A 72,089-nucleotide genomic window follows, 5' to 3' on the forward strand; every position below is an offset into this window, starting at 1 on the left:
ACATCTATTAAAGACTCAATTACTATGAGGCCACAAACCCAACAACAACACTAACACAGTAGTTAAAGATACAACCCCCACGTGTGTGTATTTAACACTCAAGAAACAACAATCCAATTTTCATACTTATGCCAAAGATACTTTTCTCATTTCACAAAACAAATTCCATTTCCTTTTGTTTTCACAAAACCAACTCCATCCCTTTTGTTTCCACAAAATCAATTCCGGTGATAATAAAGCCATAACTCACATTAGCCCACTACATTCATTTCAAAACCATTCCAAAGCCAAAGTTAACCCCTTAGGCATTAACACCTTCACCCAACTCACATTAACAATAGAGATTTACAACGTAGGTTAACTACCCTCCATTTTAATTTACCAAATCAAAATATTATTTAGGGCTTTTTCTTCTTTCAACTATGACATGCTAATTTACACTCCAATTAGGCCAAAACAACCATCAATGATAAAATAACCACTTTCAAACAACCAACCCTAGGTTCCTTTTCATGATTTCAAACAAATCCAATGTGGATATGATTTTCATGCAATACAAAACTACCACATGTCTATCTATAGACGAAGTATTGAAAAAGAACAAGGAAATTCCTACCTCAAATGTAGAACCCAAGGAGAAGAAGAGCAAAACTCGGAAGTGCTCCAAATCCTAAATTTCTTGGATCAAAACGAAGCCCTCGACGATCAACACACTTCTTACAAAGGCCCAAGGTGAGGAAAACACTCATACTAGATCAAACCCTAGAGAGAAGTTAGGTTTTAGAGTGAGGAGCTCTCAAAAATCGGTTTTGAGAAAGTAAGAGAGAGAAAAGAAAAGTGAAAAGTGATTCAAAAAGTGATTTCACGGACTGATATAAAACATGTCTACTCGAGCGTACAACATCCCGCTCGAGCGTCAGACACAGGTTCACGCTCGAGCGTTCAAAGATCCGCTCGAGCGCCGGATGCACCCTCCTAGAATTTTCTGCAGACGACCAAAATGCTGAGAGAAGGAAATTCACGCTCGAGCGTCCAAACTATCGCTCGAGCGGAGAGGCAACAACAAATGCCCGCTCGAGCGTCAAAGAGCCGCTCGAGCGGAGAGACCAAAACTTGGGCAAAATTCTAAGTTTTAAAACACAACCAACTTATTCCCAACTTGCCCAACACAACCCAAAACTCTAAAACAAAGAGTAAGGGATAGAAAAGAGGATAAGACAACAACAAATCTATGGAACCGAGTCCGAATTACAGTTAAACAACAACAGGGAATACCGGAATCGCTATAACCTCCCCCCCTTAAAGAATTTCGTCCCCGAAATTAAGGATATGCCAAAACACAAGGCCAACTAATCACAAAACACCAACACCCGAGTACTAGGAGAGGAACTATTCTCCCTACAAACCTTCGATTCACTCTTACCAAGGAAGAGACTAACCAAGGGAACACGTCCCAAACAACAACACTCAAGCATGAAAAAAAAAAAAAACTACAATAAAACCAAACCTTCCTGAAACAATTTACCAACATCTGACTAGCACTTCAAGCTAAGTCACTACTCAACAACCATAATTTCCGATAAAAGGGTAATCAAAGCAAATCTTTTGCATTAATATAAGGAAAACATTTTCTTGTTCATGAAACATTTCACAGAGATAGTCAAATTTTCAATGTTGACATTCCGAAATAAACCTTGCATTTTCCATGCGAAACTCAAAAGTTTTGTAAACATTTTTCACAAATACGGTGTTATCCAAAACACATAACCATCCACAGTTTATTTGCCAAAAAGATTCATTTGGAATTCCTCAAAACCCTTGAATTAAATCAATTTCTCCACAACGCCCTTAGGTGGCTCAAACACTAGGAAAATTTTGTTTTCCATATCCTTTCAAAATAATACTAGCAACGTCCATCACTCACATAGTGAGGCCAAAACCAACACAAAACATAACATTTCTATAATGATAGTTAATAGAAATAACAGCAGTGCTATCAACACACAAGGCATAAGAAATTCATGATTTTACAATTTCATTCGACCTTCCTTTACTTAACCAATTTAAAATCATAAACATGGCTCAGAACCTGGCCAACAATTAAAAGAGACCACATCTCACATCAACAATACCTCCTTAATACACAAATGATACACATTTTGGTGCTGTATCAATATAACATAGAAACACTTCTATACTGCACAATTGATAACGATATACATTTTAGTGCTATATCCAATCAAACAAAATCCGATTTAGAGGTCCATCCCCCATCTTCCAATAAACCGTGGAGTACATCCCTCATCTCCTCCCACACGCAACAATGCATATAAGCAATTAACATATACAAGTTCAATCAATCAATACAAAACTTGATGCATTATTCCAACCATCAGATTCAATGACATAACATGTTCGATTAGTTTCAGTTTTCCCTAATCAACATACAAGTCTACAACAAATGAGAATAACCTCAAGGTGACAGATGTTAACCCAAAACCCGATACCAACAAGCTGACTAACCAACTCAATAAACTCCACACTCAGTAATCCACACACTGATGTGCCACTAACCCCAAACACTGAGTTCCCCACACAAACCCCCAAATTTTGGAATCTCAATGGATCTCCTAAAATTGAACCACATCAACACTGTGTCTAAGGGAATCACTATCCCCCCCATGGCTACATAGCAAGCCTGCTTATCTCCTCGATCGAAGACCGACATGGTAAACTTCAATTACAACAACCCAATCACGAAGGACAATTTGACCAACGCTATTCTCGTCACCTAGAACACAACCTATTCTTCCTCTTAAGAATGCTGCCAGAATCCACTCACAAACCATACCCAACAATTGATAGCCAATCACAATACGAACACTACCCTTATACACCCGATGGGGTCACCACAGACTCATTAACTAGCAAAACCCAAAACACTAATCAACATACATATATCATTCCCGCTAACCCGAGATACAAATCTCACATTTCCTCAAACATTCTCACATAATTTATCGATACTACACAACTCTCGAACCCATCACATCAGTCACATTCACCCACGGGTTCCCGATCTCAACAAATAATCTCTAAAAGTGAACAAGGCCCATAAGCCGTCACCAGACTATCTCAACATACAGTACCAAGCATGCAACAACATCAGGATCATTGATCCCATTAACAACTTCTCAATAGATATTATAGGGGTTTCGAAATTCCATACATACTCCCCAATACATGAGGATTAAACAAACAACACTATGCATACATATGCGATACATAAACATGATGCCTTAGCATCCAACAGTACACCGGTCAACAACAAAATGATTCATATAATACATCATCGGTCAACAACACAAAAGTTCCCCCTCCAGGGTAATAATACAAGGCTAGCTAGTAAGTCGCCCCTCGCGAGGCTCTCGAAGCCTGGCCTGCCCATTTCTGGTACCAATAGCGTCCTTGACTGGACGGGTACAACTGAGTCTGACTGGGTTTTGAAACACCTAAAGAATTTACACGCAAAGGACAAAAACGTCTACCATGGCCCAACTGACCACAAACAAAACAACCACCAGACCCCCTACTCTAAGACTGGTCTAAAATCTGCATCTCCCCGGACCCCCCAATAGAAGAGTCTGAAACCCCAGGCGAAGGAAAGGAATTAGCCCCTGACTGAGCATGTTTCCGCCTCCACCCCTTACTGAGCCTAGAGCGCTTAGGAACTGAAGGACTTACCGAGATGGTCTCTTCCCTATCCCGACCATCACTCACAACCATGGCCTCCACTTGGGCCGCTACCTCGACTAAATTATAATAATCTTTCCAAAAGGATCCAGCTACCTTCTCCCGAATATCGAAACACAACCACCTTTCAAACTTATAACAACGACGCTCCTCTATTGCCACCAACTCTGGAGCAAACCTCGACAAACTAGTAAGCCGCATCTCAAACTGTGCCACAGGAGTATCATCCTGACGCAATTCCAAAAACTGATCCCTCAACCTTTCCCGAGTAGAATGAGGGAAATACTTGGCCCAAAAGGCCTCGGTAAATGCAACCCACGTGCTATCTACAGTATTCTTAGCATACTTCCACCAATAACTCGCATCGTCCTTTAATTGAAAAGTCGCCAAAGAAACCCTCAACTCCTCCTCTTCGACTCTGAGTATATCAAGAGTCTTGGTAATCTGCTCCAACCAACTCTCTACCTCCAACGGTTTAGCCTCCCCCACAAACTCTTGTGGGTCGGAGCGGAAAAACTCCTTAGTAAGCTTGAGAGCATGCCCGCTGCCGCCCTTAGTGTGAGCTAGGGCGTCTTGCACTGCTCTCATAATCTCACGTGCGACATCCTCGCCGACAGCCGATGCTGCAACGGTGGGTGCTAAAGGAACTGTTGTGCCCCTACCGACACTCCTACTACTCAACCGTCCTCTACTTCCTCGTGTAGACATCCTATAAAGCACAAAAGCAAATACCATGCTTAGTGCACAACATAATAGCCTTCTTCGAGGCACACACCACTACTATTAAGTCACAAGACTCACTTAGTCACAAAATATACATCTCTATTGCATATAATCATCTAAACATGTAAACACATAATCGAATCAAGTCCACAAAGATAGCCACTTATCCCGAAACTCTCAAGGAATTCCTATCAGGAACCACGTTGATCAAGCGTGTTTCCGAAAGGACCTCAAAGCAAGTTTACCGGCTATGAATACTACCCGAGAGACTGAATCCCTTGCTCACATAAGTGCAACACACAAGTCCTAACTTTCATGATATCTATATACAACGTCCTCACTATACGTAGTAAACCCACTGTGGTAAAAACCACTTCCCACGAGCCCAAAGTATTCAAACCCGGTCCGCTCTGATACCAAGTTGTCACGCCCCAATTTTTATTACTCAAAGTATTACCAATTTCATTTACTTAATTCCATTTTAGAGATAACATATGAAAATAAACTCGTATATTCAACTCGTAGAAGTGAATAACATTGCTCTCATTTGTATGCAAGTAAATACAACATGAGTGTAATAAATAAATTGCCCTTGGGCTTACATCATTAACGAATCAAGAAGAAGGGTGCAACCCTTTTACACATATGGCATTCCGCCAATACAAGAGAGGCCCCGTGGCCAACAAATAAGAAGATCCAAATCTTGCAGCACATTCAGCTCAACACCTGAAAAAGATTCAACAACGTGGGATGAACATATAGTCCAGTAGGGATCTCAACATGGCCCTCAACAATAACAACTTACATATAGTCCAAACTACCGCTCGCGCAGAGAGGCAACAACAAATGCCCGCTCGAGCATCAAAGAGCTGCTCGAGCGGAGAGACCAAAACCTGGGCAAAATTCTGAGTTTTAAAACACAACCAACTTATTCCCAACTTGCCCAACACAACCCAAAACTCTAAAACAAAGAGTAAGGGATAGAAAAGAGGATAAGACAACAACAAATCTACAGAACCGAGTCCGAATTACAGTTAAACAACAACAGGGAATACCGGAATCGCTATACAATCGGTAAGATTTTTTTTTCCTTTAATTTATTATAAATCATATTGTTATCTTTAATTATTATGCTTGACTATTTTTGTTTACATTCATATGAACAAGGCTGAAAGTGCTCATGCTAGATTGAAGAGGCAATTAGGTTCAAGTCAAACGACATTTGAGATTTCATTTGAAAAAATACATTATCTACTTGAGTTGCAGCACATCCAAGTTAAAGCATCATTCAAGAAGAGTTTGACAACTGTGCAACATCAATTCAAACCTTCTCAATTTAGAGAGCTTTGGGGTAATGTGTCTATTTGTGCATTGGAGTACGTGTTGGTAGGAAGTAAGAGAGAAAATTCAGTTGGAATTGATGTTGCAACATGTGGGTGTGTTCTTAGGCGCATGCATGGTTTACCTTGTGCTTACGAGATTGCAGATTACATGAGACAATGCCATCCTATTCCACTTAGTAGCATACATGTACATTGGATGCGACTTACTATATGTGTGCATAATCCGAAGGTTAAGAAATTAGAATTGACTTGTATCCCAGAACTTGAGATGATTTTGAAGTGGTTCAATGAGTGATATTGCTACGCAATTGGATATGTTGAAGAAGTTGAGGGAAATTGCAAATCTAGAGAGCACTTTTCTTATTGAGTCTAATGTGAAACATAATCCACATTGAGGACATAAGAAAATTGATATATCTTGTCACCATGACCCCTGTGCATTTGAGTTGGTTAATGATGGCCATGATAGCCTGAGCACATTAGCTTCTAGTCAGTCAAAGAAAAAGAAAGCTTCAAAAGTGCATGAAAAGAAGCGGGAATGTGAAGACAAAGACATATTGTACAAGAACAAGTTTACTGAATGCATATGCTGGTGACTTCCCGCTTATGTTAATACCACTTATAAAGTTGATAAAGGATGTAGATGGTGATAAGAATTGTGGTTTTAAAGCTATTGCCGATTTACTTGGTCTTGCAGATAATGACTGGGTGCAAGTTAGGCGTGATCTGCTACTTGAATTGAATAATCACAGAGATGAATACGTCGCACTATATAGGTCACATGAGAGGGTTGAGGAGTTGACACACATCCTTTCATATTTTGAAGATAGCCCAAGCTTTGATCGTTGGATGACTATGCCTGACATGGGACATCTTATTGCATCATTTTATAATATAGTCTTATACCACTTGTCATTGCAACAATGTCTCACATTCTTACCTTTGAGATCACCACCAGTAACCTTAGCTGATCGTCGCAAGATTGCCATTGGATTTGTCAATAGAAATCATATTGTGTAGGTGTATAAATTATGAAAATAACCGAACATTGTTGTTTAATATTTGTGTAATTGCAAATTTGATGGATTTGGTAAAGATATGTAATGTTTTGGATGTCCGTGCATGTATTTTTGGAGGCCGATCATCCAGTTCCTCCCATTGTTGTGCTTTGGCGAGTTCACCATCACCCTTGTGCATCAAAATGAGAGAATGCATATGTTAGCCGCATTCAAAAATTCAAAGACAACATAGGACCTAATGTAGCCACTCGAGGGACATTTGATGTAGTTGACATAGATTGATGTATTAGACAATAGTCATGAGAGGTTTAAGACATTAGTTTAATGATTTAATAGCATAAGGTAACGAGATGGATTTCATTTTGCCATTGGATTTTGTAATGGTCATTTTTTTAAAATAGAATATCATATGATTTATAGTTCTCTTATTTATGGAATGGATGCAATTGGATATTTTTACATTGTCTGAACACAAAATGTAATGAAAATAATATTAACCAAGTGTAACTACTATTAAAGAGTAATAATATTAAACAAGTATCTAAAAAGAAATAATAATATTAACTAGTATTTCAATCCATCCGCATAATCACAACATACCTGTCTCATTGCCCATAATCCAAAAATAATAATAATAATAATATTTGTCTCCATATACATCCACCAACACCATCAACAACTACTTGTGCTAACATTATTAACTACTATCAACTACGTGATCGGCGAGTGTAATGTGCTCCAAAACGATGTGCAGTGGAAGAGTTGGGTGTAAACCGACCTTGTGCAGATGTGCTAGGCCCAGCTTTAGTAATGTGCTGATCTTGAAGAAGCTACTCAGTTGCATCAATTGCGTAGTAAAGCCTATCAGGATGTTGAACACTGTCCTCATAGCTAGCCTCAACGAAAGGATGAGTAATCTGATATATATGCGACATACGCTGCATTACGAGAACAAATACAACATTATGTACAAACCTATAATAGTTTACATAAATATTTTGTAATGTAAATGAAAAAAAAAAGAAGGTACCTGTGCGTCTTGGCTAGGATACTGATAATGATGAACGTTTGGGTCCACTTGAGAACGACGAGCTGGGTTTTGAACATACATATGGGTAATGGTTTGGTACCAATCCATGTAACCAGGAACACAATCCCAAGGTTGTCGTACCGATGTACTCCTCTTCTGATTAGATAACACATGGTTGTCCCATGCCTCCCAAATGATGTCCAAGTATGCTTACATAACATTGTAGCGTGGAGTTGTGGCTCATCGAGAGGCACGCATAGGGCCAAATAGTGGATTAGGGATTGTCTGCACTCTACCAAACTGTCTCAAAACTCTATCAAGGTGATATGATTCAACTACTGCCAAACACTTTAGGTAATCGTAGTAGAACGTAATTGGGTGACATAGACGGACATCTTTGCAACTCTGGTATAGTTCCCAAATAACCTATAAACAATAACAATTGTAAGAAATGGCAACTGTAATTTTTGTATGGTATAGAGTTTCAAATTTTGATGGACTTTCTAACTTACATCATGTACACCCAACCTATCAAGCTCCTCTCGAAAAGCCTGCAACTATGTCTCTTTACCAGACTCTCTCCGAGAAGTCCAACGGTAAACATGTGGCATGTCTCGAGTGTAATTCATATTTAAGTGTGGTCGGAATCCATGAAAGTGCTCATAAATCCATCCCTTAAAAAGTGTCATGTAATCGTCTATTTGTTTCAAGCCGGACCTGCTAGCATACCCCATCTATCTATATAAGTATGCCAATACAGCAGCACCTCAAGCATATGAAGATGCAGTCGTCAAATCAGACAACAAACTCAAATAAACAATGGGGACCCTAGCACCAATCTTGTCACTAAAAAGTGTACAACCCAACAAAAATAGAAAGTATGCTCTACCTGTACATGTAATTCTTTCCATTGAATCATTGTCTGTGACATTATGAAAGCGTGCCCTTAACCACTCAAGCCTCACTGAATTGCCTCCAGCACTACACATCTCATGACTGACCTCTTGCTCATCAATTTCCAAGGTATTAACTACTAATGCAATGGCCTGCCTTTCTGACAACTTACACACACTAATAGATTTTCCTACAATGGGAAGCCCTACGATAGTGGTGACATCGTCCAATGTGATAGTCATCTCTCCAATAATCAAATGGAAGGTGTTTGTCTTCGGTTGCCATCTCTTAACAAAACTGGACACTACAATTATGTTGACAAAGCGGTACGTACAACGAGCTAATTATGCAAGTCCTGACATCTCTACAATTTTTACAAAATGTAGCATTGTTTTTTTGTTCCCACCACGGCCATGAACGAATCTTAGACAAGTGATTTTGACACTTCAAGGGCCCCTTTTCATTAGCACCATTCCAAATAGTTGCGGCAACATGACTTTTAAAACTTTTAAGGATTGATGGATTAGTTGGCCCTCCCAGAAATGGCCGAGTAAGGATATCTTCATCAACAATGTCAGCATCATCACCAGCAGGGCTATCATCCATAGCAATATCATCCATAACTAGTGCATCATGTATAGGATCATCATCCATGGCAATGTGCATGTCATCATCATGCACTCGAGCACGTCCATATCCACATCTCTCTAATTCATGGAGTCTTCTGTTCAAAGCTGTTATTGACCGACGTTCACTGGGACCGGCATCCATCTGCATAAGGAAAGTTGTTCTCATCAACCTAACATAATGAAATAGAATAAGCACTCCCAGAGAAGGATTGCATCAATCCAGGTAATAAGTAGCCTATCCATACCACCTTAATGAAATCTAATATGTAGTTATAGACCATTAAATTGACAATTTGAATGATGTGAAATTAATAAAATAAGTTAAAGACATAACCCTACTACTGATGAAAGAGTGAGACTAGGATTTGTTGAAAAATTACAATGTAAATGTGGATATAGCAAAACTATTTGTATTCTATACAGACCATTCACCAATTAGTTTGGTTGATGTTCACAACATGTGAAAAACAGATTAACTTCACTTTGGCCAATTTACGAAGGCAACATGGTCATTAATCAATACCAACATCATTTTTCAAACAATCAAAGGACTGCCCATTACTTGTCTTTGTACATGTTATTGATTGTAAATTTGTTGTAGCTGTAAGTATACAACCAAAGACCAAATTTGGCCCCAATTTCAATGCTTTGAAAGAACAAACCCCAAAAGCAAAATAACTCAAGCTTTAATATTCTATATAATGCAATTGTTTTGTTCAACTATTTAGCTAACAACATTTATGAAGACCCAACTACTTAAACTAACAATATAATGTGGAAATACCAATACTGCACAGATTTTTTGTTTCTATTGTTATGCATTGAATTTCGCAAAAAAAAAAAAAAAAAAAAAAAAAAAAAAAAAAAAAAAAACAAACAAACAAACATAAACATACCCGTAAAATAAAATTGTTGGAAAAGAACCTAAAGTAAAACCAATCTTGGTGGCCTATGTAACTTGGTGTAAATTTTTATATCACATATAATATATATATATATATATATATAAAACCATTTGGAACTTCAGTGTCGAATACACAAATATTTCGGAAATCAATTACCGACATTATTGCATTCGAAACTACAAAACCGAAAAAAATAGAACAGATTCGACAAACAAACTACAAAATTATGTATTTTGTTCGGACCTAATTGGTCGAAATTATACATATTATTCAGTGACTAAGTTTTGAATTAAACAAACGAATTCGGACACCCAGTGCCGAGAGATCCATAACATGCCCATCAAGGGAAAAACTGATGCTTTTATGGCAATGGAGTGAAGAGATATCTGAAAATGGTAAATGTAATGACAAAATGATAAATGTAATAATAAAACGGAAAGATTTCTTACCTTAAACAAGGGTTTTCAATTGTTTTTAGTAGAGATTCAATGAAGCTCTTCAAAGTCTTCAATGGAGGTGAGGAAAATTCAAAGATTTTTTTTTTCCCTGTTTGAATGAAGTCTTCTTCTTTTTTTTTTCTTTTTTTTTGAACGAAGTGAGTTTGGTCTTCACCAAAGTGAGTGGAACTAGAAATGTGAATTAGGATCAATTAAAGTGCGTGTACCATGGTTATGAGTGAATGATGTAATTGTAATTTTAAAGATGTGAATTGAGAAAATTAGTTAATAATCAAATTAATAGGGGTGTGTATTGAGAAAAGATTTGCCTTGAGTTGATTAGGTGTGTGGAAAATTTCCCGAAAGTTAGGGGTCATCAAATGGCCCGTGGACAAAAAACCTCATATTACCCAACCCGTTCCATGACACATCCCAGCTCACTTGAGTACCCAGCCTATTCCAACCCATAAAAGATGATAACAAAGGTTTGTTACCCAAGCTCAGCCATGAACCTGGCTTGTAAGAGTCCGCATGGGTAAGCCCAACCTGACCATCCCATCAACTCGACTCAAACTATCCCGTCCAAATATTTTTTTTTGATATGTATCACAAAAAAAAAAATCAGCACTTTTTAATTCAAATTTAATTTATTAAAATACATTAATATATATATATATCTCTATGTGTACAACAACTAATCATATCCCTTTTTCTCTCTTTGCAAAGCGTGAAGTTTTGGTTAACTTAAAGGGTTCTGTTTCAAGAGTCTGAGAGAGGTAACACATGATCGAATTTGGTAGGAAAGGCCAACCTGGTTGAGTTTTCTAGCCTTGTATGATGTTAGTCCTTTCATTTTTTTTCCCCACTCGTAAGTATTATAAATAAAATTACATTATGTTATTTGATTATTTTTTTTATTATATGAGATGTAAAGAGGTAAAAAATAAATGAAAATATTTGAATTATGTTGGAAAGTAAAAGAGAATAACAAGTTATAAAAATATGTGAATGAAAAATGTATAGAACTTAACAACATAATTATAATGTGTAGTCCAGTTCGGTTATGTGATTTTAGTTTTATAAATAGTCCCGATCCGTACTAACCCATTAACTAGTCAAAGTTTGAAAAACCTAATTAAAATATGAAATTTGGATATAATAATTGTGGGTTGGGTAAACCTGTCCCAACCTTAGTGAGGATGTTCACACTTTTAAAAATAGTAGTAGATGTAGATTTTTAGAGTACTATGTTCATAAAGATATTTTGGAAATATGAAAAACAACCGTGATTGGTAGCTCGAAACCCAGCCCCCCGAATCGCCCGAATTTGAAAAACGACGTCGTTTTTGCATTTATTTTTTTTTTTTTGGTTCAATCAGAAACGAAAAAGAAGAAGAAGAAGAAGAGAAGGAAGAAGAAGAACTGGAGGGGCCATCAACCAGGGGAAGAAGGAAGAAGAAGAGAAGGGAGGGGCCATCAACCAGGGGCGGAAGCACGACGGAGGCTGAGCTGCTGCGACGATCGTCCTGCGACGAAGAGCTGCGATCGACCGATGATCGGTGAAGCTGCGACGGAGAGCTACGATCGGCCAATCTTCTCTCTTCTCTTCCTCTCTCTCTGTTTCCCTCTCTCCTCTCCTCTTTTCTCTCTCTCCCTCTCTCTCTCTTGTCTTCCCTCTCTTCATTTTTCGGGGGATTCAGTGGGAAGGATTTTCGGGGGAAAAATCATTATTCTATGAAAAAATAAAAAATAATTTGTTTGGTTCTAGTTTTTAGAAAACAGTATTCAGAAAATTCTTCCTTTTTATTTTCTGTATTTTAATGTTTTTAATGAATTTTTGAATATTTTAAGCAATTTTTTTTTTTATTTTTTAGACACCTAACATAAATACACTTAAAAAGTATAATATTTATAAAAAAAATCTTTAAAAAATACACCAAATATCAAAAAAATATGAAAATTCAGTATATTTTTTTTTTATATTTTTATGTATTTATTAATTTTTTAAAATATTTTTTCATAAATATTTTACTATTTACAAAAAAAAAAATTAAAATTTTAAAAATATTTACTAAAAATAAAATAATATAAAAAATAAAAAAAATAATTTAAAAAATTCAATTCAGAAAATTGAAATCAAGTGCCCACCATTCCATTTTAAAGTAGATAGACTGTAGAATAGATTGATAGATAGATAGATCAAAATTTTCAGGAGAAAATAGGAAACAAATTGAAAAAAAAAAGCCAGAAAAACAAAATTCAGGAGAAACGAAAGAGATAGAAGAAACGGTCTCTGTCCCTGTCAATGGCGACGGTGCTCTTCATTCGATCTCTGAATTTCAGAGATCTCCGAGTTATGACATGCCCACGTCCAATCATTAGGTCTCTCTCTCTCTCTCTCTCTCTCTCTCTCTCAAGTTATATATATATATATGTCATATTATATGTTGTATGGCAGTAATGTAGTATATTATATAATAATTATATAAGCTGTTTTGTGTTGAGATCTTCACCACCCACGCAAGCGATTTACGACTTCGATTCTGTAGGCTCAGTGTAGAATTTGGGTTCGATTGGAAAATTAGATCTGCTTGATCATTCAGAAACTGTACAACATAATCAAGGCCTTGTCTTTGGGGATTTCCGAGAGATAAGCAAAGAATTTCTTGGATAGTTAGAAATAGGAAAACTAATTTTGGTATTTTTATTTTATGTAACTATATATATCTATATGGTCCAAAGTGCTTGTTTTTGCAATTTAAATTTCTAGGTTTAATTTCATGCTGTTATTGATTTTTTTTTTTTTTTTAATTTTTTAATTTTTTTGGGGAAGTTCTGAGTAGTTGATTGTAATGTGATGCAGAAGGTGAAAAAGTTCACGAGTGAAGAGTTAAGAGAGAGGGAACAGGGAAGGGGGGGCGGGGGGGAGGCTGCTGATGTCTTTTGACGAAGATAACAAGCAATGGATTTGTGGAAAGGCCAGGACAGTGAGTCTACATCGAGTCAGTTGTATTGTTCGCGACATTGGGGAGCCTTGTCTTCATCAATCACCTATAAAGGTTGTTATAGCTGTAAGAATACTGACAACAACATATATATTTTTTCTGTAATTATTATCCTGATTTTTTATGCTTTGTGTTAAATCGAAAGTTCTATACTTGCTAGCTTTGCTCTAAATATTCTGTATGACCTTGGCAATGGGTCGGTGAGGAGGAGCACCTCAAGTCCAGGGGTTCAAGTATAGTTGCCATTACTTACCAAGTCATTTGAAACGAGGACATTTATCTTTTAGCTTTTTTTCCGTGGCCATCTTATTCTTATATGCATTATCTTCAAATTGTCATGCACATCCATGAATGTTATTTAATTACCTTTATCTTTTATTGAGTCATGGGACCAAAGTCAAACACCTTGTGTCTTTTTCTAATATTGAATGCTCTGTGAAAATTTATTGATGCAATGTTCTTACTCTCTAGCAAATTCAATTGATACCAAATGGCAGAAGAACTAGATGTCTAGATGAAACGTGTAGTTGGTTTAGGAAGTAATAATTATATCTAATGCATTATCTTCATTCACTTGTGCAGTTAGTTTCCTAGTTTAATGCAGCCTATTGCAAATGATGAACTGGTGAATTTAAGTTTGCCTAGTTCAAAACCGACGGAGGATTTCATGTTAAGCATAGAAGTTTCCTGTATCTTAGAATGGAAAAAATAATATATAGCTTAAGTAGTTCTGTGCTTCCATCTCATTTGGAAGGAAGGTTATCTATGTTGAGTTTTTTGAATGGAGATTGTAGTATGGGGTTTTACCACATTTCATGGATTGCTTATCTTGTGGATGTACAACTTAAAAATTGATATTTTTCAGAAATTTTAACAGTGAAAAAACTTAAAACCTTTGAGATTGTGATTTGCAATTAGGATTCAATTACAACAATGAAAATTCCCAATTAGATAGACAAAAACCAAATTAGACAATAACCTAAATCATCAATCCAATACGAAAGTGATTTAGATTATCTCTAATCTAACAAACAAAAGCGACACAACGAGCACCTCCAATTGTGACATCATGGGCCGAAGCCACAAAACAATTCATTTAGAAGATGAAGGAATTACACAAGAGAACTCTCAATTACCTAGTGAATTCACACCCAAATTGAACCGAACTCACTATGCCTCTTCCAACACTATCTTCACCTCGGAATTGCTTTGTCTGGTGTTGAATCCACAATACCGATGTCGAATTCACGCCGATGAGCCACTCTGCAATCTACCAAAGCTCCAGGCTTGAGTGCCCCAGAATTCACCGATGCACAAAACTCTCTTTGAATTTGAATTAAACAAATGAAATCCCTTGATAATCTTTAATAACACAATTGTTGATCCAATGATCAATCTCAATCCATCAAGGTAAACATACTATGAAACACCCTCCAATATAGAACAATCAGGTTAATCTCCTCAGAGAGAATTCTAGTCTGGTTAGGCATTGTAAAACAAACGGAGATGCAAAGACCGCTTGAGTGCAAGAATGGCCGCTCGAGCGGTGTGTTTAAAGGTGGTTCTAACAAACTTGAGCGCAAGAGTGTACTGTTACGTACCGACTCATTAGAGATACAAGTTCTATACCAGGCACGTTGCAAGAGTATTAATTTGTGAGCGACAAGGCAGGCATGATATATCCCTATCGCATCACATGGTTGGATCCTTAGGCATAAATGCACGGGAGTACGTAGTACTACTTGTGGAGCTGGCTTCTCGAGAGGATGACAAGCGCGTAGTTCGTGACAAATAGTATCAGAGCCAGGTTAAGGGTACTGTGATGGAGACTGTACATGGGACCTACACCAAGCACCTTCGTTATGGGGTCCATACCAATGGTGGTGTTCGCGCGGAGCAGGTTTCCCATGGGTAGGGGAACGGACAAGTATGGAGGCAGGTAGGGTAATGTTCTCCTGATGAGGGCTTTAGGGATTGGCGATGGTAGCATGTCACGTACCGGCTCATTGGAGATGCGAGTTCTACACTAAGCATCTTGCAAACGCATTAGTTTGTGAGTGGCAAGGCAGATAGGGTAAATCTCTATCGCATCACTAGGGTTGGATCCTTAGACTTAGGCCAAGTTTGGGAAGATCCAAAAAAGCCAAAAAGTTACTCAAAAAGCTAAAAAGTTAACACTATTCACCAAAAGTCAACAATTACGGCTGCACAACTCCCAATTCAAATTTTTCCCTACAAATCAATTTTTACAATTTTTTATTACACATTTTTCAATAAAAAGTCAAAAAGTTAACCCAAACATCCATATTTTCAACCTCAATTTTTTAATCCAAAAAGACAAAAAGTACACTTTTTTAGTCTTTCCAAACTTGGCCTTAATGCATGGGAGTACGCAGTACCACTCGTGGAGCCGGCTTCTTGGGAGGATGACAAGCGCCCAGTCCATGACAGTACACTCGAGCGGTAAAAGATACCTCCCAGTATCTCAAACCAAGGCTTGAACTACTGGATGATCCAACTCTATGCCCGAGATTTCTGTTCTTGAGCGGTCCATCAAGCTTGATAGTGTAAAAAGAGATTTCTGAATTTGAAAACAAACCATCGAAAAACAGTGCAACACTTAGAAACTCACAACATTACAGCTCAAATGTGTTTGTTCGGGTAATTGACAAAATAAGGGACCTAAAAATCTACCCCTTTGGCAATTTCTAGACAAAACAGTTCTAACAATGAAACCTAACGACACAAACACAAGAGATAGATGGATAGCAATAGATATGCATGGTTAGATGATAAGCAATGGAGCAATATGGATATCCAGGCAATAACAACAAAGGTAACACTAACCGCTCCCCCTTTTTGATTGGGAGAGACTAAGGAATAATGACAACCAACAAGATATAGATTGTGCCAAAATAAACAATAGAACAATTATCCACAACACAGGGCAACAATAGTCCAAAAACATTCAAATACAATTCCCAAAATAACCAAAATATACCAAATATCCACAAAATATGAACAAATATACCAAAAATAACCAAGAATATCAACTACGCCATAAGCCAAACACATCCAACATGCTACCAAAAAATGAGACATGTCCAAAAATGAATATCAGAAGACTAATAACCAATGCCCAACTAAGGCCAACCAAAACCAAGAGCCTAGCATGAGATGAGACAAGTCCAAAAGAGCAAATATCCACAAGACCAACAAGTATTAAACAAGTCCAAAAGTAGCGTAACCCAAGAGACAGAGAAATATCACTGATAAGGTGGAGGATGCAGTGGTTGCATCTGATAATATGAAAGAAGTTGGGTAAGCTGGAAGGTCGCCTAATCCACAGATGTAGCAATGTGGCTAGTGGTAGTCTCCAAGGCAGTGAGGCGCCCATCAAACTGATCCACGCTAGCATCTAGCTAGTCGAAACTCTGTGTCATGGCATGCTTGAACTGAAGAAGTTGACCTCGAATGGTACGAGCACAGGCTGGTTGCCCCCCCTCATTGGCAGCCATAACATCTAACTTAGCTTCCTTGGCCATCTGCTCCTCACCTGCATTAGATGGACCCACCCCGGATGGCTCCCCCTTAACATGTGCCTGACTCTGGGAGACAATCTTTTCGGTAAAAGGTTTGATGGGGCAAGCATGCTCATCATTGTCAGAAGAGGCAACCTCAAGAGAAGAGAGAATCCTATTGATGAGGCAACCATAAGGAAGACCTAAATTTTTCTTCTCCTCGAAGACGGCTATCATTTTGTCAACAATCATGTCTGGAAGATCAATGGGAAAACGATGATCAATACAATAAAGAATAAACCCCTAATCTTGGTTGATGTATGAGCTGTGAGTGGTGACATGAATTTAGCACAAACATTGAGATTTGGAAGGCGAAACTTGGGGAGAGACTCATTTTGTTTAAGTAGAACTTCGGACACCCAAGCTCTAGGGGTGCCATAGAGGTAGGACGCGACCATGTTGAAGTCAATGGTAGGAGAACCAAGAAAGGGATACTGACACCCAACAACGGGGGAAATACTGAGAATGAAACCAATAGACTCAGTGGTGACAAGAAATTCCTTAGACCGAACCCAAGTTTTGAAGCAAGGATCAATGGGGTCAATGGAATGCATATTACAATAAAATTCACGGACCTAATCTATGTTTTGTGCGCCAGAAAAGGCGAGAACCTTGTCACCACCCAAGGGGTCAAAGAGATGGTGGGTACGGATAGACTCAAAAGTAAAGGGTTGAACATTGCATTCAAGATGGACAGGCCGTGAGCTAAAGAAACCTCTTAACAACTTGGCTTTCTCCTTAGATTGGAACTTCTCAAGGTTAAAAGATGGACGATTATCGGTGGATTTGGTGTGCTTTTTAGATTGAGACATGATGAATACTAGAGACAAGAAAGACCAACAACCGAAGAACGGAAAAAGTAGACACAAATCATCACCAGACAAATAGAGAAACACCCAGTAATCGACAAAAGACCGACAGAAAACCCTCCCAAAACAGTCAACCAACAACAAACCATCAATAACAACAAACCGACACACATACCCCACTAGAGAAACACAAAAAGACAACCCTCAAACCTAACCAGCAAAAGATCAATAGAGAAACCCCACACAATGACCCACCAATCAACAATTAACCAACAAAAAACATTAGCAACAAAACAACATATACAATGAGCAAGAATTAAGTAATAACAAGCATAATAAAGCCCTAGAGTTAGAACCAAACTAAAACAATACTATAAGCAGTTCTAAGTACGAGATAGAAAAGAAGAAAATAAATACACAGAAATAGAAGCATAAACAAAAAGAAAAAACAGAGAAACCCTATAATAAAACCCTAAAATTGAAACAAAAAAACAAAAGAAATAAACAATAAAGAAAAGAGGGAAATGAAGAAAACTTACCAAAATGTGATGAAAATCACTAGAGGCGGCACAAACCGAAGAGGATTGGACTTGAAATGACAATAGTGGAATGAAATCGCATGGGAGAGAGAAGACCACAAAGAGATTTGGGGAAAAATGAAGTGAAGAGACAGATCTTAGTATAAAAACCCACACAGATTGCTCGAGCGGACTCACTAAAACATGCGCGGGACCGCTTGTGCTAATATTCCGTCGCTCGAGCGTGAAAAACATGCTCCTAGTATCTCAGTCTGAAGACAAAACTACTGGCAGGTGTGAATTACTGCTCGAGCGCACAGTCAATCGCTTGAGCAGTCTCAAAAAACAATTAGGGCTAAAATCCTCAAAGCACACCTAGAGCATTCAAATCACTCTAAAAAACAAAGTATCACCTAAAATAGAGTCATATGGGCAATATAGCACAGAGTGATACAAAGATGAGACAATCTACACATCATGAGTCATTCAATCTTGCAAGATGGACAAAATGAACATGGAAACAATTGCAAACATGGTAAGAACATAGAGATTGGCATAGACAACACATGAATGCAATGCTTAGGGGAGAGCATAATATCACAAAAAGAAGTGTATATGCAATCCTTGAATGTCCACAACTGTTAGAGTTAATCCTAGTAGTGATTGGATGACTAGACCTTCAGCAAGAGAATCTGTGAGTGACTGAGGAAGGTCAAACCAGTAGGTGATCAAGAGGTATAATACCATTTTCTTGTGCACTCTCCGGCGGCTTTCATGCTCAAAGAGTATGGAAATTGAACCAGAGAAGAATGGAAAGAATGAATGAAGCCTGGTTGGTGACTTTGAGGTAGCTTTTTCCTCATGCCTTGAGAGACATGAACAAATGGTAAGCAGTGGCGATGCAAAAAGATGGTAGGGGATTAAGAAACTCAACATCACCTAAGATATGGTAGCATAGGTTAATTCCTCAAAAAATGCACAAGATACAATGCACAAGATACAATGCTAGAAGTCCTTAGCGAAACTTGATCACTTATGCCAATACCCCTACAATTGCTTAACCCAAGGATGTGTACAGAATGAGATTATGTAAACAAAGAGCATACACATTCATCATGAGTTATGTACAAGCACACATGAAACCTTGTTAGCAAAAAGAGAGATATTCGAGCTCGGCTCGATTTATTTGCAAGATGTTTGAGCTTGGTTCGAGCTCGAAACGAGCTACAATATCTAAGCTCGAGCTCAGCTTGTCCAAAATTTATGTAACTTGAGCTCGGCTCATGATGGCTCATTGGCCAAGAGAGAACCATGGAAAATAGGAACCCTTTATACTTGAATAGAAATTTGTCTACCTTAAAATGTATTTTGCAATCGATGTGGGACTTTCAACAAACGCACCAAACGATGTCGTTTGGCACAACATGTTATTGCAGTCTTTCAGTCCCACATTGCTAAAGAGAGAAAACGTGTAAAGTCCTGATGCTTATAAAATGGTGAGTTGTTGACAGCTATAACGCTAGTCAAAGAAAAGAAAGCAAACGCAAAGCTTTCATACATAGAAGGATTATTTTTTTTATTAAAGTAATCATGATCATTATTAATGGTCAAGTTAAAATATTTTAACAAATACAAATATAATATATACATATATAAAAATTAAAAATTAAAAATTAATATATATATATATTTTTGAGTTCGCGAGCTTATTCGAGCTAAGTAATATTAAGCTCGAGCTTAGCTTGTTTATTAATCAAGCTTGAAATTTAAGCTCGAACTCATTTATTTAGTTAGTGAACCGAGTTCAAACAAGCCTTAACGAGCTGAACTCGAGTTTGTTCATGAACAACTCAGTTCGTTTGCAGCCCTAATCATAGACAATGAGAGTATATCATCCAAGCACACAAAATACAATATAGCACACATCTACTCATGCAACAAGTTACACTCAATTAATTTCAAGCTCCAAAAAAAAAATAGAAAATCTTTTTTGTTTTTAGAAAGAACAAAGCAAGTAAACAAAGAAAAACTCGGAACAAAAGACCTAAAAACAACAAAGGAAACAAAGGCAAAAAAAAAAACAAAAAACAAAAAAAAGAACAAAAAAAAAAAAAAAACCAAAAAGAAATAAGATAAAGACAATTAACAACCCAAGTCAAGCTTCCTCACCCAAATTGCTTTAGAACGGACAATGCTATGTGAATTGCGGTTCTTGAGTAGTGTCTTGACATTGGTTCCCTTCTCCTTCAATGGGAACCTGTCTTGACTTGGTTACAACCCTCCTGTTCCAAGGTCTAGCCAAACTCAACCTCACATCGTGGTTGGTCTCAAGCAAATCATAACAATGAGGTCTAATGTGACCCTTAAGCCCACAATGATAACAAATAGGAATGAATTTACTCTTGGCTACATAGTTATGACAAAGAGAGAGATGAATTGATATTACCCCTAGCCAAAAAGCCTTGTGTGCTCTCATCTCTGGAAGTTGAGGCTTTGGACGTCGAAACAAGCCTTTTGATGATGCCAACTCCTCCTTAATCATTAGTCAATTGTTGAGCACTAAGATCCACTTCCAAAATATGTGAACATGCATTCAAAGGTTTCAATGTGTCTTTGACACTTTCGAGCTCCAACTCTAACAAGGTAATCTTCGCCTCAGATTCTTTCCCAAACTTTGAGCAAGTCTCCAACTCTGTTTCAAGAGCACAATTCTTCTCTTTCAACTCACCATGAGCATGAAGTAAATGGTTTCTCTCCATTTCGCATGTGGAAAATTGGGCACTCAAAGATTCCATCTCATTAGTAAGAACACTAACTTTTGATTGAGCTTCCATGAGGTCTTGCTCTGCCTTTGCTTTCCCTTCTCTACTCAACCTGAGTTTGGTGGACAACTTGATATTCATCTTTGTTAGAGTGCGACGCCGCTTATATAACATCTCATATGCTTCATGAGGAGTGACCCCATCTATTTCTTCTTCCACACTAGATGACCCTCTTCTACACTTTGGAGGACTAGATGTGGAGCTTTCATCCTCACTCTTGTCCGAAAACAAATTTCCATCTTAAGAGTCAACACTCGATGCATAAGGAACGGAGGTACCTTGAGACTCATCTATAGAATTTGCATCATCGAGGATAGACTTCAACAAATCCCATGCTTCTTTGACCGTCTCACAATGAGAAATATGGGTTCTCACACCTTCTGAGAAACCACCTCGTATTTCCTCTAAAGCTCAAGTTATATCCAAAATGTTGCAACTCAAGGTCACTCCATTGCTCTCGAGGCTTCAAATTTCTCAAGTTTGTTATAATGTCGAGTTCATAAGGCACCTCAAATCCTTCCTCTATGATCCTCCATAAGTTTGTATTAGATGCCAACAAGTAAACCCTCATTTGAGCACTCCAATAAACCCTCATTCGAGCACTCTAGTACAAATATTCATTACCATCAAAGAAAGGTGTAGACACATTATGGCCATAAGCATAGTCAATATGTCCCTCGACATAATCAATTTGTCCCTTGGCTATAGAAACTGCCATGAAAGTTACAAATTGCCCATTTCCTTCTTTGCATAAAACCTCGTTGTCACTTTAACTCATTATCCCAAGTGACAAAGAAGACTGACTTCTTCCTCAAATGATTAGGGCATTCTTGAGCAAAGTGGCCAAAGGCTTGGCACTCAAAGCATTTGATTCTCTGATGATTTCCTTGCATTTTTCCTTTCTTCTTTGCGATTGTAGAGTCAATTTTGAAACTATCTTTGTTGTTGGATTTGTGAGTTGATTCCACAAGAAACATTTTTTAAAAGTGTCTGTAATCTCAAAATCAAACTCATAATCCTCATTTGTCTCCTTATTATATGAGCACTATGAAAAGCAACATCTTTTTGATTCTTTTGAAATTCAAATGCGCCTCATAGGTTTTGGAGATTTCTAACCAAATAATCCAGCTTGAGGTTGTCAACATCTTGAGCCTCCTCAATAGCCATAACTTTTTATTAGAACCGATCGGGTAAGGATCTCAAATTTTTTCCAACAATCTTGGATTCTGGTATTTTTTTCACCTAAATTGAAGTTGGAATTCACAATGTCACTCTACTTCACATAAAATTCATCAAAGGCCTCACTATTTTTCATGAAAACGGTTTCAAAACTAGAAATGAGCCTTTAAAGTTTTGAACGTTTAACCGAAGGAGTGCCTTCATGAATAGTCTCTAAGATATCCCACGCCTCTTTTGCGACTTCATAATTACAAATACAACTAAACTCTTCAGGTGTGATAGCGCAAAACAAGGAATTGATAGCTTTACTATTCCAGCTACTATTTTGATAATCAGTTGTGTCCCATTTGTCAATCGGTTTGGGAAAAGTTATTCCATCAACGGTAATCATAGGTTTAGTCCACCCACATGACGGATTGCAAAACTTTTCAATCAATCGATTTTAAAAATGCTCTCATCCGAGCTTGCAAAAAAGAGCAATTCGAACCGTCAAGCAAGGCTGGTTGAAACGTAGAATTCCTTTCACGAATTGAATCCATGATCACAAATCACAACAAGATCTCACTACTATAGCTTTTGAAAACAAAGAATGAGCGACCAACTCTGATATCAAGTGAAAAAACTTAAAACCTTCGAGATTGTGATTTGCAATTAGGATTCAATTACAACAATGAAAATAACAATTCCCTATCAGATAGACAAAAAACCAAATTAGACAATAACCTAAATCATCAAGCCAATATGAAAGTGATTTAGATTATCTCTAATCTAACAAACAAAAGCGACAGAACGATGTAATGTGGAAAAAATCACAATTGGAACACCTCTAATTGTGATTAAAAAACCATGGGCTAAAATCACAAAGCAATCCATTCAGAAGATAAAGGAATTACACAAGAGATCCCTCAATTACCTAGCGAATCTGTGTCTAAACTGAACCGAACTCATTGTGCTTCCTTCAGCACTGTCTTCACCTCGAAATTGCTTTGTTCGGTGTTGAATCCACAATGCTGATGCCAAATCTACGACGATGAGCCACTTTGCAATCCACAAAAGCTCCAGGCTCGAGTCCCCTGGAATCCACTGATGTACAACTCTCTGAATTTGAATTAAACGAATGAAATCCCTCGATGATCTTCAATACTGCACTTGTTGATCCAATGATCAATCTCAATCCATCAAGGTAAGCATACTATAAAACACCCTCCACTATAGAATTATTAGGTTAATCTCCCTAGAGAGAATTCTGGACGGGAACCCTAAAAAGAGCAATTGAGGCACTTTAAAACAAGTAGGGATGCGAAGGCTGCTTGAGTGTAAGAATGACCACTGTAGCAGTGTGTCTAAAGGCGTTTGTAACAACTTGAACTCTTGTCACTTTGCTTGAGCACAAGCGTATATGCTCAAGTGGTAAAAGATACCTCCTAATATCTCAGACCAAGGCCTGAACTACTGGATAATCCAAATCTACGCTCAAGCATAAACTCCTTCGCTCGAGCGGTCCATCAAGCTTGACAATGTAAAAGGAGATTTTTGAATATGAAAACAAACTATCCAAACATGGCGCAACACTCAGAAACTCACAACATTACAACTCAAATGTGTTTGTTCACAGAAGTGACAAAACAAGGGACCTAAAAAACAGTACTTGTTTTTAAATTTTGCAAAGCTTATTTTTCTACCGTGCTTGCTAAAATGCATATACAATTAAAAAAGGGTTAAGTACACCAAGACGCTCTCAACTATTAGCAAATATAAACTTACCTCATTTATGACCCCATACATTTTTATACCTTCCACTATAAAATAACCCATACATTTTTATTGTTGAACCTATGAACGGGTTCATAGATGGGGGGGAAGGTGAAATTCACTAATAATTGAGGGGGTCTTGGTGTAATTAATCTTAAAACAAATAATAAAACTAACTGTTATCCCAATAATGACAACTTAAGGGGGGGTGAATTGGGTTTTTCAAAATATTTAAGCAATTATGAAAACTAATGCAGTTTGAGCTTACTTAGCATTAAAATAGAGATATAAAACTTAAGCAATCAAACGAAAACTAATAAATAAGCAATGTAAACAATCACACAGGAAAATATGAGCAAAGATAAGAGAAAGGAGAAGAGATATCAACACCACGAGTTATAGCGGTTCAAAAGAATGAAAAGAATTATTTGGCTTACCCATGAATGAGGTAGAGGCCACGTATATATAATAAATTCATGATACAATTTAGGAAACGATATAAATATGGAAACAATACTAAATCAGTGATTGACACAATCACAGATTATATACATAATACTAAAAATAAAAAGATTCTATGTATTTTAATTTTTATTCAACACTCACCTTTAAGCTAGTGTGAAGATATTCAACAATCGTAGCTTGCCAATAGATGACTGGAAGAAGTTGGAAAAAACTCAATGGCTAGTCCAAATAAATGCTACCGAACAAATCTGGTAGTCCACTAAATAAAAAAGGCCAAAAAAGTGCTTAATATATCAACACCACACCCTAAAAAGGGAAAAAAACAAGGATTGAACTGCCCTAAAAGAAACTGACTGGAATCAATGTCGGAATAGTTTAAAGGTGTTATGCTGGACCGTTGTAGGAACTGACTGGAATCAATGTTGGGACAGTTTACAAATAGGGACTGAACTGCTTTAGAAGAAACTGACCTGAATCAATGTTGGGACAGTTTAAAAGGGTCATTTCTGTCTGTTGTAGGAAGTGACCGGAATCAATGTCAAGACAGTTTACGGGGTTATGCCGGAACGTTGTAAGAACTAACCGGAATCAATGTCAGGACAGTTTAAGGGGTCATGTCGGACCTTCGTAGAGACTAACTGGATGTTGAACCAGCAAATGTGGCATACACATAACTTGTGACGTGGTGTTTAACGATGATGACAATAGATGACTGAGTGCGCCAAGGGGTGGCTTATTAGAAAGTGCACCAGGGGAGGCAGCTTAGGTGGTGCACCAGGGGAGGCAGCTTAGGTTGTGCACCAGATGGGGCGGCTTAGGTGGTTTCCATGATATTACACCATGCTCACCAGGATATAGGTATAATACTCCCCTCAAACTCAAATAGGTTTGAAGAGGGAAAGACAAAGTGAAATAGAAAGACACAAAAAAATAGATTGCGAGTAAAAAGAATATGATAGAGATATTTGGGATAGGAATAAACTAGTGGATAGAGGAAGAGATCACCACAAAGTGATATTGAAAGAAAATGTGGCAGTGGAATGGATTGAGGTCCGGCGGCGGCTAAGGCAAGGCTGCCACCCGTCGGTGAAGCAAAATTACTAGGTACTTAATATAGCTCTGATACCAAAAAGAATGAAAATAATTATTTGACTTACCCATGAATGAGGTAGATGCCATGTATATATAATAAATTCATTAAACAATTTAGGAAACGATATAAATAAGGAAACAATACTAAGTTAATGATTGACACAATCACAGATTATATAAATAATACTAAAAATAAAAAGATTTTATATACTTTAATTTCTATATTTAACAGATTCGGCTTAACCCAAGCCTACATCCACTCCCTAAGTATCTTCCTTGAGAATTTCTCCACTATCTTCAAATAGTGATACAACCCCTAGCTTTGCAGGCACTAGTAAACCTTCACAACAAGTGATCTATCTCCAATCACTCAAGCTGACTAGTTTTGAATCCGGTACCTAATCACACCTAACCTAAGTTATTTTATTCCAAAAACCACTCACAAAAAGATCAAAACTAGTTTTGAATCCGGTGCCGAGTCACACCTATCCCAAGTGATTTTATCCCAAAAACAACTCTCAAAAAGATCACTCTCGCAAGAGTAAGAAGAAGTGGTGCAAACCCTTTTACAATAAAAGTTCAACTCTCAACAATATCTCACTCAAATTGTATATCCCAATAAAGAAATGTGGAGAGCTTTCTCAATATAATAGAGCTTTCTTGAATATCACCAATGTGTGTTGCTTCTTCTGTGTTTTTGTTGTGTTGTTCAACTGAGGTTAGAAGGCTCCTTTTATAGCTTAAAAAATATGACTGTTGGAGCTTCAAAAATATAGCTGTTAGAGTTGATTCCATTAAAAAAGAAATTCCCAAATCAATTCCTTTTGCTATGTCTGCTATATTGAACGTTCCATATGAGAGCAATTTGAATTTTGAATTTTTGTATTCTTCAATTAATCCCATAGTCCATGCTTTCCTTCCTCATGCATATCTTCAACATAAAATAGCAGACTAGAGGAATCTTCACATTCAAATTCTGTCTCTAAGCTTCCTTTCTTGAATATCAGCACATTTCAATTTGTCTTGGAAAAGTCTTGAACAAATTCCTTTAATTCTGCATTCTTTTCTTGTAGAGAAAATCTTCCTTGTGTATCAAATCCAATCATAATCTTCAGTTTCAAATTCTTCAATGCATTTTGAATTCAAACTCTTCATACTTGATTTTATGTTTGAACAATCTGCTCTGCAGAATATTTTGAGCTGACTCTGGAAATTCAGTAAGCTCTGAGTTGGCTCTTTCTAGATTTGAGTTGACACCTTCATTTCTGATTTGATTCTATTCAGTGTAATGTACTTTGAGCTTACTCCTCTTTCTTCATGAGTTGACTCGAATAAAGAATATTGTTCCAATCAATTCTACAAATCAGACAAACTTTAATCAACTTTAAATTTAACAATAACTTATTATAAGCATAATCACTTGGGCTTTGTTATCATCAAAATCAATTTATATAATCCTTCGAAAACCATGGGGCTAACACTAACCAATCTGTTTGTCTTCATTTGAACTAAACATTGCTATACTAGCATATAGAGAAATTCAACAAGATTTTTGAGCAATCACAATTCCTTACGTTACACACTTTTGTTTATATCACAAAATGTACTAGACCTCTTAACAAGAATCCTTCTTATGAACAATTTATTTCTACAATCAAGTATAATTTTAGAAATCAAAAGGTATTAAGCACACTTTTCAAAATGTCTCTATCTAAATTTAAAATAGATTGTGCATGCTTGTGTGAATGTTTCCTATGTCATAAAATCATTCTCATACGCTTTTAATAAAACAAAACACTATTCTGTCAAAGTACCAAAGGGCCAATGATTGTGAACATTTTAAATAGGCCACTTATGTTGACTTATTTCTCTGTATTTGAAGATTCTCTCATCATTTGGCTAATAGTTCACCAAGTCACACTTTACTTGCAAAGCAGTGCGGAATCTTGGAGTTATCTGCCATAGGAGCTACAAGCATGCAATGTAACCGCTTGTTTGGTAGATGCTCAAGGGGTGCAATGGTAGGTTAGTCATAGACACACATTACGAGGTCCGTAGAATCAATGAATATGGTGCGGACAATTGTCTTCCCATGAATGTTTCATAGGAAAGCTACTATCTACCTTAAAGTCTGCAATTGACTTGAAAGAAAAGATGAGTATTTCAAGCAGCTGAAGCAAACAACTAATGAGTTAAACCCCTCGAGAGCCCTCCCCTCTCGCTTTCTTTCTAACTTTCTCTCTATGTCTATATGTATTTCTATACATGATTCACTTTGTTGTTGAATCCCTAATCCGTTGAGGAGACGACATTTCTTTTCAAACATCAATTTTCTATCATTTTCCATGAAAGTTTGTACTTCACCTCACAAACCCTAGTTTTTCTTTCTGCTAGAAAAGTCTCGTTTTGAGCCGTTTCAAGTCTCGTAAACTCTTTCCAACTTCAGCAGATTCAATCTCATTTCGGTTCTTGATTTTTGAGGTCAGGCCATAGGGAAACTATATGAGAGGTCTAGGGTTGTGGCATGCTTGGTTATGATTGGCAGAAGAACTATCAGTGTAGACAAATGAATTCTACCATTGCATTTGACTTGCATAGCATCTTATAGTCAATTTTGGGAGGCAGTATACTGGTATTAGTTGGGAGAAATGCAAAGGTATCATGCTGCCAGCTCCACTAGTGCAGTTAATAACAGTACAATTAGTGGGGCATTAGTCAGGTATACATCCCAAGTGAATTCGTCTTCACTACCTGATAACTTCCCATATAATCAAAGATTCCTAGTTTGTACAATCAAAATGAACCTTATTCGGAGAAGTAGAGCTTACAAGGAGCACATGGTTGTGATGAAAGTAGAACATAAGATTTTCGTCATTCAAATTGACAAAGAGTCATGAGGAAAGCTAGTGGAGATTATTGAGCTAAGAAGCATGGACATAGATATGGATATGGATGCGGACACGGGACACGGCGATTTGAAAAAAATAGGAACACGGACATGGCGGGGACACAATAATAAAATATGTTCTCATATATTTGCTATCTAGGTTAATATTACATTCACAAACAATCAATATTAATAAAAACTAACTCTAATTCTATATTAAAAAAAAAAAAAACACTTTTAAATTAACATTTACAGTTTATAGCTTTTTTTTTATGATGATCTATTAAGTATTTAAATTTAAGAAAAAAATAACAAACATTCAACATTCATCAAAAGCAGTAAAGAAAATGGGGAGAAGAGACAAGTTGGCATATCCTTTGTGTGTCTCTGAAGTGTTCCCAACGTGTCCCCTGAAAAAAAATTAATCAAATAAGGGAGCACGCCATGTGGCGTATCCCATATGTGTCCCTGCCAGGTCCGCGTGACCGATACGGATATGGCACTAGTTTTGAAGTGTCGGTGCTTCATAGTTATTGAGAGAAATAGATGTCATTGTTATTCAACGTTGATTGATTTGGGGGGAGTATATTGGATGATACAAGCTTTGAGAGAGGTTGGGAAGAGCTTCAAAGATGACCCTTTCTTCAGGAAGTACAGAAATAACTCAACAATTTTCTATGCTCAGAGACTTTCAAACAGAAATGGGGGTTTTGTGGAGATCTTTAAATGGGTAGCTAAGTCTAAGAAAAACAATATTGTTTTTTCGACTAGGATTAAAGGGCATGGATGGTTGAAAATGGAAAAACTGCTGTGACAGGTATTGTACAGGGATTCTCATGGAAAGGTCATGAAAGAGATTCTTGTTAAAAGTAGCAGTACAAAGAGACAGGACACCACAATTAACAGAGGTAAACCAAGTAATGTTGTTTGCTAATTTATTTAAAGCTACATCATCAATAATGGAATGTCATAAGCTGGAAATGGAGTATCTGTCAGGATTGATTTCTTCATTAGCTGGGCACAAATTGGATAGGCATTAAATAATGAATTTCGTGGATTTTCATTCTTCAGTCATTTCATATCAATAGAGCCTTGTTTTTCTATGAGAGTAAGGAAAATGTAAAGTTCTTCGGAAGCCAGGGGATGAACTTTCTTGAAGGAGTTGCTGTGAGATTAGAGAGTTGGTTGAAAAAGTTGCACAGACATCCAAATGTTGTTCCTTCATACGGAGCTTGGATAGCAGTGTGTGATTTAACTTCTTTTTTTTTTATTGGAACGAGAGTTTTCCGAAAAAAAATTGGTTCAAAATTAATTGAAGCTGATGAAAAGACAAAATTTTGAGGACCTATTCAAAGCAAGACTGAAAGTGAAGGGCTTTGATTATGGTTTCCTTCCGGGGGTAATGGAGGGATTGACGGAGATTATGTTGTTGTGCAGGTCTATGTTACATGGACTCGGGTACGGGTGTCGGGTGCGGGTATGTATCTAGAGGTCGGACTCATTAAATCATAAATTTAAGGATACGCGGACTCGGCAAAAAAATGTCATATTTTTATATTTTTAATCTAATATGTGAGATAAAATGGTATTATATTTAACTTATAGTGTCAAAATGACATTTATAGCAATTGTATAACAATATATACATATAATAATAGTGTTATATACAATTATATAAGAAGTATCCGTTGAAAAGTATCCGACACATATCCCATACCCTTGTCCGAGTGTCGGGTGTCCGACACGGGTATTTGATTTAATTTGAAGAGTCCATGTAACATAGGTGCAGGTATGCTTAAAGGCTGCCTCAAGACCAATCCAAAATCTTTTGAAGGTGGTCGAAAATGGAGTTTCTAGCATCCGAGCACAGGAAGTTTAATCGTCGGGACCTTGATCGATGAGGATGGAAGGGGTACAAAAACACATGGAGGGAGTGGAGACAGGTGGTAAATGAATTTCCATCGTTCCAAGGAACATTTGGAATAGGAAGGGACGCATAAATTGGCTCAAGGTATGTTAACCATAGTAAGTTTAACAGGGCAAGTGGCATTTAAGGAAAAGAGAGATATAGCCTAAGTCCATGTAGAGGACCAATCTTACGAACTAAGGTAAATTCATTACAATTTGGACCCAAACTTTGGGCAAATGGAATTTAATGAGAAAAGGGGCCTATGGATTACCTAGGCCTAGAATCATCCTAAGGCCCATTCTCAGGGTTTCTAAAGAGCACAAAGTGAACTGTGTCTAAGCATAGGGGCAAGTTCAGGTAGGTTGGAGTGATTTGGACAAGGTACAAGTCACAAGGGAGAGGCAGGTCAAAGGAAGGATTGGGTTTTAAGTATCCTCAGGCTAGGGCTTCTCAGTCGATGATCTAGAGGTCATGTCAGGAGCTTCGCCCTTCAGAGAATCAGGAGGTAGATGATGCTAGGTTTACGAAGGGAGATTCACAATGGCACTAGAGTGACCAATGGTAATAACCCTCATAGCGAAACACAAGTTGTGCTCGTTGAAGATAAGGCCTAGTATGTAGGTCTGGCGAGACCCAGATTTGGGAGAGAGTCTAAATATGGTGGAAATTCATCTTGGATTGACAGATGTTGTCGACAGAGCCAAACGGAGCTTCTTCAAAACGAGTGTTAAAGGAAAGAAAGGTATATGCAAGTAAAAATGTGAGGGGGGGGCCAAAAATCTGGGTGATGCTGGAGGTGTTGGAAGATTGATTTTTAGAAATGGAGAGTGGGCTTTTTGATCCTGAGGAGGTTTTGCATGCTATGGAAGAGTTCATATGAGGGTTCATAATCGGAATCTGATCTAGATTGTGAGGAAAAGGAATAGGAAGAGGATGATGAAGACCCAGATTAGGATTTGAATGTTTTGTTTCATGAAGAGGACTCCACCCCAATGATCTACAAGGGATGCACTGAGTTAGCAAGGTGTTTGATGTAGTCTCTCTAGAAGAGTTAGGTGTTTCCAATGACTCACTGAGCAACATACCATGATTGTTTCTTTGCTTTTGAGGCATCAAACTTGCATTTTAAATTCTTCTAATAGAGGAGATGGGGTTTAGGCTTCTTCTTCTCTTGGTTTCAGTTATGATATTTCTTGTTCTTATTCGCAGTCAGGGAGACGGACTAGAGGGTACCTAGTGAGAGTGAATCCTTTAGTGAGCCTCAACCTGGTGCTTTGATTAATACGCTAGGCCAGAATGGTAAGTCTCAAGGTGTCTTGTAAAAATGCAATGAACTTATGTATAATGAATTGCTTAGCAATTAACAAGAACAAGAATTAAATTGAACTTAGGGTGTGTTTGATTGCTTTAATGAATGGGGGATAAGGGGTGAGGGGATAGTTGGGCCCTGCCGAAAAAATAGTCCACCATTTGATTGTGGGATAATGAGAGGAATAAGAGGGGGAGAACATTGGGTATCACATGTTTTTAATTTAATGTTTGTTTAGCAGGGTATTAAAACTTCGGATAACTTTAATATTTGTAGTGGGGATTAAATGGTGAAAATGGGTGATTAAGTAAATATCATAGGCCTTGTGGTATTAGGGGGATTAGGCCTCTCTGGATTATTTCCCTCCATCTAATAGTAAAAAATAATTTTATCTCTTCATCTCATCCTTTCCAAACATAATACCCCTTTCCCTCTTCCAATCCTTTATCCCATCTATGTATCCCATGGTGTAGCTTATCTCCATAAACCTAGCATATATCCAATCCTTCATCCCATCTAATCCTTTGTTATAACTTATTCCCATAATCCTATCAATAATCCCATTCATCCCATTCACATCCTATCCTATAAAAAATAATATGGCAGTCAAATGTGCCCTTAAGGTAGAAATTTTCGCACAAGTTGATTGAAAATGAGATCTAATTCAAAACTAGCATGATTCTAAGATTTGAGCTAGATAATTGAGCTAGGTAATCAAGAACTAATCTTTGTATATGGGTTAATAGCCTGATAGGTAACTAATTAACAAAAAAAAGCTCTAGATTGCATTTAGAACAAAATACATTTGTTAATATCAAGATAGAGATAAATTTAAGAATTAACTATAAGTATTCATGATTCTAAGACTTAATTAAAAGAGTATGTCAAGTTACTTGGTCTAAACTAAGAAAACAAGGTAAATTACTTTCAAAAAACAAGTTGCTCTTCTTGAAGCAGGACTTTCTTCCCTTCTTTCCTGTTTTTGCACAAGTTCGGTTTCTCTATCGCTTCGTCTATTTTATACTGAAGTCCTTACTGACTCAGCAATTTGCACGCTGGCTACAATATTGTACTTATTTATATTCTTCAGTGTTTAATTAAATGTTTACATTATATATTATAATTAAATGAAGAAATATCCTCATTTTGAATTCGATGGAAACATAAAGATATTGAAATTCCAACGGAATAAAAAGTCAACTTTCCACTCCAAGAACAACGTTCTGGTTTTTGGGGTTGGACGAAAAATAGCGGCTTCTCAATGAAAGGTATTTATCCAATCTTAAGATTTCACAAGTTTCCCTTCAGACTCAAAATTATTAGAATGCCAAATGGCAAAGATAAAAGTATTAAAATTTAGGTCACTCGCAACTCTTTTGGTAAACTATCAAAATGTTGAATTTTGCTTTACTTCCATAAAAACCTTTCAATCACTCAATAAATTTTCTCATACCTCATGATTTTACTTGCACAGAAACTTTCTGGTGTCATGATAGGTTATCGAGGAGGGGGTGCATGGCCCCTCCAAGGTAGGTGTACATATCTCTGCCCCTTCCTCTATAAATTTAAAGATTCTTCTTTTAGTAACTTGCAAAATGAGTACGAAATATGTTTGAGTTGTTTTGGGCAGTTTGATTTGCATGAAGGGTGTTTAGTTCTTTTCCATTTTTTCTTGAATTACTATACTGATTTTTTCAGCTTATGCAGAAAATTTTAGTTTTTCATATCCTTTTTATAATGGTGCAGATAAGTAAAATGCTTAAGCCAGACAAGTGGCAGGCCACCTTTGACAGTGATGGGAAGGTTTTTGGTTTTCAGAAAGCACTGAAGTCAATTATTCTGGGGGTGAGTTGGTTTTTTGTTGTCATATATGAATCTTCACAAGCTAGTGCTCACTTGACTAGTATAACAGTTGCATCATATTTTTGTCAATCTCTCTCAGCATCTGATTAACTCATTCATTTTCTATGTGCCGGCCTATAAAATATATTTACTGTGAACTTTAACTTTTGTCCCACTTTGAGTTTTTGATGTTGTTGATTACTTAATTTTAGAAATGTGCTTCAACTGCAAACAAACTATTAAGTCTTAAGGATGACATGATTCAATATGAATATGGAAAAAGGATATTACTGACTCTTTCTAAGGTGTGTGATGGCGCAACCCTTAACTAGATGGAAGCCCATTATTGGATTTGGAAGCCTAGGGTGTGCCCATAGGTTCATTGCATTGTCTGAAGACATTTTGGACCCACAAATGTAATTTGTTGATTTATTTAGTATTTTAGTAAGATTTAATTATTTTTTAGTTAGGATTTTTTAATTATGTTTCCAAATAATATTAGGCTTTTGATTTTCTAATTTAATTAAGGTTGTTAAGCTATGAACCATTGGTTTCTCTTGTTGTATTAGGCAGTTCTGTACTAATAATATTGTTAATGTTATAAGATTTGGCCTCTTGAGTGTCTGTCTTTTCTACACTATACTACATCATTTTGAAATCAGAGCATACCTCGATCCCCCATCTGTTCCATTGCTGATGTTTTCGAGCACTATCTGGTCCATCACAACCCTTCTCATTGTGAACCAGTCTCACAAAGCCTAAAACCAGTTGCATGAAGCCTCAACCCCATCTTCTTATCATCGTGATTCCGTCGGCACTGCTATAGCCTATTGTTGGAGAATCCAAGCTCTGAAATCGGCAAACACCTCTCTGACCTCTCGTTGAAAGTGTGCCCTCGATGACTCTTTGCGATCATTGCCGCAAAGGCCTCAATGAAGTCATTGCTGGTGGAAGAGTTGGAGACGTCACGGAGAAGACAACGTGATTGTGTGTTTACCCTAGATCAACCTGACCCAATCAGCTTTATATCCGTTTGACCTGACCCAAATCATTAAACCCACAACCCAAGTCTAGCCAAACCAAACCAAAGCCTTACCCAACCCAATACAAGCCTGGCTCACCTCACCCTCACCCTAACCCTAACCCCAACCTAAACCTAGATCCGACCTTAACTGTGGTGACTGTTAAACTCAAAATTTGATACCTCATGTCTCGAATACCAGGAGTTGAAGAAAACATATGAAAGAAATATTGACCTAGGTACAAGTTGCTTTAAAAGAATTAGCAACTTTTTTGGTAGGCAAATGCAAAGATGAAGCCACAACTAGTGGACTGTCGGGTGCTCTTCCACCTCATACTGTTGGATATGGATACCGACGAATACCAAAGAATCATTGCTTGACTGATCTAGACAAAGGTGACAACCTTCAAGTTTCTGATTTTAGTGGAGATCATGACTGTGAGGTATGGATACATAACTTAGAGTGTTTCTTTTGTTGGTTCCAATTGACTAATGAAAGGGGTTAGTTTTTGCCGAAGCAAAACTGAAGGGTACAACTAGAATATGGTGGACCAAATATTAGCTTGAGCATCATGCTACCATTTGAATATGGGATGATATGAAGTTACAAATTGATTTTCAAGAATGCAAAAGAGGTACTTAATCTACTACAGAATATTGGGAAAACTCAACTCTATATGCATTTGACAATGATTTTCCATCTGGTTGACATACAATTTCCCTTGTAGGCCTTGGTGATTTTATGAATTGTTAGTCGCTTGGTCACGTGGTTCTCCCATCATTTGATATAGGAGCAACATAAACTATCTTTTGGAACATTGTAATCTTCTCATAAAGTGCATTAGACCTCAATTGTACTTCATGAGGTCTAATGATCCACTGCTATCCTGATCTTGATGCTTTAACTAAAATGTTGGATACAATAAATAAAGCGGTGGTGTTCCCAAGCAAAGCCATATACACCTTTGGGAAGTTGTGGTATAATCTTGTTACCTTGGCAATACTTCTCATGGTCACCTAGATGTACTTATCCTTGTCAAATTTGTGGTCACTTGGATGGTACTTCTTGCAAGAGGCAATACCTATCTAAAGGCGATAAACTTTGTTCTATCGAGAGTACTAGTGTATATATTTTCTCTCTATTTCATGATTTGTGCTACTATGACTGGGAGATTAGAATTGCTGCAAAAGAATTTCCTTTGGGGTGGTCTAGAGGACATTTAAATATCACCTTATTGCATGGGATACTAGTTGTTCTCCTATGAAGGATGATTGGGAATTTAACAGATTATGATACTTGATCAAACCGTTTTGCGCAAGTGGTCAAAGAGAAATGGTGTTTAGGAAATGATGGTGGAATGCAAATACAGATGTGGTGTTGGAGAATTTACATTCAGGTTACTGAAGAATACCAATGGGATTGGTTTGTGGAAGGGCATTAGGAAGGGATTGCAAGATTTTTTTATTAATGTCAAATTCCTAATTCGAGATGGGAGGTGAGTAAGATTTTGGCATGATGTGTGATGTAAAGACATTTCATTATTGGTGCCACTTCTAGATTTATATTCTATTGTCACTAATGAGAATGTTTTAGTGGCTCACTCTTTGAGGATTATTGACACAAGGATTTTTGGAACCTTTCTTTGTTCAGGTACCGGAAGATTGGGACTTGGGAGATTTGAATGAGTTTTTTGATGCTTTGTGCAAGGTGGAGGTAACTCCTAGAAAATGGGGATAGAACGATATGGAAAGGCAATAACGAGAGACTTCCCATGATATTCTTGGAAGCTACATGGGGAAATTTTGTTCTTGAAGGAATATTTGGAAAGTGGGTGCTTACTCTGAGGCGACGTTCTTGCCTTGATGAAGCATTGGATTATATCTTCACTATAGATAATTTCAAAAGAAGGGAAAAGATGCTTACTAAATTGGTGTTGCACGTGCCATAGATGGAAGGAGAAAGAAGATCACCATCTTTTTTCATTGTGATGCAGCAAGGGAGCTTTGGAGTTTGTTACTTTGTATTTTTGTGTTCATTTGGTTATGTCCTCATTAATGCTTTTGCTATATGAATCTTGCACATACACCAAACCAAAGTAAGCCTTGTATCCCAATCAAGTGGAGTCAGCTACATAAATTATTTTTCACCATTCTGCTCTATTCTTAGATGAGTTAAATAAATTTATATATTTTTTTACTATTACATCCTATGTCTATTTAGGTGTGAAAAACAAGCAAAGATCGCTCAAACGGTTATTTGGTCGCTCAAGCCATGTGTAATTGATATGGTTGTTTGCACACCAAAATATTTTATTTAAAACCAAGTATAAACAACTACTCTGTAGAATAGCGGTTAAGACCAGATGTCGATCCACAGGAACTAATGATGAATAATTTAATTTAGAAATTTATATTTGTTTGTGAATTGTGAGGTGAAAATTAAACTAATTAATTAAGCAATTAAATAAACAAAATAAAATAAATATCTTAGAATTTTGAATCCACCACTAACCTCATAATTGGGAGTAATTATACTTAGTCTTTAGAAAATCATTTATTTCGATACTGTGACGTAAGTTGATCAGAAATACATTGTCAAGAGAATTTATATATCAAAACCAGAAAGGCACGAGTCATCTTCGCTTAGCATGGCCCATCACCACTAAACTACGGTTTAATGCATGACCCGTCTTACTAGGTATAATATATAGTAGTGAAAACCATTGTATAACATGATTTAAATAAAATATTTATTGCACATAAGATCTAGAGTTATACAACTATATCCAAATCAAATTAAAACTAAAAATACTAAATACAACTTACCCTAATTATTTAGTCAGGGTTTCATCTCTACCCTACTCTCCCACTTGCCCTTTCTTTTTATTTTTCTCTCTCTCTTCCTCTCTTCCTTCCATGGGCCGAAGCCCTCTGCTCCGTTGAGCTCCACTCTTCCCCTTCACCTTCTCGCCTTCTCTTCTTCTTCTTTTATGGAAGAAATATCCTGCAAATAAAACAAACATGGTAATATAAATAATATAATAATATAATAAAAAATATATATATAATTGAGGGGTGGAGTGATTAGCCACCACCACCTTGGTTGTTTGTTTGTTTTTGTTTTTGTTTTTGTTTTTGTTTTTGTTTTTGCCTTTCTTTTTTTTTTTTTTCTTTTTCTTTCTTTCTTTCCACTTTTGGCTCCAATTTTTGTTAAGTGCACAGTTTTTTACTGTGCACTTTATAATATATTAATATATATAATATCTAAAATATATGGGTAAATTACACCGACACCCCCTCAGGTTTATGTTTAATATAGATACTCCCCTCACATTCGGGAAATTACATTTCCACCCTTGAGGTTAACAATTGCATTACAGAAACCCCCCTGCCGTCATATGGCCGTCAAAAGAATCTTGATGACATCAGCCAAAAAAAGTTTAATTGACTAAATTACCCTCTGTGAGACCTATACATCTTGTTTATAATTACCAATGTATCTTAAAAAACTCTGATGCATTCAATAGTCAAGTTCAAAATGTATGTGATACTTACATGTTGTCCCCCTACCACTGTTGAAGTAGAACCTCAACCACTTGCACCTCTTCCAGTTGGAATTCCACCACCTGCACCTCTACTACTACCTGTGTAACTACCACCAGCATCACTCCCTCTAATAGAAACTCCCCCTCCTAGGCTTGAACCTCTTCCACTTTCTTGGCTTATTGCAACCCCACTTGTTTGCCCTGTTGTAGAAACACTTGAACCACTAATTGAGCTAGATTTACCCTTTCTCTTCACAGGAGCCCTTTGACAAGTCCTTTTGTTGTGCCCAATTTTTTGCAAATGGCACATTTAACAGTGCACGACCTTCTAGAATCACTAGCTCTAGGGCCAGCTTCACCAGCTTCCCTTCTACTATTTGGAGGCCTACCAGGCAGTCTCTTAAGAACTGGAGGCTTCAAAGCTTCTTCTGAAAATTCATCCCACATACTCTCATCATGTATGGGATGAATAATATCCCCATATGCACCCAAGAACTTATGCCTCTGACAAGCTTGATCACAAAATGTTTCAATGTTCATTCTCCTTTGAGAAATACAAGCAGCTGCATGCTTGCAAGGGACTCCAGTTATATCCCAAACTCTACAACAACAGGACCTACTTAGAAGGTTTACAATGTGTACAGTAACACCTTCCATTACTTGATATTCATCTCCACTAGCAAATGTGATCTTACACGTCCTTGATTTGAAGACAACCTCATCTAACTTCTTCCAAATGGTAGGGGGTCACCAAATTTTCCCATGTAGCAGCTTTCTCAAATCTTTTATGCAACTTTCTCATTAATTTGGTCCTAATACTTTCCAATATTGTGACGACAGGTTTCCCTTACATTCCCAATCCAATTGTTAAATGATTCAAGCATGTTGCTGGTGATATGGTCACTTTTCACTCTAGGATCAAAGGTGTGTCTAGCCCAAACTTCTGGTTTCGAGTCATTTAACCATTTACTGGCTGGTTTTGACACCTCTTCAATTTGCCTCATAGCTATGTTGTAATCCTTCTGAGTATATGCTCTAGCTGCAGTCCAAAATGATCCCCTAAGCTTCAAACCAAGAAATTATGATTTAAAATTGTTGAACATGTGTCTGCAACACATCTTGTGAGTTGCTTCAGGCATGACTTCCTTCAAGGTAGGTTCTATGCCCTAATACAAAATAAAAGTGAACAAAGGGTTATATTATAAATGCATAAATTCATTAGACAAATTACGAACTAAATTATTTCTTTTCAAAGTGCATAAATTTTCCTTTTGGCCATCTGACATTATAGTCCATGGCTTGCTCTGAGGACCATCATCAATAATGGTGCGCAAATGGTACAAGAAGAATCTCCAACTTTCTTTGCATTCACACTCTACCATAGCATATGCTAAAAGAAATAGACCATTATCCCCATCCAAGGCCACGGCAGCCAGCAAGACTCCACCATAAGGACCCTTCAAATGACACCCATCCACGCCGATAAAAGGTCTACAACCGTCTTTGAACCCTTTCTAAATTGCTGCAAGTGAGATGAATATCCTCTTGAGCATAACTACATCTAATTTAGGACCAACTCTGTCCCTTTCAATTTTCACCAAACTCCCTGGGTTAGTATTCATTATTTCATTTGCATACTTCGGCAACTTACTATATGATGCAGCATGATTACCCTCAATTGCTTCCAATGCTTTCCTCTTCCCCCTATAAAGTTGCATTCTTGGGGCCTCCACACCATAATTTTCAGTCAACTCATTGTGCATAGCTTCAAGAGTCATCCCTGGATTAACCTTAAGGGTTCTTATGAATTTTTCTGCTATCCATGTTGATGTTGCTTCAAGATTCCTCTCTGCTCTCACACAAGTATGGTCAGGCCCTAATGACTTAATTTTGAAAGTTAATCCATCAGGAAGGAGTGAGGTATATGGATTCTCCAATTGCATCGCCTAGAACCACAATGAGCTGTTACTCTAACTCTCTCATTCTTCAATCTCAAAACAGTCCTAAAGTGGGAGACATCTTCAAACATCATTCCTTTCTCCATTGTAATTGTTTCCCCTTCTTTAATCTCAAACGTGTTTCCATTCATAAACCTATCAGCATTTATAGCTTGTACATCCTGGTTATCACTAGAATAGTTCCCTTCATCATCATTTGATTCATAATCTGACAATCCAGCAAGATCAGAACGGTTCCCATCATCCTCATGTAATTCTTCTTCAACTTCTTCACCATTCCATTCTTCATCATCTTCCTTTGAATCAAAAACCATGTAAACTTCTTCACCATCTTCACAGTCAATATTGTTATCATTACCCAATTCGTTCCAATCCACATCACTATAATCATCCAAATCCCTGAACAAATCATCAACCATACTAGGCCTAGATTGAAAACCCATAGCTGACCTACTATTGCTCCCATGCTGCAAAGGCATATTAGTCTCATGGGTCTCCTCGAAGCCCATAGGTGCAGAACTGTGTGCAACATCAAAATAAATAGGAATTTCTTTAATTCCTACATATAATCCAAACATTCCAAGGAGATGCTGGTCACATTTGATTTCAATCCTAACTTCTGACCTTGGTACCACATCATATAAATCCAATGCTATCGCATAACTTGCAGGAACATTACTTAATGCAATTTCACAACTATCAACAATTAAATCCATATGGTTGTACTTGTCTAGGTCTACACTTAGAATATGACTAACAGATCCTTTATAATGAACCACTATATCATGCCTCATTTCAGTAGCCATTTCCTGATACAACAAGTAAATAATAGACAAATCATTTGCACAAAAATGAGAATTCAGTTTATCCCCAATATCCGTTCAAAAAAAAAAAAAAAGTTTATCCCCAACATTGTACAAAATCAGTTTCCTCAACATTAATATGTTTGGTTTGATTTTCATAATCTGTTTTTGAATTTTTTTTAAAAAAACTAAAAACTAATTTATTGAAATAAAATAATAAATAAAAACCACTCATCAATTTCATATAGTTTTATATTTTTGAAAGAAAAGAATTCTCAAAATTTAAAAATATATACCTTTTTGGTATTTATTTTTGTCAAATTAATTTTTATTTAAAAAAAAATTAGAAAACTAATTTTGAAACAAAACCAAACAGATTATGAAATCAAGTATTTTTGTCACAACATTAATGAAATTACAAACTTCATACATAAAGCACACTAAAAAATTTGGTGATTTAACCAAAAAAAAAAAAAAAAAGAAAAAGAAAGAAAAAGAACAATCATTATAAAATCTGTTCAGAACTCAAATCACCATCCTACGAAGAACACATAAACACCATTATAGGTATATGGATAAGGTTTGTGCAAACCATAGTCAACAAATTTTGATAAGGTTTGTGCAAACCATAGTCAACAAATTTTGGGGAAAACGAAGTTTCCAGGCAAAAAAAAAAAAAAAAAATAGTAAAAGTAAAATTATAAATAGACCCATTTGCTTGTCTTCAACTTGTTAGTTCAAATCACAAAAACACCACATAAAAAGGCAAAAACCCAAAATGTTTTGAACATGGGTAGCAGTGTGCAAAACTTAACCAAAAATTTATGGAGAAAAACGAAATCATACAAACTAAATTTCAATCTGTACAAGAAAACAGAGTACAAAACCCATTTTTGACTTCCCCCAAACCTCAAACTCATTTACAAAAACATAAGAAATTACTTACACCAATCGTTCATGGAGAAACCCCTTCGCAGAGAATACCTTGATCTTTGTCTTCAATGAGCCTTTGCCATCTGCTCTCTACACTCTTCTCTCTTTTTTCTAGAGGCTTCTGAGTCTCTTCCGCCAAATAGGGCTTGTGGTAGGTAAAAAAGATGTGCTGAGATGATAAATAAAATCTCCATTATTTTAATATTTTATATGTATAAAGGTTAAAGGTAAACATGTCATTTTAACTTAAAAGCTAACATCTTCAAATAATTACACTGACAAGGGAGGTCAGTGTAACTTCCTAAATGTAAAGGGGGAAACTGTAATAAACATAAATCTCAAGAGTTGTCAATGTAATTTATCCAAAATATATTATTTACACTAATTTATGTATAAACACTAAAATATATACAGACACACAAAATCACACAAAATTATAAAATAATACAAATAAATAGACTAATAAACTATATGTTAGTGGGTCAAATGTGTAACATATAGGCTCCGATCAGTAATGTTTCTGCAAAAAATGCTGGATGTATGAGATGTGTGCTCGAGCGACAACTTGTTTGCTTGAGCGATGTAGTCGAATTCTGGGTTTTCCTGAACAAAATTTGAACTCCAAAACGCAAGTTTAATGCCAAAAACCTTTGCATGACATGTTCTAAACCGCATAAACACCTTCAAAAACATGAATACAAAACCCACTTCAAACCCCATGTTCAAAACTTCATGAATTCTTCACAATTGGAACTCTAACCTTTATGCATGTATGAATTATTTCCAAATTCTTCTTCATAATTCTCAAAACATGAAATTAAGCTTCAAATCAACATGATTCATGAGTGCATGTAGAATTCAACTTCTAAACTTAACATAGGTAACAAAACTCATGATCAAAATGATGATTCTACACTCTTTTTTGCAAGTATGTATGAATTGACTTCAATTTCACAACCCTTAGCTCAATTCTTATATTTAATCACATTATCTTCTTGAATTCATATGTCAGATGAGTTATCATCAAGAATTGAGGTTGAATTTCATACCTGGAGCCTTGAATTACACTTGTTCTAGCAATTTTTTGATCTCTTCTATTCAATCCTTCAATCTCTAAGCCAAATTCTTCAAGTTCTTCTCTTTCTCTCTAAATTGGTCTCACTATCTCTCCAGAGCTCACTTCTAGCATAATTTTGAGTTCAAATTATGGATTAAGCTCTTAATTTAACATATATATAGGCTTGATTAACTTAGACTAATCAAACAAGCTTAAGGTTAACTAATTTCACTTAATTCTCATTGATTTAATCTAAATCAAATTTTAATCAAACTTCTCATTGGGCTCTAAAAGTTATACCATTCTCCTTAAACTAATCAATTTCGGTTTCTGAAGTCATTAAGGCCTTCAATTTCAGACTTCAAACAGAAATCATAACAAATATTCCAACAACGAACAGATAGGCATTCAAATACACATTAAACACATAGATCACATTCAAGATTAAACAGATATAAGTATAATACGTGATGGGTTGTCACACGAACACTCATAAAAAAAGCGTGTCTAACATTTCTTCAATGTGTCTTAATTAAAATTTTGGTGACACTTTTTAAACTCTCCAAGCACAATCTATATGATGAACCCCTTCATGGTAACAATTTTCAACATTCTTCGAGATGCAATTTTGCACTCTAAATATGTTTTGAAACATTGATAAGATGAATACATCATGTGTATTTCAATGTTCTAGATTGTTTTGCATTTAATTTTAGTTAGTGTTATGTTACTTTTGCTTATTACATTTGAATAAAAAATTCATATATTTGACATATAATAAATATAAAAATATAAATTTTTAATGTATACTAGGCATGTTATGTTCTGCATTTTTTTCAAATCGACCTGTAGAGTGTCCATGTTTTTGCTACTCAGTCAGCCCCGAATTAGCTGTGATTCATTCATCGAGCTATCACTTGACTTGGTCAAGGCTCAGCTCTCTGAGTGCAACCTACCTCAAGAGTTTGACGGTGCGGTTTGCTGAGGTGCCAATACAAGCCCTAGAACTCTAACTTCCAATTCACAAGTTCCCTAGTGGTGCTGAGTGGGATACCTAGGCTCTGTGCCAAGCCTAGGTAGCACATTCAATGTGCTTCATTCTGGATGGAGGTCGAGAAACGCTTAAGTGGACTGTGCGAGTGCGAGGTGTTGGGTGGAGTTTGAGGTTCCCAGGTGCAGAAGTTGGCCTGTGTATAACCTTGGGGTGATGGCACATGGAACATGAGTCTTGTAGGAGATGCCATCCAAGGGGTGATGTGACGGTGCCATGTGGCAAAGTTGGACCCATGTACGTACAATTGATAGAATTGATTTAGCTGCTTCCACTTATCATTAGTTTGGCTTGAGTAGTTTTGCTTTGCATTTCTTTGTTTCACCTTATATAATACTATTTATTTTCAGTCGAAGTTCTTAGCTGTTATATCCATAGGAAATGAAGTTGCTCATTTAAGTGGCACACATGGGTTTGGTTCTTCAAAGAAGTCTGAGCAAGAATCTGTTTTCTTTGTAATTAAATGCACTTACTGGTACTTAAAGAAGTCTGAGCAAGAATCTGTTTTCTTTGTAGGGTGTGGATCCATCTATAAGGCCAGAAGTTTGGGAGTTTCTTCTGGGATGTTACACTTTGAGCAGCACTGCAGAGCATAGAAGGCAGTTGAGAACTGCCCGGAGGTGTAGGCCCTTTCATATTCTACCGCATTATATTGCAGATAAATTTTCTATTGATTTCATGCTTAGACCTAAACCTGCCCACTTGGTAAATGATTCTTAAGAAAAGATGAAATAATGCCATAAGAAGCCCATTTTAGGAGTTCCATGCATCCTTAGGGGAGGATTCGTTTGATGATGTTCATTTAATAAATCTTATCTTGTGTTGCTTTGATATCATTCTGCAGTAAGAAAAATGTCCTATTCCTTTATTTCTAATCTTTTTTACTATGCCAGGTATTTATTGGACAGTATATAGACCACTGCACATATATTTGTATCTCAATCCTGAATCTATGGGAATCGGTTTCCTTAACATGAAATGAGGGATTCCAGAAATTTTATGAAACCAATGAATGTATGTTAATGTTATGCTGTTTGTGGACTACATATTGGTCCGGAAATGATGAAAATACTTTGCTCAAAGCTTTTTGTCAGTTACAACATCTTATTTGGTCATGATTTTTAAGGAAGTAACTGAAGGAATTGAAGCAAAAAAGGAAAAAATTAACTTGAAGAACTTGCAGCTATAATAATAAGCTATATACATATATATATATATATATATATATAAGGTAAATTTCACTGACCTCCCTTGAGGTTTGAAAAAAAATATAGTAAGCCTCAAAAGTTTGACTCAAATACACTTGCTTCCTTTTTGTAAGGGTAAAACAAGCATCAGTAATGCACGTGGTGTACGAACACATGCATAATCAAATGTAAAATATATATTTTAGTGAAAAAAGAGATGACAACATCATTTTTCATCCATATTATTAACAACGTGATTGATGGTAAGGGGGCAACATGTTATAAGAGTGAGCGCAGTGTAAATGTGTCAAACTTGTGGGGCTTCTTGTATTTTTTCTAAACCTCAAGGGAGGTTAGTGTAATTTACCCCCAAAAAAAATATTGTGGAAAAGCTGGTAACCCCTTGGAATTCTGTACTATCTTGTAATTTTATTTAACAGCTTTTTCAAAACTTTAATGCAGGGAGCGTTACGGAGATCTTATCAATCAATGTCAGATGATGCATTCAAGCATAGGTACAGGTTCTCTTGCTTATGCTGTGGGGTCTAAAGTCATGGATATGAGGACAATGTCCAAAGATGGTGGTAGAAGTGAACCTCAGGTCAAAAGTAGACATGCTTCAGATAATGCAAAGAGATTGGAGAATTACTGTGATTGGGATAATAATTGTACAGACACACCATATGCATGTGAAGGGGAAAGCTCTAGTGATTCAGCTGACCTTGCCAGTGTTAGAGGGAGCACGGATAGTGCAGCATATGACTCCTCTTGTTTTATACCTACTTCTGGTCCATACAACTGCCATTCCCCCAAACTTGGGAGTGAAGCACATGGATCACAATATGTAACTGAAAGTTATTTTGATTTTCCGCCCTTACCTGTTACAGATTTGTTTGAGAAGAATGGCAAAGATGGGAAAGGACGTGAATTCCATGACAATAGACTTTCTACACGGCGTAAATTGCAATTTGAAGATGATCATATGCATAGTTTTCAAATTAATAACAATGTAGATCTAATTATGGAATCAAATGGTTCCTCATATAATGATGTCTCACGTCCTATTAACTGTGAAATTGAGATGGTTCATTCTGATGCCCATGATCCTGCATCATCATGGTCCAGTAATCTGGAACATAAAACAGAGATAATTAACGAACTAAGAATATCGGATGTGCCAGATACACCATCTATAAATGCAACCACGTCTCAAGGGGGGCCTGTTAGTGAGGACAGAGTATCCGAATGGCTTTGGACACTGCATCGAATAGGTAAGTTAGCTCTGCATTGTTCTCTTTCCGCTCATAAGAATTAGTGATTGTCACTTTTTCCTGGGGTTCGATTTTCTTGTGTTCTAGTCTGACAAGTTTACTGTCTTTTTAATTTTTTTCCCCCAGTTGTTGATGTGGTCAGAACAGATAGTCATCTTGAGTTCTATGAGGATTCAAAAAATTTAGCTCGAATGTCAGATATTCTTGCTGTTTATGCATGGGTTGATCCTGCAACAGGGTACTGCCAAGGTTGTGGCCTTGTCTTTTGAATGAACCTTTTTCTATTACCACCTTTTTCATGCAAAGCTCTAGATGAGTCTATAATGTCAGCTTAAACCATCAATTGTAGCCTGTTCTAATTGAGAACTTGATTTTAGGTATGAGCGATTTGCTTTCGCCCTTTGTTGTTCTTTTTGAGGACAATGCTGATGCTTTTTGGTGCTTTGAGATGCTTTTAAGGAGAATGGTATATTTGAACTTGGGAGATTTCTTTTGCATAAGATATATCTTAACTTGGAGACTTATTTTACTTGAACAAGTTTGATATTCTTTCACTTATATATACTTTTCACACCTCTCCAGCGTGAAAGCTTTCAGATGGAAGGACCAACTGGTGTGATGAAGCAGTTGCAAGCACTGTGGCGTATCTTGGAGATCACAGACAAAGAAATGTTTGCTCACCTTTCACATATAGGTGCTGAAAGCCTTCATTTTGCTTTTAGGATGCTGCTGGTACTCTTCCGCCGGGAGTTAACTTTCAATGAGGCTCTTTGTATGTGGGAGGTTTGTGCTTGTAGTTGGGCTTTCTCACTGGTTAATTGGTGTGGCTACGGTGCAAATTTGTTATGGTAATAGCATAATAGATCTGAAGATATTGAACAAAATAGCATTCTGAATTTCTGGAAGGGGCCACAATGTTTACTAGACTGTAGTAGGAAGAAACAGCGGCATTGATTGGAAACAACAATGCAGTTCATGCTATGGTTGCCAGCTGCATGTACTATTATGACAAGATTCTTGCGGGTTTTTTTTTTTTTAGTTTTTATTTTAAGAGCACTCTTCTATAAAGCATGTTGCATATATTATTCTGCAACCATGAAAGACCAACTCTTATTTGGGTGGCCTATTGCCCGGACCAAATTATTGTGAATAGACAAAAATTTACCCAAGTTAAAATGCAGAGTGAATTTAGAAGTGTAATTTCGTCTTTTCAAATATTATACCCTGGCCACGGCCAAGGCTGCGCTGGCAATAGGGCCATTCCTCTTATTTGTAGTCCAAAAGTTGGTAAACTTAGGATCAGTTTCAAAGATTATTTATCCATCATTGTTTGGAAGAAAAGAAATGTCAAGATAAAGTTGGTCAATGGCTTCCATTTCATTTTGTTATAGACTGTATTTAATGTAATATTAGGCTGTTAACTGACTAAACATATATTAGCACAGCCTTTAGATGGATAATTTATCTCCTGACTACCCATGCTCCCTATGCTTTTTGTGTCCTCTAAATGAACTGCATTGCATCACATTCCTTTAGGACTGTGTACAAAGAAATAAATAGGAAAAAGCTAAAAGAAATATTAAAAAAATAAAAAGGTGAAAACTTTAACCGAGGATTTTAAGTGAACTAATTAAAATCAATAACAATAGCTAGGCCTTTGTACTTCTGATGGCTATGATCAGCAGCAAATGATACATGCATCTGATGTCCTATATTTGGTTCTATAATTTTCTGGATTTAAATCGTGAGTTTGCTGTGTGGAACACGAACATGTTCCAATACTGGTACTGGCATTATTTTTTGACTAAAGAATGATATAGATACAAAGTGAATGATTGTTGTGAGACATACATTGTCATTAGCAATAAATGTCAGGACACCAGGAAAAACCAAAGAGTCTCGGGAAATGGATTAGATCTACTCACTTTCATCTTTTTCATGTTATGTAGACCAGATCTTATGTGCTGCTGTGACCCATGTCCCTAATGTATTTCATTTGGATGTTACTTTTTAAATGCAATTTAATAGTCAACCTTGATTGATGTTCGTATATTTATGTTTTATTTGTAAGTACATCTTCTTCTTCTATTTATTTTTTTATTTTTTTTTCCTTTTAAATTTTTGTTCTCACTGCAGATGATGTGGGCTGCTGATTTTGATGAATCTGTGTCTTGCAATTTAGAGGAGAACTGCCTGGAGCCATTAGTAATAGAGATTCCCAGGGAATCAGGTGCCGAAATGGGAGAAGAAAGCGTTGAGAATGTAAAGGGTAATATAAAAGGTGTCTTACAATCAAATCATGGAAATGGAGATCCCTCCATAGCTGACAGCAGTGGAATAAAATCAGCATCAACCCATTCCTTTTGTGGATTGACAAGAAATTTCTGGTCAAAAAATGATCGCTTGCATATGTGCACAGTAGTATCATCTAGAAGGAATGGTGATGATGAATTACCTGTCTTTTGTGTAGCGGCAATTCTTTTCACAAATCGTCAGAAAATAATCAGAGAAACCAATTCAATTGATGATCTGATAAAGGTAGGTCCACTGTACTAAATTTTCCGCTTTATACACTTGCGTTGAACTGAACACCCAGTTGACACATGTACTGTTATTTATTTTTTTCTTTTTCTTTTGTAATTCTTGGCTGTCAATTATTGAATGCCCATGATTTGCTAGCTTGAAGAAATCTGCCCCTGCCTTGTATCATATCCCGGGCTGGCCCAACCTTTGATGAGGCCTAAAGCGAAATCTCAATTAGAGGGTTTTTTATATTTAAATGTTTTACAATACAAATTTTGGGAGTTATTTAAAGCCTTTATGAGCGTTATGAAATGAAAAGAATTGAAAAGTACATACTATCAGATAAATATAATTTATAAATTCAAAGTAAAGATCGTGTCAAGAAAAAAAATGTGAAAATTCAAAATAAACTTGTAAAACATATTCTAAATTGATGTTTGCCTTTTTCAAAGTAACTCTTTTTAAATTAACAGATTGGATAATTTCAAAATTTGTGTAACAAATGATAGAGGCCTTTTTTTTTTTGGCAATATGTATAACATGTATTATATTCATGGGTTGAGGTCTTTTTGTTATAATGTTTCAAAATAAACCTTTTAAAAAATATACATATATAATTGTAATTTCTTTAAATTTAGGGGCCTTCTTCACAAATTGGGCCTAAAGCCTTTGCTTTAGTGGCTTGGCTATTAAGCCAAGTTCGATCATATCGGGGGTGGGGAAAATTAGTGGGTGATGAAAGCGGGGCGGGAGGCAGGTTAATTTTGTAAGTTGGAAAATGAAAATATTAGTTTATTATAATGAAAAATAAATAAATTATACATATTATATACATATAAATATAATCGGGGTGGGGTTCGGGCGGAACGGGGCGGGGAAAGCGAAACCCGTCACCACCCCACTTCTTAATCAGGGCAGGGGAAAATGACCATCCCTAATGTCAGGTGATCCTAACTAGTGTATGTATCAAAATTGCTTTCTGGTTTTATTTATCCAAAAAAAAAAAAAAATTGCTTTCTGGCTTTAATTTTTGTGCAGGACTGAAAACTAGTACTCAATTGGTTTTCTTGTTTATTTGATAAGTATGCAGCAGTGAGTGAAGTGCCACTATATGTCAAACTAAAACAAGAAAGTGGTAGAGGGCTAGGATAGACTGCAGTTGTAGTTTGGCCATTACCTCTGACAAAGTCGGCAAAGTTATACAAATGCTTGTGAAATCATGGGGTTGGTGCATATTCTAATGATGTGGGATATAGCCCTTTAAGTCTATAGCGTTTACATGCATTTGGGTACAACTAACCCATGAGCCTTGCTTTTTCATGGTCACCATCCTTGTTTGCTTTTCCAAGTTCCGTTCATTTGCAATATTCTTTTCCTTTTTTTTTTTAGTCTATACCATCATGATACAAGTAACCCTTTCCTTTTTGGATTCTTGAGAAAGTTTATTGTTTTAGAGCTTCATGTTTTTTCTATTATCTCGGTTGGTATCGCATTTATGATTTTATGATCTTCTCTCTCTCTCTGTCTCTCTCGCTCTCTCTCTCTCTCATGCACACACAAACAATAGATATATGTATATCGATTATAATTACTTTTTTACTTAATTTTTTTGGAGTGTCAGTGGTTTCTTACAAGATACCTCTTGCAGATATTCAATGATAGAATGCTTAAGATCAGGGTCAAGAGATGTGTTAATACAGCCATCAAACTCCGGAAAAAGTATTTCTACAAGGTTTGGAGCAGTTTATTTCTTCCATCTCTTTCATTGTATAGCCATTGTGATGTAGAGCACAAGGGCCACAACCTTAATTATATGGCCACAACCTTAACACAATTTTTATTAATCAAAGTCTGAATAATAATACAATGAGAAACCTATTATTTATATGGTAATAACCCTAATTAAATTAGAAAACTAAATCCTAATAATTTTATTTGGAAATTTGATCTCTAATAAAACAAAAAAACTAAATATTATCAGAACTTCTGATTAGACTATAATTAAATGGTGGATGCGCATGCCCATTCCGCCTCACATTGCCTTCAAGCATCCTTTCTAGGGGAATTATCATGTTGGTTTTTTTTTTTTTTCCTTTCCTTTTAATTAAGCCTTGATTAATTGATTCAAGCACCTTTTTTTCTTTTTGACTGGCGATTGATTCTAGCACTTCCTAGTGTTTAATGATGCCTTCACCCGTACTGTATGGATGGTGCCTGACTCAACAACAGTAGTGCCCTGCATCATCCTGTTTTATTTTCCATACATGATCCTTGTTTCGTTTGGACTTTTTGTACCAAAAATAGTGCACTGGCCTTCTATTGAACATGTCTTTTTCTCATTTTCTTTTTTTTAATTTTTTTTTTTTTTTTTTTATACGATTATGCATAACTAATGCATGCATCATTCATCCTTTTTCTTGTGTCACCTGCACAACATGCCATTGTTGGGTTTGTGGAAAGCTGGATTAGCATTAAAGACAAACTGATTGTTCCCTTCATCTTCATTATTATAAAATGCAATTTATATATAGTATTTATTTTTCTCCTCTATCTTAGACGCCTTTTTGAAATTTATTTTGTTTGAACCAGCTGATCAAGAGCAGGAGCCCTGCATCTCAGCACAATGACTAGGGTAGCTTGGTTTCCCATATATTTGTACGAAAGATGCTCAACTTGGCACTTGAGTTGGTAGAGCTGTAAATTCCAGTTTCAAGTCTGGGTGACATGACCGAATTTTGTTATTTTAACTTTTAATGAGGAGCATATAGTGAAGTGCATGTGCTGTTTGAAGATTCATCATTCATCTGTACCTAGAAATTCTCTTCCACTGCAGTGCAAGGTAATTACCGTATCATTCTGCTTTGCTTGCATTGTAAGTACACTCCATGCTGTTAAAAACTTCTGTACACAAGCTTTGTAATGGGCTAGATAAGCAAGAACCTTAAGGCCATATTTGTTTTGGCAGGCACGGCCTTGGGATTAGACTAATAATCTAACAAAATACATAATCTGATGTTTGGCTACGAAGATTATGGTTTAGACTAATAGTCCATTTGGACATGGTATGACCCATATGGGGAACTATTGAATCCCAAGAGGGAGGTGGAAAACAAAATGGAGGACTAAGGAGAGGTTTAGACTAGTTAGTTAAATTGCAAAATTGATGTGATTTTATTAATCCCTCATATTCCTGAGCCAATCGAATATGGGATCGGATACACAATCCAAAAATAATAATAATCCCAGGACTAAGAGCCCAGGAATGCTAATCCCATCTTTTCTTTTTTTTTTCTTTTTTTGAACTGAGTCCAAACAAACATGACCTTGGGTCAGCAGGTTCTCAGCCTACCAATTTGGCCATTGGGTTTAACTATTAATTTTCTAACCTAAGAATTATATTATCTTAAAGATGATAAGCATGGTTTTGAGAATAATATTTTGGGGTAATTGGATGGAAGAAATGATTGGGGAAAGCTTCGATCCTGTCTGTGTTCATTTTATATATCAACGATTTGTGGTGTAGTATCTACAATTGTTGACGTGACAAGATTGCTAGCCTGCAGCTGACACTTGTTTGGACACTTGCAAATGAGTTCATCTAATAACTACTTAGAAATAAAATGGATGCATGTAAGACAAAGAATGATAGAATTATAGATGAATGCATTCATAAGATGGTATGAGTAGGACCAATTGAAGATAAGTTGAGCGAGAACAAACTAAATGGTTTGGTTATGTACAACAAAAATGGGTAGAGACAATGGTGAAGAAGTGCAATAGGATAACGGTTAATTGAAATGCTATGGGGAGAGCAAGATCTAGATTGACATGGGATACTATAGTAAGAAGAATATGAATATAATTAATTTAATTAAGCATATGACTCTTGATAGAGCAGAATGGAGAAAAAGTTCATGTAGCCAACCACAAGTAACTGTTTATGGTAACAGTTGAGTTTTGTAATAAGTCAATAAGGTTGAATATGAAGATAATAGAAACAGAAAAGAGAGAAGAAAGAGCACAAAGTTCAACGGGATTCGGCCAATATTGGTCTACATCCACATACACAAAGTCTTGGGGGGGCAACATCTTTCATTCACTTAACTTGATACTCTTGTTCACATGATACACTATATATATAATGGAAGATACAATCAAATCCTTTCTGTTGAGGAATTGAAACAAATCAAAAATACAAAAAATCATGAAAACACAAATCATGGGATCTCCATATATTATGATATCTTCTATATCTTCTGATATTTTTGACAATATAATCTTTATCTCCAACACTCTGCCCCAAGTTGGAATATGGAACGGTTGTAGGGAAATGTCCTACTTGAACTCGAAAATAGGATGATCATTACAAACAACTACAATGAAGTTGTTGAAAGACGACAATAATTGTAATAACTCCCTTCATCGACAACTTCAATGAACATAGGTAAGGAATCAACATCTTGCAACATAGAAACATGCATTGAATCAATTATGATGCAGTAAGAGAAACCAACCGAGAGAGAGAAAGCAACAAGGTCGAAGTAACTGCAAATCACCACAAACAAAAAGGCCGAAAAAGGGCGTCTCACAAAGAATGCTACTGAACACATTGGTAGTCCAAAAACAAAAAAGAATCAAATACGTACTTATCACATCAGCACAGAGACCCTAAAAGGGTAGAGAAGTAACAGAAAAACTCAACGTATCATAGAATAATGCTACTGAACACACCGGCAGCCCCCCGAAACAAGTAAAAATCACAAAGTTTGCTTACCACATCAACAAACTAGTGGTCAACTTAAGGAAGAGGAAAAAATACCTTGATAACAAAAAATGTGGAGAAAGTACTCTGTCGAGAAACATGCCTAGGGTACAATAGGCTCTGATACCAAGTTGAATTTTGTAATAAGGCAATAAGGTTATATATGGAGAGATAATAGAAACAGAAAAGAGAGAAGAAAGAACACAAAAGTTTAATGTGGTTCGGCCAATATTGGCCTACATCCACACACACAAAGCCTTAGGGGGCTACATCTTTCATTCACTCAACTTGATACAATCAAATTCCTTCAATTAAGGAATTGAAATAAATCAAAAATGCAAAAAATCATAAAAAACACAAATCATGGGATCTCCATATATTATGATATCTTCCATATCTTTTGATATTTTTTACAATATAATCTTATCTCCAATAGTAACTTCCGAAACAAACTCATACATAGCCATGTTCCAGTCTTTGGAAATTTGGGGGCTGTCTCATGACCATTGTGAGAGAGCATTATACTTGGTTTTTGTTCCTAGGTTAATAAGACGAAGTATATCATGGGACAAAAATCCCAATTTTATATCCAGCCACACATGAAAGCTGGCTCCTATGTGAAGCCTGTAAATTGATCAGCAATATAATGCTGGCCCCAGTCTGAATACTGTTTGCCCTCATGAACGGTTCCTACAACTCCCCTCTAAAGATCAAATATTACAACAGATAACTCTATTTTTAGCATACATTTAGTTTATGCAAAAGGCTCATGATTGCGCATCCATACCTCTTTGTTTGACCTTAGGGCTTGAAATCAATTTTGACCTGCTCTTCTTTTGATGTATTGCAGCTGGGCATTATCATCTAAATATTATTCTAGCTTCACATCATAGAGTGGTAGCCTGATTTTTAAGCTATGTTACATGGACTTTTCAAGATAAATCAAATACCTATCGAGCATTCGATAGTTAGACAAGGGTGTGGGATATGCGTCCAATATTTTCCATTGGACACATTTATACTAGATACTATCATTATATGTGTACATTATTGTATAATGGCTATAAAATGAGTAAATATCTTTTTGACAAAGTATGTTACATATATCTGTGAATGAAATCCCACATCTCCTAGGTATTAAAGTAATGTGAAGTATGTAAGTGTGAGGGCACCCTCACCTCAGCAGCTAGCTTTTGGAGTTGAATGGGTAAGGTGCGTGTCCCTGGTTTGCACGTGGCAGGTGCCACTGAGTGAGCGCACTACATGTGAGGGAGGGTATGAAACAAAATCCCACATCACGTATGTACCAAAATAATGTGAAGTATATAAGCTAGCTTTTGGAGTTGAATTCTACCCAAGACCCCTTAAATTTGAGATTTGATGGGCCTGACCTCTAGATATGCATCCACACCCGAGGCCATGTAACATAGAATTTGAGCTAGCTTCTTTGAAACCAAAAAAAAAAAAAAAAAAAGAGTTGGCCTAAAACTTTGGCACACGCCCTTAATCTTTTGACTTTTCAAATGGCTTTTTCAGATAATCATGTTTGGCAACCTTGTTAGCTTTTAGGCTTTTAATGCAAAGTGACCAATGTGCCCTCTATAAAAATGCATTGTCATGAAAACTTTCTAATGGCATTCTCTCAATTGTTAAGGGAAAAATGTGGAAAATGCTAAACCACAACAGGTTTGGCAACCGTGGAAAAAAAAAAAAAAAAAAAAAAAAAAAAAAAATAATAATAATAATAATAAAACCTAAAAGGTGAGCTTCTTTGCTTTTTCATGGGCCATTGGGTGTGCCAAATGAGGCTAGGGCTGTTTGGCTGTTTGGGCTAAAATGCCAAAAAGCCCAGCTTAAAGTTGGCAGCCAATTGGGGTTAGCTGTGCAAAAAGTTATAAGTTTGTAAGTACTACCTCTTTCATCAAACACAATTCATTTTCCATAACCATTGAACCTAGGGATTGCCATTAGATGAATTCATGTAGCTGTGTTTTGGATAAAGTTTATACAAGAATGCAGTGCTTTCTGTCAGAATCCAAACCTTGATTAGTACTGAAGATTTTGTGACATGATACAATTTATAATATTTTTCATTTAATGGCTTTAGTCTTGAGTTGTAATGACTTCCTTTGAAAGAACATCATGAATTGTGGAATGACTCTTTTTTATTCACTGATGCCAGCAAAAGGACTGCAAACTGGAAAGTTTGCTTTTTGTCCCGCAAACCGGATCACGTGTACTTCTCTTGCAGTTGCAGGTGAGTGGAATATGATTTCTTCTTTGTTATATCTTATATTTGGAGAGCAAATTATGAATCAACAATTGATTGGTTTTGTGTAAGTGTTTTTCAGAAACAGTTGTAGTGAAAGTCACTTAAAATTTATAGATTTTTTTTTTTTTTTTTTGGTATTAGCATAATGATAATGGAGGTTCTAAGAATAGAACTATGTGGTGTAGTATTATCTACTGGAGAACATATATTTTTCATGGCCATATTTATAGATAACATTCTTTTTTCAATGGACGTTTAGTTCTTCTATCGGAATGAGAGTATTGCTTGCTATTAGCAAAAAATAAACAAATAAAATAATTGTAAGGATCTTTCCCCTGCATAACATCAACTATAGTTGTTAAATCATTCCTAGTTGCTGTTACGGTGCTTGTATTTTCTGGTTTGTACAACAGCAATTCAGGCAGTCTCTCTCCCTAAAGCTTTGAGACTGCCCATTGGCTAAAATTGACAAGGCAAACAACTTATTTGATTAGGGTAGTTGGTGAAACTGTAGCTATAGCTGTAGCTCCTGATCAACGCTGAGAACTGATTTAATGTTTAGCAACCTAAGAGAAGGTGGTGAGTGAACATTTTCGTTATTTAGGGTTGATTATCACAACAGCGGGAGAGATTGATGCAGATGTGGCCCATAGGATTAAAGCGGGATGGTGTAAGTGGAGAAGTGCGTCTGAGGTATTGTGCGATAAACGAATATCCACTAGACTAAAAGGTAAGTTTTATAGAACGGCTATTAGACCAGCTATGTTGTATGGGACGGAGTGTTGGGCAACCAAGAAACATCATGTAGATAAGACGAGTGTGGCTGAGATGAGGATGCTAAGGTGGATGTGTGGTAAGACTAGACAGGACATGATTAGGAATGAGTGTATTCGAGAATGGGTAGGAGTAGCACCGATAGAAGATAAGTTGAGAGAGAATCGTTTGAGATGATTTGGTCATATTCAACGGAGACCAACAGAGGCAGTAGTGAAGAGATGCGATGCTGTAACGGTAGATAGAAGTGTTAGGGGACGGGATAGGCCTAGATTAACGTTGACTAGCGTTATAAATAGAGATATGAATCTACTTAATTTGACTAATGAAATGGCTTTTGATAGGGCCGCGTGGAGAAGAAGGATTCATGTAGCCGACCCCATTTGATGGGATTTAAGGCTTGGTTTGGTTTGGTTTGGTAACCTAAGAGAAGGTGGTGTTGGTGAACTTGTAATGGGTTAGGGCATGGGCATTCGAATCCTCTAGAGTGAACATTTGTAGAGCGTTTTGTGGAGTGAATCAAAGCAACATCATTTTGATTAATGTTAAAATAATAATAATAATAATAATAAATTAAAAAAAAGGAAAGACGGAAAATAGCGGCCTTGTTTGGTTTGTTTTTCAGAAAAATTTTTGAAAAAAATTCTCTACAATCAAATTTTCAAGAGTAATCAAGCCAAACAAATTTTTTCAAAAAAAATCTCAAAATTTTGTTTGGTTACCTACATTCCAAAATCACTCTCTCTCTCATACACATCAAATCAATCACTTTTTTTTTAAATTCTCTACCCAAAACAATTTTTCAAAACTATTTATGAAAAAAGGCAAATCAAACAAGTTTTCGTACTTTTTATCTCAAAAACTACTCTACAAACACAAACCAAACACACTTAGCATCTTTGGTGTGCCCTCCTCGTTGGCGCCATCTCCAGCCAGCTCTCCTCTTCTTCCTCCTCCTTCCTCTTCTTCTTCTTCTTCTTCTTCTTCTTCCTCTTTTGAACCCTAACCCTAGTTTTGAAAACCCATATTACAACTTCTTCTCCCTCTGAAACCCCTAGTGGCGGTTGCAATCTGGGTTGGCGGTAGTGGGTGGTGATGGCAGCGATGGTGGGTGGGCGATGATGATGGCAGTGGCGGTGGATCACAATCTATTTTGCATTTTGCATTTTGGGAAAGGAAGTAGGAGGAGAGAAGGGAGCGGCGGTTGCGATCTAGGTTTGCACTGGTGGGCGGTGATGGCAGCGGTGGTGGCAACGACGGTGGATCACAAGATGAGCTTGTGGTGGTGGTGGATCCAGATCTAGGGTTAGGGTTTCGGAGAAAAGGATGGCTCCAACAAGCATGTAGGATAGCACCGGCGGCTCTTCAGTGAACCGTATGTTTGCTGTTGTTGTTGTTTGTTTGTTTGTTTGTTTTTTTTTTGTTTAAACATTAACCAAAACGATGTTGTTTTGATTCACTCCACAAGCCCCTCTAGACGGATTCACCCTAGAGGATCTGGATGCAGGGGCTGGATTCTGGGTTTAGATGCACTTTGGCCATACCTTCAATTGGGGTCCCACTCCCATATGTACGTAATTACAAGGGGGTTTCTTCATACTGTGGTGTCTGGCTTTCCAGTATTTTATTGAAATTGTATTATTGGTCGTAGATGTGTCTTCCCACTGAATATGCTCCTCCTTGATAATCATTTTCTGTAACTAAAACAGCAGTTGCAGCGCAACATGGCTCTGGATAATGTTATTTTTTACGTTTCATTTGTTTGTTTTGTTTTTTTACCTCAACTAAATAATAAAATATCAAACTGCTGATGAGGATTTGAGGGAGGGTAATTCTATTTCCATGCATAAAATTCTCTCAGTGCACATCTTTTTTTCCAGACACACTCAATGAATTTGAAATTTTATATTTTTGTGAGTGCATGTCATGATCTTACCAAAAATGCCCTCATCATGATTCAAACCCTAAACCTAACGCCCTAATTCTTATTTTCTTCATTCATTGCTGACTAGCCACTACTTCCTCTACTGAAAACTTGTACCACTGCCGCCACTCTCATCGTTCTTCTATCATCGGCCGCCATATTACCAATCTATCTGCATTTTTGTGTTTAGTGGCCTTCAAAGGTTTTTGTTGGTAGATTACCTTCTTATATCCATTTCAAACTAATGTATATTCTGCAATGTAAGTGTTTAGATGGTAAGTGATTCTCAATTCATTCAGCTTTGTATCCCTGGGATTGCTTTTATCCTCAACATCCACGTCACTCTGGGATTCCATTCTACTCAATATATTCATGACATTCTCTTTTGTTGATTGACATTCTCCTTTGTTATGAATTAGGGTTTTGGATGAGAAAAATAAGATTATTTTGATAATTTTATTTCAGGACAAAATTATAATAAAAAAAAGATTCATTAAGTGCCTGCACTAAGAGTATTTAGTGTGTGGAAATAGAATTATCATTTGAGGGAGCTTCTATTTGCACGCCACATATTATTTCGGTTCTCATTATTTTTTAGTGGGTGATTCTATTTACACACTACTAACACTCTCAGTACACATCATTACTTACTCCACACAATAATTTTTAGGGTTTAAAAATATTTTAATTCACACCTTAACTTTTCATTACTAACCCTACATTAACACACCACTAACTATTTGAATACACACTATTACACACCAAAAACTCTTCATTTTCACCACTAGACACAACAAAAACCCTACAATCTTAAGAACATAGACCATCTTCATCGATTTTGATCTCCATCGCCAGCGGTGGTTTCATTCAGTCTCCATCTTCGCAGGTGTTGATCTCCATAATTGGTGTTGAACTTTTTTCATGTCTCATCTCGTCATTTTGTCATTTCAGATCACCAGCAGCATGTTTTATTCGACCTCCATCTTCGTCGGTGTTGCTCTTCATTGTCAGTTTTGAACTCGTCTTTCGTCATCATTTCAAATTCATCAAATTAGTCATGTTCATAAATATAGAGTTGAACAAAACTTAATGTGTTTAAAAATTTATATCTGAACAATGAATAAAAATTTAATTTATTTTAGCCAAATTAACTTAAAATATTCAATTTTTTATATATGAACATTTAATATTTGGTCACTTAATAAGATGAACAAAATTATTTTGTTCAAATATAAATAATCAAATGTTGTGTAAAAGTTTAACTTTGATTATCCGAACACGATGAACAAACTTGTCTTCTCAACATACGAACGAGATAAATAAAAAACTAAAAAACGATGTCATAAACTAACATGTTCAATATTCAAATCAACGGTTTCAATGTTTATATCAGAATCAATCATTTCAATGTCATCCCTTGTATGCAAATCTTCAAAACTAATTGATTTTAATATTCTCAAACCCTAAATCTTCAAAGGCTATAATGTTTTGAGTTTAAAAATTAAGTATAATGGAGAAGAGAATCAAGTGAGCTAATTGATAATAAATGATATCATAGTTGTATGTTAATGGTGAAGATGATGAAGAAATGTAATGTTTATATGTTAAAACCCCAAACCTTATAGGAATAATGGTTTGTGAAGAATATTTTGTCTTTTTAAATATGAAAATTTTGAATGGATAGAATACACCTCATGTTGTCTTTCATGGTCATTTTATTAGAAGATGTTATTGAAATATAAATTTAATATATTAATGGTATGTATTGAGAATGTTAGTGGTGTGTAAATAAAATCACATTTTTCTAATTTTTTTAATTACGATCTTGTCCTTAAAGCAAATTACCGTTAAAGACAAATGGTATACCTCTCTGATCCCATCACACCGACCGCTACCTTTTGTCGCTGTAAACCCTAACTGTGGTAACCAATATCATTCTCCCAGTTACAGATAGCAAAATTTTCCAATCCGATTGTATTTCTTTCCACTCAATTTTATTAAGGAAAAAAAGAGCCAAGTATTATGCAAATTTAACAATATAAAATTTAATATAATTATGTCAAAATTGTAACTTTTTTTTTTTAAAGCCCAAGTATAATTTACCCATTACATTATTATGGTAGTAGTATTAGACTAATAGTATAACCCTATATGTGGTAATCAAACTTTTTATTGGAAAAATTGTTGATAAATTCACGTTGATGGGTGCATGAGGTATTAGGTATAATAATTGATTTTTATTGGTTATAAAGTTTTTTTTTTTTTTAAACTATAAAAAAAAGAATGTTTTGAGGTGTCATTATTGCATTCATGGGCCCAGGCCCCAGGGTAATCAATTGTCTGCCTGATTTAATCTAATCTAAAGGAAGGAACCTACCACCGAAGCTCCAATAGAGCCCAACCACACGCCACAGATGAGCTTAGGCTTCAAGGGGAGTACAGGTGTCACGACCTCAAACCGCCCCTAGTAGTTTGGTGCCGTGATGGCCAGTAATCCGTAATTACCGAAGGCCAACTTTTCAAAAACTTAACACAATCAAAGTATGGATATAGGGGGCTCACAAATGCGGAAGCAATGAATCAAATACAAGTGGTCCATAAGAGCTGTGCGTATAGATCAAATGAAATGCCAAACATTCCAATTAACTTTACAACTTGAATACAACAGGGTAAAATACATGTTACATCTTGATCAAAAGGCTTCTCGAGCCGACATATACAAAATACAGCTAATACAAGTCAAGAAGCATGATTTTCAAGATTTGCCGACATGCAAAGCAGGGCATCGCCGACGTAAATACAAAAGCAAAGCCGACATAAGTACGAATCCAAAACGAGCATCCAAAACGATCTAGGCGTCGCCGCCGTCCTGCTCATCACCTACATATATATAGAGGGGTGAGTACAAATACTCAATGAATGGTACTAATAATAAAGGTTTTGCATGAATATAGCCGAGGTCCTTCAAAACGAAACACATCAAACTTTAGCAAGACGAGGGATGAACCGTATTCATCAATCAAATATCACAAGTATCCAAAGATGTTTACTGCCATAGGCAAGACAAGGGATGAACCGTATTCATCATCCAGTATCATAACATCGGCGAAGCAAGGGATGAACCGTATTCATCATTCAAGTATCATAACATCGGCGAAGCAAGGGATGAACCGTATTCATCATTCGAGTATCATAACATCGGCGAAGCAAGGGATGAACCGTATTCATCATTCAAGTACCATAACATCGGCGAAGCAAGGGATGAACCGTATTCATCATTCAAGTATCATAACATCGGCGAAGCAAGGGATGAACCGTATTCATCATTCAAGTACCATAACATCGGCGAAGCAAGGGATGAACCGTATTCATCATTCAAGTATCATAACATCGGCGAAGCAAGGGATGAACCGTATTCATCATTCAAGTATCATAACATCGGCGAAGTAAGGGATGAACCGTATTCATCATTCAAGTGTCAAGGGCTGTACGATCCGTAATCGTTTGGTCAAAGGTACTGCGAAAGTTTATAGTCCTCCGGCACAAGGGACTTGTGTTACTTAGGCCCGTAGCCCGATTTAACATAGAAATCTTTTCAAGAAAGGACCGTATCCTTTTACACATAGTACTGCGAAAGTTTAGAGTCCTCCAATACAAGAGACTTGTGCACTTGGTACCGCGAAAGTTTAGAATCCTCCAGTACAAGGGACTTGTGTTACTTAGGCCCGTAGCCCGATTTAACAAGGACCGTATCCTTTTATACTTAGTACTGCGAAAGTTTAGAGTCCTCCAGCACAAGGGACTTTCCGAGGATAACAATCAAAACAAGGCTATTTATTCATGCTTAGCAAATACCCACGTCAAAACAAACAAAACAAGATTTATCAAAAGCAAGTGTAACATAGCTTTATTAGAAATACCACTCACCTAGTTCTTCAGGTGTAGACTCAAAGCAAATATCAAGGACCTACAATCACATGGCAAGTCACATTCTCAAAGCAAGCTCTATATACATGCAAATGATCTCGGCATTCTTGCCAGATCCAAGTCAAAGACAAAGCAAAACAAGCTGGAAGCTTAATCACTGCTCCCGTTTCATGAAAACACACTGGGTACCGTCCAGGACTATGCCGAGGTCCCGCTAAACAAAGTCAGGAAAAATCTGGGTTTTCCTTTGAAGAATATGAAGAACATGATCATTTGAAAGATGGATGCAAGCTCACAACTTGTTACAAAAATCTGAGTTTTCATGCCAAGAGTTCAAAATATGGGTACCCATTCAAGAAAGTCATGCAAGAATAAACACAAAAAACATGGTTTTCGTTCCAACTTTCGGATCAAAACGAGACTTTCTTCAAGAACTCATGAAAACCATTTTCTCTTCCCAAAACTAACTTCAAAACGATGCATGACATGCAAAACAGATCCGATCATGCAATGCAGCTAGATAATCCATAACAACATTCAAAGTAAATCAAGAATCTTACCCCAAAGCTCGAATCTAACGGTTCAAGTCACGAAGATCAAGCTTGGAAGACTATTCTCACTCAAGAACCCTTCTTCCTCCTCTCTAGAGCTTCTCTCTCTAAAACAAAGATTTGAGACCAAAAATGATTTGTTTCAAGGTCTGCCGGCTGCCTTAACAATCAGCTCGGACACGTGGCGCTACCGGGTTGGTTCAGCTCAAAAAGGTGATTGATAGACAAGACAAGTCTCTGACAAAGCGTATGCAGCAAGCTCGGGTAAGACACATCGGCAATAAGATGACATCGGCTCAAATCAAGGATCCGGCAACAGGATAACAAAACATCGGCTAGGGAGGACGACACTTGACTAAGCTGTGCCACACCTTGGCCGGGGTGTGCCACATCTCGGCCTAGGCCATACCTGCCCAAGGACAAGGTTCACTAAGTGCAAAACATCTCGGCAATAAATGCCCGAGGTGAAGATGGGGTTGAACGAGATCTCAAAACAAATCTAAGTACAAGGTTCAAAGGCGGACTAAGCTCAAGAGGACCTCGGCTACGCACACACCGAACAAGGGACAAGATCACGCAAGTAATACTAACAAAACAAGGCAAACAAATCCTTCCAATTATTAAAACAAGACAAGATCATGCAGGAATGTATGCAAGTAAGACGAGTAAGGTGAGGGTTGTTACAACAGGCGAGGTCTCCAAAGAAAGCCAGTTACGAATCAGCGAAATTTGCTCCTCCCAAGAATTGAACCTGGGTCACGCCTGTAGCGAGAGATGCCTTCTCCACTAGGCCACCATCTCCGGTGATTTTAGTTATAAAAAGATAAATGCATGACATTTCATGGTTGGTAAATACATACATATGGTTTTTTGAACAGATTACATACATACAAATAATGGAAAGCACAGTTCTTGATATTTTTGCATTTTGGGAATATTTTGCGTTAAATTTTTTGAAAAGCTTATAACTTGAGTTTTATAAATTTGTTTTTAAAAATTTTGATATATGTGGATTTGTCTTTTCACAAACTTTCAAAAAAGATAAATATGAAATATGAAATTTCAAAAATAATATAAAATAAGTGAATAGATTGGTTTTTCGATCAATCAAATCAATGAAACAATTTTTTTTTTTTTTTAATTTTTACAAGTGCTTGAAATCGTCTTTGGCAATTTCAGAGGATAGATATTGAAAAAAATACATCTAATAAAGAAAATCTAAAATGGATTACCAAGTGCAAAGTTAGAGCTGTTGAACTTTTAATACCATAATGAATTTTTTTTATACTGCTTTAGGTAGGGGTGACAAACCTCAAGTCGGGCTTGCACTATATCTCCAGCCTGGTCTTGAAAAAAAAAAAAAAATCAATTTCCAATTTTTCCACTAAACCCAATAAATATGAGTTATTATTTTTTTAATTTTTGTCTTGAATGGATATTAAATTATTTCAATCCTTTTATTTATTATTTAAATTTCGAACGTTAACAAAATTTAATGATAAATAAATATGATTTTCAACAAATGTTTTAATTTAGGGTAAATTACTATTAGCTCCTAATTTTTAGATTTAATTCCTATCAACTCCTATTAAAAATAATTCATAGTAAATTCGTCATTAAAAATAATTTTTTATGATGATTTTTTGCATGTCTTTAAAAATTGATAATTAGTGACCTTTTTTTATCACAATTTTTATAAATTGTTGCTAAATCTAATAATTAGTGACATTCTTATGTGATAAATTTTTTAAACTATCGCTGTAAGTAGAAAATTGATAACTTTTATTGTGACAATTTTTTTAAGTTGTCACTAAAACTTATAATTAGTGATATTTTTTGTGATAATTTTTAAACTGTTATTCAAAATTAACGATTAATGATGCTTTTTACTAATATTTGATAGAAAAATGCTATTAATTCTCACAGGATCTATTGAATAATAAATCTATACCTACACGTAAGTCTCCTTTTAATTTAAACCCTAAAAAAATTATGTTAGTCTTTCAGTATTTTTTCTACTTTATTTTATAATGAAAATAATATAAAACAATAAGTAATATTTTATAAATGGACAAGTGAGCTGAACTCTTTAACCAAAACCCAACCCCAATATTAAAAGATTACAAGATCCAAAAATTCAAATTTAAGTTTTGTTTGATTAAAGATCAAAACACTGAATAAGTTTGTCGGACAAGTTTAAATAAAATGACCAAAATACCCATTCATATACGTTAAACAAATCAAACCTTTCGTTGTCGGTCTCTTTTGCTCCGTTGCTGATTGTCGATCTCTTCCATTCCGTCATCGCTCGTCGATCTTTCTTCCTCTGTCGCCACGCTATCACAACTCTTAGATCCGATCGATCTCTGCCATCGTGCCGTCTCAATCTCCGTTGTCGCGTCATTTCAATCTTCGCTTCTCAGATCAAGATTGTTAATATAGTATATTAAGATATATTAGGATATTCTTTGTATATATCTGTTAGAGTATATTCTCTGTATATACTTATCTTCTCTCCTATATAAATAAGTGTGCACCTATTCATTTATACATTGAATACAAGAGTTCTCTTTTCTCTTCTCTTTCTACTCTCATAACATAGTATCAGAACAAAAGGTTTTAATACTTTGAGAAAACTGAGTATGGACCACGGTAGAGAAATCATAATAAACCTGTTTAAGTTCAGACCAGTTTTTGACAAGAAATATCCAAGTATAACGAGAATAATCATCAACAAAAATCACAAAGTATCTAGACCCCCCCATGGTCGGGGTGGGGGAGGGTCCCCATATATCAGAATGCACAGGAGCAAACAGGGCAATAGAAATAGAATTACTTTTATTAAAAGGTAATGTATGTAACGCCCTAAAAATAACAACATTAAACCCATCAGATAAGACATGCATTTACATATAAACTAACCACATTCCTTCATTTCCTTAGAGTTCCATTACATAAGTATTACATGTTAACATCATAACAAAATGCCCTACGGGCTTACAGCTTTCCAAGTTAACACTTGGTTACAACAAAAGAGTACTAACTCGTTTACACATAAAGCCCTTGGCTTGAAGTTACATGTAATACATCAAAAGCAAAACGACAAAACTTGTCCGCCTCAAGCCTCCCAAGCTATGACCTTGGAGGTGGCATGTTACCTGCACCTGAAAATGATATTCCCATATAGGGTGAGCCACAGCCCAGTAGAAATACACTAAACCAACCATGAACAATGACTAAAATATTAGCAATTGATAGATGGCCAACACTGATACATTCACATAAATCACAAATTTATGTCATACGACTTATGAGTCCAAGTTTCCTTTCATTTTTCCTTTTTCAACGTATAGGCATATAAGCACTAACCATATTCTCAACAGATATGTATATCAACAATATCCACATTCTCAGATAAGCAAATAAGCTATATCCACACATCACAAAGATAAGCATATAAGCTCTATCTTCACTTCTAGACAAGCATATGAGCTGTATCTACGGAGTTCATCCCCTATCTTCTCCCAACACTAACCGGTTTAGAGGTACATCCCCTATCTTCCCCTAAACCGCGGAGTACATCCCCTATCTCCTCCTCTACACATAACGTATATAAACACATTGGTTCTATATACAATCACCCGATACATACAGTTAATGTATTTTATCAACCGTCAAGTTCCATGACACATTTCATTGATTAGTTTCAGTTTGCCTAATCATCATGCATTGTCTACAACAATCATGACTATCCTCCACCGATAGCCCAAAGCAGTTATTTCTAAACAGAAAATAAATGCACAATGGATATTCAATCAACATTTCATTTCTTCATTCTTCTCAATTAATTATCCCAATTAATTAAACAATGTAATTAGGTCAATTCCCATAATTAACATTTCAACCCTTAGGTTCCATTTTCATCAATGATTCAACAATCATTCTATTTTTCTATGCCAAACATGCATCTAGGTTTATTATGAATAAAACCCCAACTTTTGTAAAATTACACAAAAGCCCCAAACTTTCACAAAATTACCAAGCCAAGCCCAACATCTCAAAATACCAAAATTTAAAGACAAAACCCATAGAGAGGAGTAGGTTATCCCTACCTTGAAGTTTTAGCCACAAAGGAGATGAAGACTCGAAGATCAACGTGCTCCAAATCCAAACTTTTTCAGATTAAATCGAAGCTCTCAACACCCTCTATCTTTTTAACAAAGGCCCTAGGCTAGATTCACACCCTAGGGAGATCAAATCTTAGAGAGAGTGCAAGTGTAGAGAGAGAGGGGCTCGGATTTAGGTTTTGCTCAAAGAAAAGAGGTGAAAAAGTGATGTTTTAGACGCTGCTGTGCGCTGATATAAAACACTCTCGCTCGAGCGAAGACTTGGTCGCTCGAGCGACCAGACACAGAAAACTCTCGCTCGAGCCAAGAAGTTCTCGATCGAGCGAAGAAAAATCCAGACCGCTCGAGCGAAGGAAGCTCGCTCGAGCCAAGAAAGACAGCTCTCAGGTCCAGAACCAGGTGCAACCGCTCGCTCGAGCGAGCCACTCTGGCTCGACCCACCACACACGAACCCCACTCTCGCTCGAGCGACCAACTCCTCGCTCGAGCGAAGGTCCAAAATTCTGGGCAGCAACACTAGGCTCCCAAACACAACCAACCTGTAAAAAACCTGCCTAACACATCCTATAACTCAAATATGAAGAAAGAGGAATGTAAACACGATAATAACCAACTACCAACATCCACGGACACATGTCCGGATCACTGTACAACAAGGGTAAACCCGGGATCGCTATAATGTAGGTTGTTTAGCAAGTTGACAAGGTAAACAATCAATATTTTCAGAGCTAACACGACCTAACCGACCACCAGAAACCAAAGTTTTTAAATGACCAAAAGAGACATGTCTTACACGACAATGCCAAAGGTGAAAAGAAGACATAGAAGTAGAAGCAACGGAAGAGGCACATAAAAGCAGTAGTAGATGATGTAGATGGAATGCGAAGATGAAGAAGCTCGAACAGACGTACATGCCTACGGCCTATCCCAAGGATCTGTTTCGTTTGAGGGTTTTGCACCAAACAACCATTAGCAGAAAAAGTGACGGTGAGACCAAGTTCACACAATTGACCAATAGAGATAAGGTTTAATTTAAGAACAGGAATGTAATAAACATTAGAAAGAGATACAGTAGAAGTAAAAATTTGACCAATTTGACTAACAGACATATGAGAACCATCAACAGTATATATAGAGGGAACAGAAAAGGATGATGAGATAGAAGAAAATATAGTAGAATCAGAGGTCATATGATTACAGCAGGCGGAATCAAAATAGCATGAAGAATTACCTGATGTGACTGAAAGAGCAGGATAAGGAAGAGTACCAGATTTGGCAAGAACCTGCTAGATAATGGACTGAACTTCATCCATAGAAAATGATGGAGCAATAGGATCAGTAGGGTGGGGAGTGCAAGAACTCTCTGATGCAGCAGTGTTATAGTATATTCTCTGTATATACTACTTATCTTCTCTCCTATATAAAGGAGTATGTACCTATTCATTTATTTATTGAATACAAGAGTTCTCTTTTCTATTAAAAGATATTATTGAAATATGAATTTAATATATTAATGGTATGTATTGAGAATGTTAGTGGTGTGTAAATAGAATCACCATTTTTCTAATTTTTTTAATTACGATCTTGTCCTTAAAGTAAATTACCGTTAAAGACAAATGGTATACCTCTCTGATCCCATCACATCGACCGCTACCTTTTGTCACTGTAAACCCTAATTGTAGTAACCAACATCGTTCTCCCAGTTACAGATATCAAAATTTTCCAATCCGATTGTATTTCTTTCCACTCGATTTTATTAATGAAAAAAAGAGCCAAGTATTATGCAAATTTAACATTATAAAATTTAATATAATTATGTCAAAATTATAACTTTTTTTTTAAAGCCCAAGTATAATTTACCCATTACATTATTATGGTAGTAGTATTAGACTAATAGTATAACCCTATATGTGGTAATCAAACTTTTTATTGGAAAAATTGTTGATAAATTCATGTTAATAGGTGCATGAGGTGTTAGGTATAATAATTGATTTTTATTGGTTATAAAGTTTTTTTTTTCTTTTTTAACTATAGAAAAAAGAATGTTCTGAGGTGTGATTATTGCATCCATGGGCCCAGGCCCCAAGGTGTACCAATAGAGCTCAACCACACACACAGACGAGCTTAGGTTTCGAGGGGAGTACAGGCGAGGTCTCCCAAGAAAGCCAGCTATGAAACAACAAAATTCGCTCCTCCCAAGAATTGAACCTGGGTCATGCCTGTAGAGAGAGATGCCTTCTCCACTAGGCCACCATCTCCGGTGATATTAGTTATAAAAAGATAAATGCATGATATTTCATGGTTGGTAAGTTCATACATATTGTTTTTTGAATAGATTACATACAAACAAATGATGGAAAGCACAGTTCTTGATATTTTTGCATTTTGGGAATATTTTGCGTTAAATTTTTTGAAAAGCTTATAACTTGAGTTTTATAAATTCGTTTTTAAAAATTTTGATATCTGTGGATTTGTCTTTTCACAAACTTTCAAAAAAGATAAATATGAAATATGAAATTTCAAAAATAATATAAAATAAGTGAATAGATTGGTTTTTCGATCAATCAAAAAAATGAAACAATTTTTTTTTTTTTTTAACTTTTACAAGTGCTTGAAATCGTCTTTGGCAATTTTTGAGGATAGATATTGAAAAAAATACATCTAATAAAGAAAATCTAAACTGGATTACCAAGTGCAAAGTTAGAACTGTTGAACTTTTAATACCATAACGAATTTTTTTTATACTACTTTAGGTAGTGGTGACAAACCTTAGGTCGGGCTTGCACTATATCTCAAGCCTGGTCTTGAAAAAAAAAAAAAAAAAATTCAATTTCCAATTTTCCCACTTAACCCAATAAATATGAGTTATTATTTTTTTAATTTTTGTCTTGAATGGATATTAATTTAGTTAGATCCTTTTATTTATTATTTAAATTTAGAATGTTAACAAAATTCAATGATAAATAAATATAATTTTCAACAGATGTTTTAATTTAGGATAAACTACTATTAGGTCCTAATTTTTGGATTTAATTCCTATCAACTCCTATTAAAAATAATTCATAGTAAAATCGTCGTTAAAAATAATGTTTTATGACGATTTTTTTGCATGTCTTTAAAAATTGATAATTAGTGACTTTTTTTATCACAATTTATATAAATTGTTGCTAAAACTTATAATTAGTGACATTTTTATGTGATGAATTTTTTAAATTATCGTTGTAAGTTGGAAATTGATAACTTTTTTTGTGACAATTTTTTTAAATTGTCACTAAAACTTATAATTAGCGATACTTTTTGTGATAATTGTTAATTGTTATTCAAAATTAACAATTAGTGACGCTTTTTAATAATATTTAATAAAAAATGCTATTAATTCTCACAGGATCTATTGAATATTAAATCTATACCTACACGTAAGTCTCCCTTTAATTTAAACCCTAAAAAATATATGTCAGTCTTTTTGTGTTTTTTCTACTTTATTTTATAATTAAAATAATATAAAATAATAATTAATATTTTGTAAATGGACAAGTGGGCTGAACTCTTTAACCAAAATCCAACCCCAATATTAAAAGATTACTCGATCCAAAAATTCAAATTTAAATTTTGTTTGATTAATGATCAAAAAACTGAATAAGTTTGTCGAACAAGTTTAAATAAAATGACCTATACATTAAACAAATCAAACCTTTCGTTGTTGGTCTCTTTCACTCCGTTGCTGACTGTCGATCTCTCCTACTCCGCCATCGCTCGTCGATCTTTCTTCCTCTGTCGCCGCACTATCGTGCCTCTTAGATCCGATCGATCTCTGCCATCGTGCCGTCTCGATCTCTGTTGTCGCGTCGTTTCAATCTTCGCTTCTCAGATCAAGATTGTTAATATAGTGTATTAAGATATATTAGGATATTTATAGCGATCCCGGTTTTGACCCGACCTTTGTTGTATTCCAGACTCGGGTTACGTGGCTTAGTATTGCACCCATGTCTTGTTTTCCTCCTTTAACTCTTTGAATTTGAGCTTTGGAATATGTTGGGTGTGTTTGGAACAGGTTGGTTGCTAGTTGGTCTAGACTGTCGTTGCCCAGATTTTGGACTCTTTGCTCGAGCAAGGCTCCTTGCGCTCGAGTGAGCTTTTTGTAATTTGTTTCTTCGCTCGAGTGAGGTTTCTTGCACTCGAGCGAGAATTGAGAGTCCTCAGGTTTCTTTCCCGGACGCAGAATTTCTGGAAAGGTGAAGTGCTTCGCTCGAGCAAGGCTTCTTGCCCTCGAGTGAGCGTGTGCGTCTGTAAAACTTTTGAAGCTTTGCATTTTACGCTCGAGCGACACTTCTTGCACTTGAGCGAGGTCACTTGTTATGTCTGGTTGCTCAAGCGACAACTCCTTCACTCGAGTGAAGGTCGCGTATATCAATTCGCCGCAGGGTGATTTTATATCACTTTTGATCTTCTTTTTCCCTAAGAACCCTAACCTGACTCTCTTTGTCTCTAAAACTCTCTCTC

The 72,089-nt window shown here is 36.3% G+C and overlaps 2 protein-coding genes and 1 long non-coding RNA gene across 11 annotated transcripts in view; 2 read left to right on the top strand and 1 right to left on the bottom strand.

Annotated features, from left to right (window-relative positions):
* LOC145794703 (uncharacterized) overlaps positions 1–1,278 on the bottom strand; it is a 2,426-nt gene extending 1,148 nt beyond the window's left edge. Inside the window, exon 1 of the long non-coding RNA XR_014334629.1 lies at positions 617–1,278. This is a non-coding gene — a long non-coding RNA (uncharacterized LOC145794703). The remainder of the gene's footprint in view (positions 1–616) is intronic.
* A 5,063-nt stretch (positions 1,279–6,341) lies between these two features.
* LOC145795928 (uncharacterized) lies at positions 6,342–6,839 on the top strand. The gene has a single exon (XM_082880868.1). The coding sequence runs from the start codon at positions 6,342–6,344 to the stop codon at positions 6,837–6,839; it is 498 nt and encodes a 165-aa protein (XP_082736994.1).
* A 6,053-nt stretch (positions 6,840–12,892) lies between these two features.
* Positions 12,893–56,534, top strand: LOC114323390 (rab GTPase-activating protein 22). 9 transcript variants are annotated; one of them, XM_082878452.1, is made up of 13 exons: positions 12,919–13,115; positions 13,597–13,804; positions 33,808–33,906; positions 39,310–39,393; positions 44,788–44,891; positions 45,921–46,729; positions 46,856–46,978; positions 47,107–47,195; positions 47,312–47,577; positions 48,866–49,267; positions 50,901–50,984; positions 51,842–52,091; positions 56,197–56,534. In XM_082878452.1, coding segments are annotated over exons 2-10 (1,710 nt in total). In that variant the 5' UTR covers positions 12,919–13,115; positions 13,597–13,669; the 3' UTR covers positions 48,867–49,267; positions 50,901–50,984; positions 51,842–52,091; positions 56,197–56,534. The 9 variants fall into 9 exon arrangements, with proteins under 9 accessions (XP_028126784.2, XP_082734578.1, XP_082734574.1 ...); XM_082878448.1 differs by having other exon boundaries at positions 47,312–47,512; XM_082878449.1 differs by having other exon boundaries at positions 13,597–13,792; positions 47,312–47,512.
* Positions 56,535–72,089: the final 15,555 nt, after the last annotated feature.

This window comes from Camellia sinensis, chromosome 7 (genome assembly GCF_055761805.1).
Source record: "Camellia sinensis isolate YWXY chromosome 7, ASM5576180v1, whole genome shotgun sequence".
In the NCBI taxonomy this organism is placed as follows: domain Eukaryota; kingdom Viridiplantae; phylum Streptophyta; class Magnoliopsida; order Ericales; family Theaceae; genus Camellia; species Camellia sinensis.

Bases quoted from the DNA above. Each gene is read 5' to 3' on its own strand.
- LOC145795928 (XM_082880868.1), top strand. From the start codon at position 6,342: ATGAAAAGAAGCGGGAATGTGAAGACAAAGACATATTGTACAAGAACA.
- LOC114323390 (XM_082878448.1), top strand. From the start codon at position 13,670: ATGTCTTTTGACGAAGATAACAAGCAATGGATTTGTGGAAAGGCCAGG. The intron at 33,907-39,309 runs GTGAGTTGGTTT...TTGTGACGACAG, and splicing joins TGAAGTCAATTATTCTGGGG to GTTTCCCTTACATTCCCAAT. The intron at 39,394-44,787 runs GTGTGTCTAGCC...TTTTCTTTGTAG, and splicing joins TTTTCACTCTAGGATCAAAG to GGTGTGGATCCATCTATAAG.